General features: G+C 41.7%; 5 protein-coding genes and 1 long non-coding RNA gene across 9 annotated transcripts in view; 5 read left to right on the plus strand and 1 right to left on the minus strand.

The window, feature by feature from the left end:
• LOC119630370 (uncharacterized) overlaps positions 1 to 7264 on the plus strand; it is a 10753-nt gene extending 3489 nt beyond the window's left edge. Inside the window, exons 2-5 of the mRNA XM_038019592.2 lie at positions 2616 to 2835; positions 4157 to 4290; positions 5381 to 5539; positions 7049 to 7264. Of these exons, the coding sequence (XP_037875520.1) occupies positions 2616 to 2835; positions 4157 to 4290; positions 5381 to 5539; positions 7049 to 7209 (674 nt within the window). The 3' untranslated portion in view covers positions 7210 to 7264. The remainder of the gene's footprint in view (positions 1 to 2615; positions 2836 to 4156; positions 4291 to 5380; positions 5540 to 7048) is intronic.
• A 6198-nt stretch (positions 7265 to 13462) lies between these two features.
• LOC101736744 (circadian clock-controlled protein daywake) lies at positions 13463 to 19421 on the plus strand. The gene is made up of 5 exons (XM_021353644.3): positions 13463 to 14177; positions 15768 to 15987; positions 16469 to 16602; positions 17018 to 17173; positions 18673 to 19421. The coding sequence occupies exons 1-5, from the start codon at positions 14117 to 14119 to the stop codon at positions 18825 to 18827; spliced, it is 726 nt and encodes a 241-aa protein (XP_021209319.2). The 5' UTR covers positions 13463 to 14116; the 3' UTR covers positions 18828 to 19421.
• A 132-nt stretch (positions 19422 to 19553) lies between these two features.
• On the plus strand, positions 19554 to 25949 carry LOC101743480 (circadian clock-controlled protein daywake). 2 transcript variants are annotated; one of them, XM_062675170.1, is made up of 6 exons: positions 19554 to 19959; positions 20147 to 20622; positions 22936 to 23155; positions 23593 to 23726; positions 24740 to 24895; positions 25754 to 25949. In XM_062675170.1, the coding sequence occupies exons 2-6, from the start codon at positions 20565 to 20567 to the stop codon at positions 25903 to 25905; spliced, it is 720 nt and encodes a 239-aa protein (XP_062531154.1). In that variant the 5' UTR covers positions 19554 to 19959; positions 20147 to 20564; the 3' UTR covers positions 25906 to 25949. The 2 variants fall into 2 exon arrangements, with proteins under 2 accessions (XP_062531154.1, XP_012553314.1); XM_012697860.4 differs by having other exon boundaries at positions 19554 to 20622.
• A 9590-nt stretch (positions 25950 to 35539) lies between these two features.
• Positions 35540 to 42487, plus strand: LOC101737005 (uncharacterized). 2 transcript variants are annotated; one of them, XM_004921713.5, is made up of 5 exons: positions 35540 to 35879; positions 36459 to 36657; positions 38720 to 38847; positions 41178 to 41333; positions 42265 to 42487. In XM_004921713.5, the coding sequence occupies exons 1-5, from the start codon at positions 35822 to 35824 to the stop codon at positions 42408 to 42410; spliced, it is 687 nt and encodes a 228-aa protein (XP_004921770.1). In that variant the 5' UTR covers positions 35540 to 35821; the 3' UTR covers positions 42411 to 42487. The 2 variants fall into 2 exon arrangements, with proteins under 2 accessions (XP_004921770.1, XP_062531156.1); XM_062675172.1 differs by lacking the exon at positions 36459 to 36657 and adding an exon at positions 38156 to 38333 and having other exon boundaries at positions 35784 to 35879.
• A 3047-nt stretch (positions 42488 to 45534) lies between these two features.
• On the minus strand, positions 45535 to 53868 carry LOC101737136 (histone-lysine N-methyltransferase SETMAR). Of its 2 annotated transcripts, none has more exons than XR_009976240.1 (3): positions 53168 to 53868; positions 52969 to 53089; positions 45535 to 47262 (listed from the first exon to the last, which is right to left on the minus strand). It is a non-coding gene; the product is annotated as a histone-lysine N-methyltransferase SETMAR (long non-coding RNA). The 2 variants fall into 2 exon arrangements; XR_209548.5 differs by lacking the exon at positions 45535 to 47262 and adding an exon at positions 51802 to 52395 and having other exon boundaries at positions 53168 to 53846.
• An 11381-nt stretch (positions 53869 to 65249) lies between these two features.
• The window catches only part of LOC119628345 (uncharacterized), a 6755-nt gene continuing 386 nt past the window's right edge, over positions 65250 to 71618 (plus strand). Inside the window, exons 1-4 of the mRNA XM_004921673.4 lie at positions 65250 to 65362; positions 66270 to 66468; positions 69549 to 69682; positions 71125 to 71280. Coding sequence (XP_004921730.1) covers positions 65305 to 65362; positions 66270 to 66468; positions 69549 to 69682; positions 71125 to 71280 — 547 coding nt within the window. The 5' untranslated portion in view covers positions 65250 to 65304. The remainder of the gene's footprint in view (positions 65363 to 66269; positions 66469 to 69548; positions 69683 to 71124; positions 71281 to 71618) is intronic.

Consider the following 71618-nt stretch of genomic DNA (forward strand, 5'->3'; position numbering starts at 1 on the left):
ATCGTATTCGAATGCGTGCCCTACAACGCGACGTAAAGTCTCGCATCGCCGAAGTCCGAGATGCCAGATGGTCTGATTTCTTAGAAGGACTCGCGCCCTCCCAAAGGTCTTACTACCGCTTAGCTCGTACTCTCAAATCGGATACGGTAGTAACTATGCCCCCCCTCGTAGGCCCCTCAGGCCGACTCACGGCGTTCGATGATGACGAAAAAGCAGAGCTGCTGGCCGATACATTGCAAGCCCAGTGTACGCCCAGCACTCAATCCGTGGACCCTGTTCATGTAGAATTAGTAGACAGTGAGGTAGAACGCAGAGCCTCCTTGCCACCCTCTGATGCGTTACCACCCGTCACCCCGATGGAAGTTAAAGACTTGATCAAAGACCTACGTCCTCGCAAGGCTCCCGGTTCCGACGGTATATCCAACCGCGTTATTAAACTTCTACCCGTCCAACTCATCGTGATGCTGGCATCTATTTTCAATGCCGCTATGGCGAACTGTATCTTTCCCGCGGTGTGGAAAGAAGCGGACGTTATCGGCATACATAAACCCGGTAAACCAAAAAATCATCCGACGAGCTACCGCCCGATCAGCCTCCTCATGTCTCTAGGCAAACTGTATGAGCGTCTGCTCTACAAACGCCTCAGAGACTTCGTCTCATCCAAGGGCATTCTCATCGATGAACAATTCGGATTCCGTACAAATCACTCATGCGTTCAACAGGTGCACCGCCTCACGGAGCACATTCTTGTGGGGCTTAATCGACCAAAACCGTTATACACGGGAGCTCTCTTCTTCGACGTCGCAAAAGCGTTCGACAAAGTCTGGCACAACGGTTTGATTTTCAAACTATTCAACATGGGTGTGCCGGATAGTCTCGTGCTCATCATACGGGACTTCTTGTCGAACCGCTCTTTTCGATATCGAGTCGAGGGAACCCGCTCCTCCCCACGACCTCTCACAGCTGGAGTCCCGCAAGGCTCTGTCCTCTCACCCCTCCTATTTAGCTTATTCGTTAACGATATTCCCCGGTCGCCGCCGACCCATTTAGCTTTATTCGCCGACGACACGACTGTTTACTATTCCAGTAGAAACAAGTCCCTAATCGCGAAGAAGCTTCAGAGCGCAGCCCTAGCCCTAGGACAGTGGTTCCGAAAATGGCGCATAGACATCAACCCAGCGAAAAGTACTGCGGTGCTCTTTCAGAGGGGAAGCTCCACACGGATTTCCTCCCGTATTAGGAGGAGGAATCTCACACCCCCGATTACTCTCTTTAGTCAATCCATACCCTGGGCCAGGAAGGTCAAGTACCTGGGCGTTACCCTGGATGCATCGATGACATTCCGCCCGCATATAAAATCAGTCCGTGACCGTGCCGCGTTTATTCTCGGTAGACTCTACCCCATGATTTGTAAGCGGAGTAAAATGTCCCTTCGGAACAAGGTGACACTTTACAAAACTTGCATAAGGCCCGTCATGACTTACGCGAGTGTGGTGTTCGCTCACGCGGCCCGCACACACATAGACACCCTTCAATCTCTACAATCCCGCTTTTGCAGGTTAGCCGTCGGAGCTCCGTGGTTCGTGAGGAACGTTGACCTACACGACGACCTGGGCCTCGAATCTATACAGAAATACATGAAGTCAGCGTCGGAACGGTACTTCGATAAGGCTATGCGTCATGATAATCGCCTTATCGTAGCCGCCGCTGACTACTCCCCGAATCCTGATCATGCAGGAGCCAGTCACCGTCGACGCCCTAGACACGTCCTTACGGATCCATCAGATCCAATAACCTTCGCACTAGACGCCTTCAGCTCTAGGAGCAGGCTTAGGGACCTCGGTAACCGTACTCGTCGAACTCGACAAAGAGTTCGCCGTGCAACCTAACCCATGAATCAGCTCGCTGAGTTTCTCGCCGGATCTTCTCAGCGGGTCGCGATTCCGATCCGGTAGTAAATTCATTCGCGAAGCAGCTACTCTTGAGTTGTTAGGTCTCCTTCGGAGGCGCTCGGGTAGCTGTTAGCAAATCCCACCCCTCCTGGCTGAGCCTTTGCTCGCCCACCTGTCCTGGTGAAACTGGAAAGGCCTCCGGGCCACCAGTAATCCTTCAATCATAAAAAAAAATAAAAAAAAAAAAAAAACGACAGACACTTGTGAATATACGGAGTTAAATTGTAATCAACTTGTTTTATTAATAAAGGGCAGCTTACACCCTTTACTCTTTCATTGAATATTGCAGAAGATTGCACAAAATGGGAATGAGTTGCTCGCTCCGGGCATTTCAATATTGTAATAATTGTTATGTTATTATACTCATGTAAAAATGAATATTTAATAAAAATCTAATATTAAAAAAATAATCTAACATTAAAAAAAAAAAAAAAGACATGCCCGCTGAGTTTCTTGCCAATTCTTCTCAGGACGGAGGCTAGTTCTTGTGAATTGGTGGTAGTTCTTTTGACGTTCAACAAGTATGTACTTTCATTTATGTTGAATAATTTTTTTTTTTATTTGATTAGATTTGCATAAGCAACCGTACACTAGTTATAAACAATTAGACATACATACATTCGGATAAAAACGATTACACCATGTATTTTAATTTGTTTTCAGCGTTCGAACGCGTTCCTTGCGACTTAAGCGATGTGGTGTGCACGACGCAAGCTTCCGTCAACATATACCACAATATAGTTAATGGTAAACCAGAATTCGGAATAGATCGTAATGATCCTCTGCATCGGGACTCAATACAATCGATCTCCCAACGCCTGAACTATACGTTAACAAATGCATATTTGTACGGATTGAAGCATTGTGCTATTCATCAACTGAAGTGAGTATAGACCAGTTTTCTTAGTATAGATATTATACGTGAAGCAAAAACTTTGTACCCTTTTTTACAAAAATTGCGTACCACTATGTATTTGACACACGAATGCATATTATATTTACTCTTTTCTTTATTGTTAAAGTCTGTGGTCAAATTGAGAGTAGATCAATATTGTTTGTCTTTAATGTTATTTGTCTATACTAGTAGTGTGTAGCCTTGGCGAATTCCGTGATTATAGAAGTAAAGTCTTTGACAATAGAACCGTAATAATATTCAAACTTATAATTTCAATTAATTATTATGGTCGTATTTTGACTACTGGGCTACCACTAGTTATATATAATAGTATAGATGGGCAAAGGAGTCGATGATACTCTGACGTCATCAACTTTGAGACAACATGAGAGCGAAACTATTTTATTACCGTAGACGAGCTAGTTACCTAAAGACGTTATGTGTTGTTAATAGAAATGTTACAAAGTGAAAGCCTCTTCTCTTGGTACTTTAGGTCAGGCTCAAGCCTCAAGCTTCAATTGTATTGTTCAATGGCTCTTTTACCATTCAAATCAAAATAGATTAGATATATCACTTGTATCAACCATAAGCAGATAGTAGTAGTAAGTGTCAAGTAATTGTATTTAAAGTGTCCTCTAAATTAATTTCATTGGGAAATTGATTGATGATACAATAAGAACGTTCATTAAAGTTCCTGCTACGTTCCTTAGATCGACCTTGTTTGGGGTCTCATACTGGTAATGCTTATAATTTCTTTTATAGGCTGTATGCTGTAGGAGCGGTTCAAATATAGCGTTCAAATTGACTTTTCTAATCTAAGACCATGCTTTCAGAAACTATACTATACTATAGGCAAATATTTTTTTTCGAGACTTGAAGAATACTTACCTTCAAAATATTTGGAGTGAGTAGTGAGAAAGGAGTGAGAAAAATTATTTGACGTACACTAATAACGTTAACCAAACATTATCTATCTATACTAATATATAAATCTACAGTGGTTTTTACGGATGTCCCGTTATAGCTACTGAACCATGCATCCGATTGACTTGAAACTTGGTTTTCATGTAGAAAATACATGTACTTAATGGATAGGCTAATATTTAAATGAGTGTTGGACTCCTTAATAATAATGACAATAAATAATAATGTTAATTTTAAATGCCCAGCGAAGCGGGGGAGTACGGCTAGTTAATAATAAAATAAAATAAACAAATGTGATTATGCCGTGAAATTAGCTTAAATTTTGTCTATTAATTTCGAAAACGAAAGAAAATTTATAAAGACCTTTGTGTGGGTTTTTTTTCAGATTTAACATGAACGAATTAACATGGGAATTTTACTTGACATGCCCTCGTCTCATTCTGGAAGCTGACTATGATATTAAAGGTGAAATAATGTCACTCAATATAGATGGAAATGGACCTTGCAGAATTGTTTATGGTAATTCTATTTTGAACTCTTTAATTTATCACACATTCTTTCTTGTTTAATGGAACGATAATGATGTAACATGGTGAAAAAAAATTATCACGTTCCGGCTATTTTGATATCGAAATAAATCACTTTACACATGGGATATCTATATCTATCTATAGCTTTTTTTCGGTCCGGGGCCGAACCTCCTGCGAGGCTCCCGCGCCTAGAGGGCGCACGCGGTATGCGGGACTTGACAATCTGCAGATGTTGGGAGCAGACCGCAAGCCCAAGGATCTTTTAGGGCCCTACCGCATTAAACGACTCCCCTGCACTCTTACACCCGACGTCCGATCTCCGTCCGGGTTCAGAACCCGGTTAGAGTAGGGGGGGGGGGGGGGGGGCTTCCGCGGTCAATACTACAAACAGATTCAAGGGGCCACCCCGAGTACATCCGACCGACGGGTCCTCGAGGCGATAGTCGACGACTAACAACGCCAGTCTCCGCGGTAAGGCCGCCGTACTAGGCTGCCCGGTGATACCGTTGGTATTCCGGGACACCCTGCTGGGTCAAAACCAGTCTGCCAGGTCGGAACGCGTTACAACGCCGACCGAGACAGATATCCGATCCTCACCAAACTCTCGTGATTATAAATCGCTGTCCACTTGAGATGTAAATGTGGCTCGATATATGTGTTTTCAGGGCGATGCAGCGGTGTTCAAATCCCGCAGGCGGGTACCAATTCTTCTAATGAAATGTACTCAACAAATGTTCACGATTCACTTCCACGGGGAAGGAATAACATCGTGTAATAAAAATCAAACCCGCAAATTTATAAATTGCATAATTACTGTTGGTAGGACCTCTTGTGAGTCCACACGGGTAGGTACCACTACTTTGCCTATTTCTGCCGTGACGCAGTATGCGTTTCGGTTTCAAGGGTGGGGCAGCCGTTGTACTATACTGAGACCTCAGAACTCATATCTCAAGGTGGGCATTGATGTTGGAGATGTCTATGGGTCCGGTCAACACCAGGTGGGCTGTGAGCTCGTCCACCCATCTATGCAATAAAAAAACTGCCCATAGACGGCTCTAAAGATTCTAATTGCATTACAGATAACTACATAATCGGGTTAACTGGAGGATTGCAGCTCTACAATGGCCCAAACGAGAACTCTTACATACACGTAACAGAGTTTAAAATGAGTTATTTGGATGTAAGAGGACTCGCCACATATCAATTCAACAATTTGTACAATTCAGATCCTGAACGAGGTTAGTATATTTTATACGTCACTAGTATTATTAACAGATAAGCAGATAAGCAGCCGTATTGACTATACTGAAACCTTAGAAATTATATCTCAAGGTGTGTGGCGCATTTACGTTGTTGATGTCTATGGGCTCCAGTAACCACTTAACATCAGGTGGGCTGTGAGCTCGTCCACACACCTAAGCAATAAAAAAAAAAAAAAGGCAGGGCGATTATTACATGTGTATTCGTTATTGAAAATTTCATAAGCACCATGTCATATCGTGTTAGCATTCTGAGAAAGCCTGCTAAAAACATGTTCGAACATTACAAGTATCACCTACAATAAAAACAGACTAAACAAATGGAATGGTGTGAAAAAGAAATGATGATAAATCATGAAAATTATGGAGGAAAATCCTCATCATTATATAAACTGACAGCGTGTAGTGTTGAACCAAACGATTCGTTGTGAATAAAAATAATAAAATGGTTACTATCGATCTTTGGATCTAGAAAAATTATGGCATAGCATGGCCAGATCTAAAAAGAGTAATATAGTGACAATAGTGGCATAGACACATCACTATGTGATGTGACGTCGTGACGTATTTCAAAAGGAAGCATTCCGAACACTGATTCAATTTATTTTGTACAAGGAAATTATATCAAAGTACTCGCATTAGGGACTATGTAGAATAAGTGATATTTAATTGACATTAAAGTTTGAGGTCAAGCCGTCATGCAACCTTTTGGATAGAGCAGCTTTGTGGTTTCCAATACGCTCGACCACTAGCAAAGCTCTTTTCCGTATATTCTTATTTATGGCAAATGCTGGTCTTTAATTACTAGAGTATACTGTGGGTAAGCTCTAGAGTATCACAACCCTATTTATATGACGACACAGTCTCTTTCCGCTTTGAAAATTAGGAGCATCTAAGGATACTTCGAAGTCGATCCTCTTTTTTTTCTCCTTCCTAAGCTGATAGCCTTGAGAGGCTATGTCAGCGTAAGAGCTCACGGGGCTCAAACCGGGAGTGTTGCTAACACTGGCCCTAGCAAGAGCAATGCTTCGCTGAATCTACCACCGAATCGGAAACGCTACCCACTGAGAAGATCCGGAGAGAAACTCAGTGGGCTGTCTATAGGTTGGTTTACTCATCGAACCCTGGGTTCGGCGAATACGGTGACTGGTGGACGATCCTCAATCTTTACTTCAAGTGCTGTATACTGTATATAGCGATGAACAACTTAGATGTGCCTCAGGAATTGCTGATGACCAAGAATAACAGTTAGCACTCACCACCAGATCGGCTGCATGCTCGTTTGCCTACTAAGGCCGATAAAAATGTAGAAATAAAAGTGGGTATTTTTTTCTTTTTTTCTTTTAGCAATAAGAAGTGGGTATTTGGAAATCGTGTTAAATTAATGCTCAAAAATAATCACATAAGATTGTTCTTTGACAGTATTAAATTTAAAATTACTTATTCGTCTACCATCTTCTCCTCAAATAATAAATAACCTTGTTCCAGCATTTATCATGAGTAATCTTCTCAACGCGAACTGGCAGAGAGTGACCGCAGCAACACAAGAGCCTGCAATGTATGCGGTATTCGAAAAGTTCATCGAAAGCGTCAATAAATACTTAAAGCACGTGCCCATAAAACAGCTGTTTGCTAGAACAGTCCTTTGATATTCATCATTGTTTCCTGTCCTGTGTACAAACATCATAACTATACAAAGAAAAACATAGTTTTGTCAATTAAGATTAATAGTATCGGAAAATAAATCTATAAAAAAATCAACATTTTTATTTTAAAAACCCTTTTTCATATTTTTTCGATCGCAATAAGATTTTGGGTGTTAAATCTCACCAACAAATAACAAGCTTTTAAAGAAATAGTACATATATACGTAAAAACGTACCTAATCTAATTTAGCATGTGCTTCCGAACGACCATCATTTTGAAAGAATAACATCGTGTAATAATAATGAAACTAGTAATATTTTGGTAAATTTGCTGAATAGCTAGTTCGTACTAGGGGATATTGTGAACTCATTCAGGATAGTTTACGCTGCTATTATGTCTATTTTTGCCGCGGAACAATCATAAGCTTCTTCATCAGTCATCAGCAGTCATAAGCGTATTTTATGTTAGTCTTGATTTTGACGTTAAAAGTCGATATTCACATGTGAAACCTAAGGTGTCCTACAATGACTTTACACGAAGGGTACCGGGCGTTCACCTATCCAGTACGAAAAATAAACGTATTCGTATTTTTTATATGTAAATTTTGTTTTTCTCAACATCACACGTACATATACTGATAATTAAAATTTTAAGCTTGTTATTTCATTCGAAAAATGAAACAAAAAACTAGGAACGGAAATGAAATAGTTGGCTCGCTCATAATTCTATCTAATATGAATTATTGTAATTATTATTTTCATTAAAAATTGATGTAGGTATCTAAAAATGTATAAAAATATTACCTTATCGCCGCGATGTGCCTCTCAGCGCTCCCTTTTTTTTGAGATAGTAGTATCAAGGTTAGCCCGAAGGTTTCTCCAACTCCACTGGGACCGGTGTGTGAGCACGGGTTCAACCAGAAGGCACCATTATCTACAGCATCCGGGCTCAACTTCCGACCGAATCCAAACTCTTTCTCTAAAGCACCTATTAATCACGCCTTGCCTTTACCAGATATGCTTTTCTATTTTCTGCCTCAATTTGCCCGATTTTCAACTTTCTCAAGCTCAAAGCTGCTTATCTCATATACGACGATATCATACAAAGACTTTAATACGAGTGAGTTGTATATACTAAATATATATTTGCTTATACAAATAACACGAATGCATCTGTTTTTATTTCGTATGCGTCTTCGATATTTTTGCCTGGCAATCTGAGTTCCTCAGTAGCGTATCGTGGTTATATTGTGTTTAAATGATTTAATATTACTCTAAATTCAGGGCAGATGAGCTCGCAGTATACATAGCTTAGTGAAGAAAATGAAAGTCAAGATCTTCACAGTAGCTTGCGATTCCGTGCCAGTCGTAGATTCAGCGAATCACTGCTTTTATTATGGTAAGATATTGCGTGATGTGCTCATGCTCCAGTCAAGATGAATTTTTTTTTATTGCTTAGCGGAACTCCAGCGGCATGGGTCGGGTAGGGCCGCCATACCGTGGAAACCGACGTCGTTGGTCGTCGACTATCGCCTCGACAACCCGTCGGTCGGGCGTCCTCGGGGTGGTGCCGCGTGTCTGGTTGTAGTGTTGACCACGGGAACCCCCCTACTCTGACCGGACTCTGACCCCGGGCGGAGATCAGACGTCGAGTGTAAGAATGCAGGGGATTCGTTTAGTGCGGTAGGGCTCTGAAATTCCCTGGGCCGCGGTCTGCTCCTAACACCTGCAGATCGTCAAGTTCCTCATACCCCGCGCGCCCCCTAAGCGCAGGGACGTCGAAGGAGGTTCGGTTCCAGTCCGAAAAAAAAATACATTTTGTGTCAAGGCAACATCGTACCTAGACGGCACTGAAAATTTCGGGAATTAACGAAGTGACACAACATTACTATTTAAAAATGTATTTATTGCTTTTCGAAGTATTCTCTGCGAAATTTGACACATTTTTCCATACGATGGAACCAATCATTGAAGCAACCATTCCATTCGGAAGTTGGGGTCTCCAAAATGGCCGTTTTGTAGACGTCCACAGCTTTCACGGGGATCATCACTGAGCTTGACACGTCCACGTTGAAACTCAGCAAACCAGCGATAAATTGTGGTTTTGGATGGGGCTTCATCACCAAATGCAGAAATCATCCGGTCAACACACTGTTTTTGTGTTAAACCACTTCGAAAGTCATAATAAATCATTGCTCTTGAATTTTCTCGAGTCAATTCCATTTTCTCAACGACTAAACAAGTTTGACAAAACCTCGTGACAAGACCGAGAATCTTTTTTTTAATAAATAAATGGTATTCGATTTTTAAAACCAAGGAGTTTTCAATTAAAAAGATTTTTATATGACAGGAACAGTGGAAATATTCCATTCCCGATACTTTTAGTGCAGCCCTCGTATAGACATATAAGCGAGCATTCAGCTAGACCGCGATTACCGGATATCTTTCACAAAGATCCTATCCTATCCTCCTACCGCTGTAGTATTAACTTGAAAGCATGCATGTATTTATTACAGACAGTGGCGTGGTCATACAGGGCGGGACAATACACATGCTAAAGTAATCGTAGAAATTCAATTTTCGATGTCTACACTACCTACCACTTAACACTGGATCAGTCGTAACTTCTTCTGCCAATCTCAGGGAAAAACATAAAGCCATACATTATCTTAAACCTTATTCAGATTTTCTAGGCATCTTTTTAAACATTTTAAATCATTCTTAAATTAAATAAACTTCGTTATAAGACGAAGACTTTATATTAGCACCTATTTTGCTTAAGACAGTCTATTAATTAGTGGCTAAACCCATAAAACGTTATTAACGTATTATATAATTTCCGAATATTTATATTAGTTAGGAGCGTTGACGTCAATTGTTTTGTTTAAAACTACCTATTCTTTTATACTATAGAAATTACCAGAATATTATCTATAAGATTTCTTTGATTTCACCAACAAATAAAACATAACAATACAACATGATAATATTAATTTTCCTTTATGGAAAAAGCGCTTTTCAGAGCTCAGGGCTGACTTGATGGTAAGCGATAAGAGGAGAGAAAGCATAGACTTCACAATACGCTCCCAAAAGGCTGTCCCAGAACGCGTCTTTTTTTTTTATCGCTTAGATTCGTGGATGAACTCACAGCCCACCTGGTGTTAAGTGGTAATTGGAGCCCATAAACATCTACAACGTAAATGCGTCACCCACCTTGAGATATAAGTTCTAAGGTCTCAAGTATAGTTACAACGGCTGCCCCACCCTTCAAACCGAAACGCATTACTGCTTCACGACAGAAATAGGCAGGGTGATGGTAACAACCCACGCGGTCTCACAATAGGTCCTAACTCCGCAGTGAAAATAACGAGGTTGATGTTACCTACAGCAGCATTTACGTTGTAGATGTCTATGGGCTCCGGTACCCACTTAACACCAGGTGGGCTGTGAGCTCGTCCACACAGACCACCCGATCATAATGGGGCTGGTGCGCTTAGACCACCACCACTTTGCCAGGACTGCCATACGACTGAGAAAAATCGCATAGACACAACAGCGTGAATGTCATAAGCCACCTTGAAGGCTGAATGATACTATTGATACTGCTATCAAACCGGAATGAATTATTTCTCGGCGACGGAAATCGGCAGAAGGGTAAGTATTCATGCATGTGGACTTGCAGCATATACAATGATCACTAAGTTAGAAAATCAACGTAAGAAAACTAGCAAAATTGAAGTAGTTAACAGAATATTGAAATGTCAACGAATAACATCTTAGTAATCCGTGATCACGAAAGCTGCAAAATATTTGAGACGTAGAAATTACTATAATGACATGACAATTCTTATTTTTATTTATTTATTTATTTATATAATATGAAATAAATAAAATATGAAATATGAAATAAATAAATATTTACTAACAATCACGCCACGTTAACTGGTCCCGTGATAAGTTCGTAAAGAACTTGTGTTACAGGTACCAGATAACGGAAATAAATGTAAGATTTTTATTATACACATACATATATTTAATATACATCCATAACCCTGGAAAAGACATTTATATTTATCATACAAATATCTTTCCTTGGCGGGATTCGAACCCGCGACCCCCTTGTGTAGTGACCATGTCACTTACCACTACACCAGACGGTCGTTTATATAATTATTATTATATTATATTATAATATATTTTGTACACACAGCTGTTAGAAAAAACACGACAATAAGGATACAGAGTACAAGGGCACTACTTATTTCATGTGGAAATCTCTTTCAGTAGGCCCCGCAAAAGGAAAGAAGAATTAGGAACACAAACCTAGTGCATACAGTAAACATTACATATAATAATATATACATATTACGAGATACAAATACACACACACACATATATACATACACACATATACTTACTTTATATTATAATACATTATACAAATATATATTATACTTTTATTTAAGATGGTAAGGACAAATAGTGTTATTTTTCTTATTTATTTATTGTTAACATAGAAGTAGAAACACAATTATAATTTGCATAATATGTGCTTGAACTAGGTGATAAAACCTGTATCTCAAGCAGCGGTGAAGCAATTACAATGACAGAAAGAGATAAAAGATTTAATTATGTTCATGATTCGCGAATATCTGAGAAAATACAAGTATCTAAGCCTTAGATTCTAATAGGTTCTTCATTATTATTTTTTTATTTATTATTGCTTACATGAGTGGATGAGCTCACAGCCCACCTGGTGTTAAGTGGTTACTGGAGCCCATAGACATCTACAACGTAAATGCGCCACCCACCTTGAGATATAAGTTCTAAGGTCTCAATTATAGTTACAACGGCTGCCCCACCCTTCAAACCGAAACGCATTACTGCTTCACGGCACAAATAGGCAGGGTGGTGGTACCTACCCGTGCGGACTCACAAGAGGTCCTACCACCAGTAATTACGCAAATTATAATTTTGCGGGTTTCATTTTTATTACACGATGTTATTCCTTCACCGTAGAAATCAATCGTGAACATTTGTTGAGTACGTATTTCATTAGAAAAATTGGTACCCGCCTGAGATTCGAACACCGGTGCATCGCTCAACACGAATGCACCGGACGTCTTATCCGTTAGGCCACGACGACTTCAAAATATAAAACTATAGTTTTACTCGTCCTTGAATAATCATGCCCACACGTTCTACCATAAAGCAGATAAAGAATGGAGCATTCCGAATTTACCGCAAGCCGTCTGTGAAGGTACGGTTCAGTGCTGCTCTCATACTTATCCGTGCCTCTCGTTTCAAAGTTAACTATTCAAAATAAACCTTACTTCCTTTTCCTCTAATAACAATGTATTATCTAATTAATGAGATAATAAATACACTATCGACACTTCCTAGCTGTTATAATGCGAAACTAGTTTTATTTCTGCTGACATCGGCTCGACGGTCACATTTCAAACCGGCATAAATATTAACATAATTTACAATGATAATCTAATTAATATGAAAATAAGTAGTCAACTCATGCCTGAAGCTAGGCGGCTGTATTTAAGTAAAGTAAAGCAAGTAGTAACGTCGTGTTTGATGTCTGTGGGCTCCTCCGATAACCATTTAACACCTGATAGGCTATAGAGCTCATGAGCTCATTTACCTATCTAAGTAATAGAAAGAAAATCTAATTAAATAACTACGACAAACAGTTTTGATAACACTCTCCTGTTTTTTTTTTTCGGGCCAAGAACCGAACTTACCATGAGGTCCCCGCGCCTAGAGGGCGCACGGGATATGTGGGACTAGTCCACGAATGCGAACCGTGGGCCCAAGAATGTTTTAGGGCCCTACCGCCATAAAGGACTCTCTTTTTTTTTTGGGCCGGGGGCCGAAACTCCTGCGAGGTACCCGCGCCTAGGGAGCGCGCGGGGTATGTGGGACTTGACGATCTGCAGGTGTTGATGGCGGGCCCAAGGAATTTTAGGGGCCACCCACTAAAGGACTCCCCTGCACTCTTACACCCGATATCCGATCTCCGCTCGGGGTCAGAACCCGGTCAGAGCAAAAGGTTCTCGCGGTCAACACTACAACCAGACTCGCGACACCACCCCTAGGACGCCCGACCGACGGGTCGTCGAGGCGATAGTCGACGACCAGCGACGCTGGTCTCCGCGGTACGGTCCTACTAGGCTGCCCGGGCGATGCCGCTGGTGTCCCGGGATACCCCGCTGGGTAAGAACCAGCTTGCCGGGTCGGAACGCGATACATCGTCGACCGGGAAATGTTAACCCAACCCTATCTAAAGAATTATGTAGACACCGAATCAAGGGAAAATCGAGCTTACAAGATCAGGGCTATATGATAAGCGTATTAACATTTCTCAACAAGCTCTTTGGATATTTGCTGAGGTTGTATTCAGTCTGACGTTAATATCATGAGAAACCACAACTCTTCTGTTAATCGACACAACAATTCTCAATAAAATAATCTATTTTGTGGCAAACCTTGATTCTTGAACTATTTCATATATTATTCCTTCAAAGTGGAAATCGTGCACAACAACATTTAATATGTTTGATAGATATGTCCTTGGAAACATCTTTTTATTCAGAGTCGCATCGTTTGATCCTACACCGGTCGTCTGATGAACAGGATGTTTAAGAAAGATCAGTCGGAAAATCTCATATACAGGACTTTCATCAGCATTAAATATCCTACTGTTGAAACAACGAAATCTAAACTTAGCTAAATTGTTGAATATGCCCCGGCGAAAAATATGTAGATTCTGACCTTACAGGTTTTTTTTGTAAGAAATTCGTTGTAAATTACAAGTTAATCAACACATACACATATAAAGAAGAAACCAGTTGAAGAGTACACATATTCCGCTCTGCGATCAGCACGAGGCAACACAATGCTAAAGTTAACATTATTCACCATATTTAGTGCTATTTTTTGTGCCGAAACTTGTTACGGTGAGTTTTTAGATCGACTTTATGACTTTGAGAGTAGTAAATAAAAACAAATAAAGTAGCATTGAATCGGATGGTGGCGCGACTATCTTAATTAGTTAAATTAATTGGATAATGTTTTTTACTCGTACCTTTTGTAGCTCACAAAAAAAACGCTCTTTTTTTAATTTTATTTTTGGAAATTAGTATCATTCGTATTAAAATTAATGTCGTCAATGTAAGCATTCAATAATTTTGAACAAAATATAAAAATATTTTGGTATTTTTCAATTTATACTATGTATCATAGTTGAAGTAATTTCAATAACAATCAACTTTTATGTATTTGATCTTACTTTTTATTATTTTCTACTACCTGGTCTATTCTTTATTGGCCACTTATACCTTTAACTTATAGAAAAATCTTTACTGCAATTTTTATTAGCCCCAAAACCATACAATAAAAAACTTATTCTCTAGAATCCTATTATTACCCTCTGCATGCTCTACGTTAACTATTTTTGGAATAGTAATTATGTAGTTTGGATTCTGCAAAAAATCTATAACAGTTAGTAGTGTTTATCAAAACTTTCTCAAAGTCGTCGGATATCGCATTTACATAAAATATCAAAGAAACCCGTAGGTTGATGAACAATGATAAATACATTAACCACATATTCGATATACATAATGCAGGAAAATCTAAAGAATCTCTCATAAGGAAACAGAAATAATAAATATTATAAACAATCCAGATAAATCTATACATATAAATAAAATTGCAGTGTCTTTTTGTAATATTAAAATAACCGCTTTTTACTACATGCATATGAATATATATATATACGGTACATACACCAAAATAACATCTTTTACAATTTTAGTCTGTCCGTCTGTCTGTCTATTTCTTCCGGCTAATCTCTGGAATGGCTGTACCGATTTTGACGGGACTTTCACTGATATGTAGCTGATGATATAATGAGTAACATAGGCTTTAGACTAGCATCGCCTCACGGTGTCACCTGCGGTACGACAATAGCCGCAGATAGCATCGCGGGACTCAGCTAGGATACAATGTACATAATAAGATAAGCGGCTGCATACAAAACCAGTTCTATTTTAATTTGTTGCTGTAAGACGACCTTCCCAGAAATGCCGCGAATGAAAATGAAATTAACTGTTGGATTCAATAATCAAATCAATTATATCTAGTATATCTAATGCTCAGAAGGACGTATCTCACTTTGAGATGAAGTTAAAAATTCAATCCCATTAAGCATTTTAACATGGTGATCCACAACAGAACCTAAGCTTCGTGGTAGAATTAGGCAGTTCAATAATGTTATGATACAGAAAATGAATTACTTGGATTGTGATACGTGTGGCGGGAGCCATCATAGATTACAAGATTTTTGGCAGAAGCCTTAATCTCGCTAACAACATTTCCAAAATAAACTTGCAAATATACAAATTCCGGACAACAATATTTGGACCGTCAGTCTACTGAACAATCTTAACCTCTGAGAGGAAGATCTTTCCATCCTCACTCTCAAATACAATTGAAGACACCTTAAAATTTGATATAATTTAAATTTTATGTTGACCTGATTCCAGGCCTCGACATAAAAAAATGTAAAGAGGAGGATATCAAATGCGTCACAGCGAATTCGCAAGCCCTTTATGATTTGACAATTAAAGGTGATCCCAATTTGGAAATAGAACCTGCAGATCCCATTTATCATAATTCGATTGATGGGAATCTTTCTATAATCAAATACACCCTAACAAACACTTCAATTACGGGATATAAGAAATGTAAACTTAACTATGCTCAGTAAGTATATTTTGTTAGCCAATTTTTTTTTTGGATGACTCGCGTATGTTGACGACTTTTTTTTCTTTTTTTTCCTACTTAAGCTGATAGTCTTGAGAGGCTATATCAGCGTCGCCTTAACTAGTAGGTGAGCTCACGGGGCTCAAACCGGAGTGTTACTAACACTTACCCTAGCAAGAGCTGTGCTTCGCAGAATCTACCACCGGATCGGAAACGCGACCCACTGAGAAGATCCGGCGAGAAACTCAGTGGGCTGTGTCTATGGGTTAATTCGCTCGTCGAGCCCTTCGTCGCAAGCGACGGGTTCGACGAGGACGGTGACCGGTGCTTGTGGTGCCTAAAAGCACCGTTAATTGATAGTGGAAATGGCTTTTCACGATTTGATATAATGTATATAGGCTGCGGGACTTTGAATTAATCTAACATAATTATTTCAGCACATTGTAATGTTAATTTATTACAAAAAATATTATTCTTACAGGTTGTCTTTGGCAAAATCTTTTCTGGAATTCAACTTACTTTGTCCGGAAATCCAAGTACACGGCTTATACGAAATTGATGGTAGACTTATTGTTTTACCAGTGCAAGGCAAAGGAGACTTTAAGCTCGATGCCCGTATGTATTAATCAACGAGTTTGTTTTCTGCAAAATGTTAAGTTGTTTTGGAAGTACAATGTTACGTTACAAATCCTTTTTTTGGCAAATGAAGTAATAAGCCCTTGGTGATGATAGGCTGTTACTGCGGTCTATGGGCCCAATACGAACACCTATCTTGAGATATGTGATCCAAGCTACTTACGTACATTTTGGTTATTAGATCAAACTTTCACTTTTTTAATAAAATTGCAAAAAAAATAATTAATACTACCTACTTCATCAACAGACATCTACTGCTAAACATAGGCCTCTCGAGATTTACGTCACTGAGCCCAAACTTCAGCTATTCTCATCTATTTTGCCACTAATTATTTTATTGTGGAATAATATTAAAATCATTGTACCCTTATAAAGAAACTTTCATTTATTTCAGGCCAGTATAACATCACGATACATGCTGAAATCAAAACAGTCAATGGTAATGACGGAAAATCTTATTTAGCGGTGAAGAATTTTAATATTAACGCTGACATCATTGACGGAATCGATTTTGATTTGACTAACCTTTTCAACGGACAAAAAGAATTAGGTAACGACCGTTAGTCTATTGAAATTTTATTTTTTTATTGCTTAGATGGATGGACAAGCTCACAGCCCACCTGGTGTTAAGTGGTTACTGGAGCCCATAGACATCTACAACGTAAATGCGCCACCCACCTCGAGATATAAGTTCTAAGATCTCAGTATAGTTACAACGGCTACCCCACCCTTCGAACCGAAACGCATTACTGCTTCACGACGGAAATAGGCGGGATGGTGGTACCTACCCGTGCGAACTCCCAAGAGGTCCTACCACCAGTGAAAAGTAGTTAACTAATAATGATTAAATAAAGAAATGATGTCATGTCGTTAAAAAACAATAAAAATCGTCCTTTGTTCCACTGCTGCGTAAAAAAAACGGACCAAAAATTTTTACATTTCGCACGTCTCCAAGCCGTAATCAATATCTGTTAGTTGTGACTGCGACCTATGTCACTGTTAGGATATTGCCTATCATCCTTCATGTCCTCGGTGAAATATATATATATATATATGCTGAGGTATATATTCAGTCAGGCAAATCCAATCAAACTGTGTTCTCGTAATTTCACCCTAGACTCTCCACAAAAGCTGGTGAGTGTCTTTTTATGATACGTATTTAGATTCATCGTCGCGCCCAGGCGGCCAGTATACTTGTGTACTAGATGCGCATATACCCATGGTGACACTACAAAACTTGCATAAGGCACGTCATGACTTACGCGAGTGTGGTGTTCGCTCACGCGGCCCGCACACACAAAGACACCTTCCAATCACTACAATCCCGCTTTTGCAGGTTAGCCGTCGGGGTTCCGTGGTTCGTGAGGAACGTTGACCTACACGACGACCTGGGCCTCGAAACAATTTGGAAATACATGAAGTCAGCGTCGGAACGGTATTTCGATAAGGCTATGGGTCATGATAATCGCCTTATCGTTGCCGCCGCTGACTACTCCCCTGAAGAATCCTGATCATGCGGGAGCCAGTCACCGTCGACGCCCTAGACACGTCCTTACGGATCCATCAGATCCAATAACTTTTCGCATTAGACGCCTTTAGCTCTAATACTAGGAGCAGGCTTAGGTAGGGACCCCGGTAACCGTACTCGTCGAACTCGACAAAGAGGTCGACGTGCAACGTAGCCCATGAATCAGCCCGCTGAGTTTCTCGCCGGATGCTCTCAGCGGGCGCGATTCCGATCCGGTATTAGATTCATTCGCGAAGCAATTGCTCTTGAATTGTTAGGTCTCCTTTGGAGGCGCTCGGGCAGTTGTTAGCAAATCCCACCCCTCCTGGCTGAGCCTTTGCTCGCCCACCTGTCCTGGTGAAACTGGAAAGGCCTTCGGGCCACCAGTAATCTTTCAATCATAAAAAAGCGCGTATACTGGTGTTAAAACTTGAAGGCACCTGTCTTTCTAACTATATAATAATAATAATCGACTTTCGACTTTTAGATAAATTCTAATTTGATAACATCTATATAAAACAGATTTGATTTTACAATTTCAGCGGAACCAGTCTTGCAGTTCGCACGTGAAAATTGGAAGGAAGTAGCGAAAGAACTCCAGGGCCCGATCCTAAATATAGCTATCAAGCGCCTTATCAAAAACTTAAACAAGCTTTTGAAAACTGTGCCAGTCGACCAGATGCTTATATCTAATTAAAATGCAAAATAACATACAAATGTGCAGAGTTCTAAATGTGAACAAAACTAGTTTTACGACTTTATCTCTAGTGTATATTTAAAATTTTTTTAGAATATATAAGACGTGTAATGATTATCCTTGGCCACATACAGACATCTACTGCTAGACACAAGCCCTACGGTTCGCTGTAGTGAACTGCGCTGCCTACTTCCACTAGATTCCCGCGACCTTCATCAGGTCGTTAATCAACTTTATGGGAGGTCTATCCAAGCTGCGTATTCTAGTTGGCTGTCGTTTGAAAACTACTCAGCCCCAGTGATCATCTGTTCTACGAACGATATGCTCTCATTACCACGAAATCTTCAAAGTATCCAAGATTAGTTTTAAAACACATTTATTACCAATACCATTGACTTTCACTTATTAGATTGTAGTTCCAAGAGAAAGCAATACGTGTTTTTATAGGACTTAAAATGCTATAACTATCCACAATGACATTTACTAGTAGTGGTTGTTTTAGAAAAAAACCTGATAAAAATATTATTAATATTGTAAGTTTAAATCGTTGTTTTTTAATGAGTGGAAGTTCTAAAATTTAATAAATAAGAAAATTAAGCAACTTTTTTATTAACGCTATCTTATATATTGCCCTCTTATTTAGTAATTATTGCGTTGCGCTGCATGACAATTCCCACCTATAGCGATTACCTATGATTTCCCACATTTTTTTCGCGCGCCTTAGACGCGGGAACCTCGTAGGAGGTTCGGCCCCCAGCCCGAGAAAAAACTCGGGATTCTTCACTTGACTGTTGGGGACAGCTGACACATTAAGCCATCTTCTTTGCAATACGGGGGGGGGGGGCTAATTAGGTGACGCGACGTCTCTATATGAGGGCGGTGCTGTCGACCGCTGTGTACCTACCTACCATATAGAGCCAGCCTCTGACCGTGACAATGGCAAAGTCAAGACTCTTCGAGGCTACTGCATGATTAAATAACGTCCAAACTTCAAAGACATTAACATAAATACCTACGTATATAACTACGGATTCTAAGAACCATGAAAGATTTTTTTATTGCCTAGATTATTGGACGAAGTCACAGCTCACCTGGTTTTAAGTGGTCACTGGAGCCCATAGACATCTACAACGTAAATGCCGCCACCCACCTTAAGATATAATTTCTAAGGTCTCAGTATAGTTACAACGGCCACCCTTCAAACCGAAACGCATTAGTGCTTCACGGCAGAAATAGGCAGGGTGGTGGTTACCTTCCCATGCGGACTCTCACGAGGTACTACCACCAGTAATTACGCAAATTATAATTTTATGGGTTAGATTTTTATTACACAATGTTATTCCTTCACCGTGGAAGTCAATCGTGAACATTTGTCAAGTACGTATTTCATTAGATAAATTTCGAGCATCGGTGCATTACTAGATACGAATGCACCGGACGTCTTACTTTCCTTTAGGCCACTTCGCTTTTTTAAACTCAACCAACAGTATTATGCGTCGGTGACAACATAGTGATCCTATAAGGTTTACGCTGTTCTTTCTTTTGAGGTCCGGAACCTTAAAAAAAATTAATTGTTTTATAAACTTAAATTAATGATTTAAGATAATAAAAACAGTAAGATGTTTTGAGCATCGCTTTATGGTAACTTCTTTTTTATTCATTTCAGCGTCAGCTATAAATGTGGTTGTGTTCACGAAACCATAGCCAGTGAGGAAGCACAGTGTTAGTTAAAACAACATGTATCGCATATTTTTAATATTGTTTATTTGTTTTTTAGGGACGGAAACGTTTTCAGGTGAGTTTTTTTAAAAGTTAAACATCGTTTGATAATTTGTAATAGTATATTTTCTTATTTCGCTCCCTATTTTTAATACTCTTTTATTAGCTTCATACGTATGTTATTATCTATCGTAGTCTGTAACGGGATCTTTGAACATGATTTTGACCCCCTTCAAAACGTCGGGCTATTTCGAAATTTGGCATACATATTAAGGACCGATGACAATCAATATTTTAAACAGTTAGATCCTCACTAGAAAAAACGGAATTAGTGATTTTTTGTTTTCCTGAAAGCCGGACTGTTTTTGCGTCAAGACGCAGAACGGAAGTTATCAGGGGCCCGAACACTTTCTTGGATAAGTTACCGACTTTGATTAAGATGAAATTTTCGGAGAGGAAGCCTGAGAATCGACTATCTCATTCAAGGGGAACAGACGCCCAAATTCGTCATTTCTCGGATAGGCTACCGACTTAGAATAAACATCAATGACTTCTCGATTTTATTTAAATGTTGTGGTACAGTTAAATATCAATATGTCAATAATTATTAATTTGTACAGCGATTGAATTAGGCTTTGTTAATATTGTGAAAGAGCTGTTAATATTCGGGACTGGTCCCAACATTGTTTTAAGTAACAATTTTAACTATTGCCTGCCGTCATGATCAGCGTAAAATTATTAATTTATTATGAAATTATTTATTAAAATTAATAAAGAAGCTTAAGAAAATTGTAGAAACCGTCAAGGTTTTTTTAAACTATTTATAATTCAAATCTATTAAAATTTGTTGTCTATTTTTAGTTGAATTTTCTATAAAAGCGTGTTTTTAGTTTTTTTTTAATATTATTTATTCTGATTACCATCTGATTGAGCGGTGCTACCGCAGCTTGAGTTCGCGCTGATGACTACCGCCATTCTGTCTGTTTCTGCCGCGAAGACAACTCATGTTTCAAGGTTGGTAACGGCATTTACGTTGTAGATGTCAATGGACTCCGGTAACCACTTAACACCAGGTGGGCTGTGAGCTCGTCCAACCATCTAAGCAAAAAAAAAAAAAAAAAAAAAAAAAAAAAAAAAAAAAAAAAAAAAAAAAAAAAAAAAAAAAAAAAAAAAAAAAAAAAAAAAAAAAAAAAATTCTAATTTTCACTCTTGCAGTTCGATCGAGATACGTTTCGATGTAGTATTGTGCTATTTATTACTGCTTCACGGCAGAAATAGGCAGGGCGGTGGTACCTACCCGCGCACCGTGGAAGTCAATCGTGAACATTTGTTGAGTACGTATTTCAATAGAAAAATTGGTACCCGCCTGTGAGATTCGAACACCGGTGCATCGCTTCAACACGAGTGCACCGGACGTCTTATCTTTTAGGCCACGACGACTTCAAACGACGATTTCAATCTACGATTTCACAGTAGCGACACCGTCTGTATGTTTCTGTTTTTTTTCCTCTACCTGTTCGCTGATAGCCTAAGGGGCTATTCCAGCTACGGGTAAGTGAGCTAACGAGCTCAACTTGACCGAATATGCTAATACTAGCCCTGCCAAGAGCAGTGCTTCGCAGAGTCTAGCACCGGATCGGAATCGCGACCCACTGAGAAGATTCGGCGAGAAACTCAGTGGGCTGTGTCTATGGGTTAGTTCACTCTTCGTCGTAATCGACGAGTTGGACGAGGACGATGACCAGTGCTTGAGATACCTAAAAGCACCGAGAGTGAATCTGGGGGAATAAATTAAGCTTGACCTTCAAATTAATGACAGCTTCAGAAAATTCAACAAATAATGAACTTTATTATTAAAACTAGACTAAACATTTTAGCGTTGTATATTAAAACCGGTCTTAAATTATTATTATTTTTGTAATTAAGATACTCTGTTCATCAAATTAATTTGACGTTTCAATACTAATTTTAATTATGTTTTGGAGACATCTACTTATTACATATATATGTACATATTACAGACATTCCTTCAGTCAAAGTATTTGTGCGAAAAAGTACCAATCTCCACAGCAACTTCGATTAGTAACAACAGTAATTCTTACAAGAAATTGAATGCCATTTTGCACATCTCGTCTCGTCACATGAGATCGATGTCTCAACTGCATTGTATATGACCATACCAATTATAAAACCGGAACTCATACCGGTTTGCAACAGAAATTGACAGTGTAGTGGTTGGTGTCAATACGATTCACTAATTTAACCAAATTTATCCTTTTTACGAACTTGATTTGTATTATATAATACACGATGTCATTTGCATAGCTGTTTAAAGTGCGTATCTTTTTTTCAAAGCTGTACCTGCGTTTAAAATCTTTTGTCATTCCAGTTCCGTCTCTATCTCCGTGTAAGAAGGAAGATAATGTGTGCCTTTTGAAATTGTCTAAGGCCATTTATGCTCTGGCTGTGGTCGGAAACCCTGAACTGCAGATCGAGTCTTCGGACCCTCTTCAGCGTGACGAAATCATCGGTAACCTTGGTGTCATCAACTACAAGCTTTTTAACAACACATGCCTCGGCTACAAGCGTTGCGAAGTACTAAATTCAAAGTAAGCTTATCCTCTGTTCTACTGGAAGATGATCGTGTTAATAGGGAATAAACACATCGGAAGGCAAAGGTTAGGGTCTGTTTCTAGCATTGCTGACGTCCATGGGCGACGGTAACCACTCGCCATCAGGTGGGCCGTACGCTCGTCTGCCTACAAGGGCAATAACAAAGTCTTAAAACTAACTAAGAGCTCCGGTAACCAAAAACACCTAGTGGGTCATCTTAAGCTCCTTCAGAGCTTCTAAGCTTCAGAAGCTCATATAAAACACAAAGTGAATGGCGCTTTAGGTTATAATATTATAGTCCTAATTGTAAATGTATGAATTCAGTCAGACTAAATAGTCAGGTTGGTGGTACCATACTACGTCACTAGCTTTGCAGGTTTATTTTAACAATTAATCATTGAACCACTAACATTCATTTTCAATCCTTGTTCAGATACAATTTTGAAAAATCTCATGTTGAGTTTGAACTCAGATGTCCAGAATTTTACATGGATGGATTATACGAAATTGATGGAACACTTCTTGGTGTGCCAATTCAAGGAAAAGGACCCTATTGGATTCGTTGCAGTGAGTCTTTAGATGTATTGTTAAAATCAGACCTATGTCCGAGAATTCGTTGCAAAATGAATAGTTCCGTATTCTTATAATTCACAAATAGAATGCTTAGACATGCAAGTTCAGATGAAAATTTAATAGGTAATAACTGTAAATTAAACTGTGGAAATGTGGAGAATGCAAAGAGCCTATGATGCATAGAGCCCGATATCTTTTTGCAATGATAAACCACCGTATTTACTAAAAACTGTGAAAAGTGGTGCGGGATGAGGAAGGGTTTTTTTCTTACCCTCAGATATGTCTCTACAATGCGTAGTGTACTCGAAAGTACAAGGGCCTGCCTACCCATGAGTGTATATGTCTTGAATCAGACTATTTATCATAATGAATTATATAATATTTAAAAATTAAAATGACAATTTCAGCACAACGTGGATGTTTCATTAATTCGATAATTTTGTAGATAATTTTACACTAAACGGCTTATGATATAATTAATAGCATTAGGTACTTAATATCGAAAATATACCTAAATATCGAAATGAAATTTCAAATCGAAATGCCTTCTTGACACTATTAAAAGCCAGAATAGTAGAACCTAACCATCATTGTCATCAACTTCACGCCCGTCTCTCCACTGTCCACTCTAGTTCTCACCGATAAAAATATTCTTCATTCTTGCGTATACAACTCCTACCTGCTGATCGCTCAAAATCGACGAAATGTGTTCTACGCCAATTATAATTTGTGTATCAGACATGGCCTTTAGTAGTTTTTTCTAATTCATTATTATGATTATGTAAATTTTTCTTGATTTTTTCTGTACGAGTTTAAAATACGTCGTTTCGCGAGATTCAGTTAATCGTGATCGTGAGAAGTAAAATATATATACTCGTGAAAATGGGACCTTAGGCTTTCTAACGCTTTCTTCTTATGTTACACAGTCTGAGTTAATTCCACACACTGTAGAACATGATATTCGCTTATTAAACAAATATAAACGTTAGTTTTATTATAATTTTCAGAGGACTACTTAGTTAATGTAGACGCCGAAACTACTAGAGTTGTCGGGGAAGATAACAAAATGCATCTTGCAATTAAAAACTTTAAAGTGAAGGCTGATTTGAGAGGGGGCATGGATCTTCAACTCGATAACCTATTTAATGGAAACAAACAATTGGGTAAGATTTTTTTTACATCTCGACTATTTTCTTATTATTGTTTTTGTAAGTAGATAGAACCGTTTGTCTATACGGCTCACCGGATGGCAAGTAGCTACCATCATTCATGGACTTCAGAAACGTCAGGAGCACAGCCAAATCGTTATATAGTGCTGAGGACTAACCACAAACCTCGTTTGAAGAACTTTTAGCGGCTTTTCCATCATCGCCTTAACTGGACTTAACTTTTACTGGTGGTGGGACCTCTTGTGAGTTTGCACGGGTAGGTACCACCCCACTTATTACTGCCGCTGAGCAGTCATCCGTTTCGGTTTGAAGAGTGGGGCAGCCGCTGTAACTATATTAAGACCTTAGAACTTATGTCAAGGTGGGTGGCGCATTTACGTTGTAGATGTCTATGGGCTCCAGTAACCACTTAACACCAGGTGGGCTGTGAGCTCGTCCACCCATGTAAGAAATAAAAAAAAAATGCCCCGTCAGTCGAGCGTTCCTGGGGAAAGCTTTGGTTGTAGTGCTCATTGGGCGATGCCGGATCGGATACCGGACCATATTGTAGACGAGCCATTTAATGGGTGGAGCACTATCATCTTCGGCCGTAGAGTTCCACATGGTCCGCACGCCCTCTAGGAACATCTTATAAGGGGCTGCCCGAACCGAAAAACAAAAAAGGTGGAATAGCCATAACTCTGTTGTAGCTGTAATGAGACACCCATATAATACGAACGGAAACTGTCTCATGGTTTGATAGTGCATACTAATTTTATGCTTTAGTATCTCCAGAGACTTCAAGAATCTTTCAATGCCAAAGATAGTTATAAAATACAGTTAAGCATGAAATGTTTTCTATCTCTCTTTCAGTCGATCCTGTAAATAATTTAATAAAACTAAATTGGAGTCCTGTTGCTAAGATATTACAAGAACCGACATTCAACGGCAACTTGAAGACACTGTTCAAGAATTTCAACAAGTACTTGAAACTCATACCCATTGAAAACATAATCCTTGATTAAAATATAGTTCTTGAATTCTGATATATATAATTTTTTTTGATTAAGATTTGTTTTACTTTTTTTCTTCGGTTATCGTGAGTTGCAGACGTAATTAAAACTAGTTTTATCGTTTAATTTAGTCTTAAGCATTCACTCACTATCAGTCATCCGTGACCACGAAAACTGTAAGTATTCTTTCTGACTTCGAATACTTTATATATATATTATAATTATATATTACAATGAAAATGAGGTTGTTAAGAGAGTGTTAACTATGAATGTGGAAGGATTTAGAGGAAGAGGTAGACCTAAGAAGAAATGGATGGATTGTGTGAAAGACGATATGGGTAGGAGGGGAGTGAGCGAAGAAATGGTATATGATAGAAGAGTATGGAAGGAGAAAACATGTTGCGCCGACCCCAGGTGACTGGGAGAAGGGCAGTGATAATGATGAATTATATATTACAATAAAAAAAACTCGAAACCAAACTGCTTAATTAGTAGTAGTAGTGGAAGTGTTATTTTATGTAGTGTAAAAAAAACGGTAATTCGCTGGATGCAAGCAACGTTGGACCCATCTTTGTGGCGAGGCTTGGGGGAGGCCTATGTCCAGCAGTGGACGTCTGTGGGCTGATAAAAAAAAAACCGAAAAGTTTGAGATTTTAATTGTGTCGTTTTCATGTTTTGTGATATAAACCATAAGGGCCACTTTACTAGAAAAATTAACACTTTTACTGAAGGAATCTTTACCTTAAAAAAAAGGTGATGTGCAGATTAGAGCTTTTTTTTTTTTTTTTTGTCAGTAGGAAATCGCCGGACTTCCGCCCTCCCCTGGGGATGAAGGGCGGGGCATGTCGGAGTCGAACTGACTAAAACCTCCTGTCGCTCAACAACCCGCGTCCGAACCTCGCATGAGACAGAACCCATGAAAAGGCAAAGGGGGGAAAGTGAAGCGTTTAGTGCTGAGCACATCTCTCCCATCACCCTCCCCCTCGGGACGCCGGACCGGTGGTCGTCGGCGCCACGACCACCAGCCCTCTCGGTCGGCAGGCTATCCGGAGCCCGCCTAGATGGCGCCGGTTAGAATGGGTTATCCTACGGAATACCCCGCTGGATCAAAACCAGCGTGGGTCGAGGATAGCCGGCCTTCCATCACCCGGATGCTCTTGCGTAAAACGCGTGCAGAGCAGCTTGCACGTCGTCTTCTTAGGCCCCCTTTGCCGGTCCCCAGACCGACGTGTAAAGGGGACCCGAAACACTTAGAGGGCCAGGGCTTGGGCGATATCCGCCTCCCTGGCCCCCGCTCGACGGCGGCGGGCTTGCGCGTCTCTCACGCGCCCCGCCGCCTCCTTCTGCGAGATGGTGCACTCGCAGAAGTCGAGCATCGCCTTCCACGACTCGTCGTCGCCGAGCATCGATGCCACAACACTCGGCAACGACAAGTCGTTTCCTATTCTTGCGACGAGGACACGGCGCCACCCCTCCCATGCGGGGCAGGCAACGAGCGTGTGCTCTGCCGTGTCCAAGTCGCAACCACAATGGTGGCACTCTGCCGTCGGCTCGGCTCTGATCCGGTGCAGGAACTCACCGAAGCAACCATGCCCAGTGAGCACCTGCGTGAGCCGGAAAGTGAGGCGTCCTCTGTCACGATTCGCCCAGTCCACAAGGACTGGGCGAATCGCCTCGACGGTCCTACGACCAGCCGAAGGATCGGCCAGCCGCCTGGACCATGATTCCAGCACGGACCGCCGAGATTGGGCCCTCCGCGCTCTGACCACACTGGGGCTGGGGCGCGCCACGCCCCGGGCACGAAAGTCAGCCCGCCACTGATAGTCAGCGGCGAGCGCCTCCGCTTCCAGAACCCAAGGCGGCGTCCCAGCCAGTACACACGCCGCCTCGAAGGAGATGGTGCGATAGCCGCGGATGACCCTGACCGCGATGGTGCGTTGCGGCCGTTGCAGCAACTTTGCTACCCCCACGGCCAGGGACTGGCCCCACACGGGCGCCCCGTATAGGGCCATTGACCGCACCACCCCTGTATAGAGACGGCGCGTCACCTGGTCAGGCCCCCCGACGTTGGGCAGAAGCCGGCTTAACGCGCCGGCCACCCCCAACAAACGAGGGACCAGATTCTGAAAGTGAGCACGGAAGGTCCAACGACTGTCTAGAATGAGGCCGAGGTACTTCAACTGCACCTCGACCCCAATACGGACGCCTCCAACCACGATTTGAGCATCGATAGGTGGCACTCTCCGGGGCCTGTGGAACCACATGGCCTCGGATTTACTGAGTGCCACGTCGAGGCCCAATCTCCTGATTTTGCCGACGACATGCGCCACCCCAACGGTAGCAAGACGGGCAGACTCAGCAAAACTCCCCCCCCGGGCCACGACCAACGTGTCGTCTGCGTAGCAGATTACACTCAGGCCCGGGAGGAGGGCACCTCTTAGCACCCAGTCATACCCGATATTCCACAGAAGAGGGCCGAGCACCGACCCCTGTGGAACACCGCGCACGACCGGGAATCGGTGCACGATCCCATCATGTCCGGTACACGTGACCGATCTGTCCTCTAAGTAGGAACCCACCAGCCGGCGAAGGTAGGGGGGCACTCCGTGTCTTTCCAGCGCCCCCCCTATCACGGACCAGGGCAGGGTGTTGAACGCATTGGCGATATCGAGTGATACCGCCAGGGCCACCCCGCCCCTGGAGACGGCCTCCTCCGAGAGGGCCCGCACGCGAAGGATCGCGTCTACGGTTGAGCGGCCCTCTCGGAAGCCATACTGTTCCGCCGACAGATCGGGTCCCACCCCGGCCAGATGCTGGATGATGCGGGCTGCCAGAATACGTTCCAGCAGCTTGCCCACCTCATCCAGCAACACGATGGGACGGTACCCGGCGGCGGTATCCGCCGGGCGCCCCTCCTTTCTCAACAGCACGAGTCTGCCCGTCCTCCACGATGAAGGAAACCGTCCCGACTCGAGGCAGGAGTTGTAAAGCCTCAAGAGTCGGTCCCCCAGGGCACCAAGAGCCAAGCCCCAAACCCGACCATGGACGCCGTCCGGGCCGGGTGCAGTGTCCTTCGCGCACATTTTGCGTACGGCCACACGGAGCTCCGCCCCCGTTATATGGGGCACCTCAGCAGGGACTTCACCGTCGTATTCCGGCGGCGCGTCCATAGCGGGAGCGATAAATCCATCCCGCTCCTGCGGGAACAGCGCCGAGACGATGTCCCGCAGCTGCTGAGGCTGGAGACGCTCCGTGATCGGGGGGGCCCATGGGCGCATTTTATTGCGCACCATATGATAGGGCCGCCCCCACGGATCCTCATCCAGCGTCTCCAAGAGACCCTCCATGTGTTGGTTCTTGGCTCTTCTGATGGCCAGCTGCAATGCCCTCTGCGCGACGCGAAATGCGCCGTGCAGCCGGACCTCTTCCGCCGCGAATGCAACCGGATCATTGCGTCGCGGCAGGCGGCGGCGGCGATGCCTGGCGCACTCGCGCCTCGCCCGAACGCACTCCACGCGGAGTTGCGCAATTTCGGGCGACCACCAGTACGCTTGGCGATTAGGAAGTCGAGGGCCAATCCGGGGCATCGACGCATCACAAATGCGACACATCGTGTCCCGGAACCACCCTGCCTCGCCCTCGACCTCGACCGGGTGTGGACGCATGGGCGCCCACGCCGCCACCATAGAGGCTTCCATCAGGAGCTCCTTATTCAGGCGCTTCAGTGCCCACTTGGGGAATGACCGGGACGCACCATGGGGGTGGACGTCCGCGACTGCGGAGCGGGCGGAGAGATCAAACCGAATATATCGGTGATCTGACAGTGTCTCCGCCCCCTCCAGGACCCTCCAGTCGCGGATACGGCGCGCGATGGCCGGGCTCGTAAACGTAACGTCCACAATAGACTCGCCCTGCCACCGCACGCACGTCGCAACCGAACCTCTATTCAACAAACAGAGGCCGGCCACGTTCGCCCACCTCTCCAGCAGCCTACCACGAGCGTCCGAGCGGGGGGAACCCCATGCGACAGACTTCGCATTGAGGTCCCCCGCGAGAATCACTGGACGGGGAGCGAGGCGGCGAGCAATCGCCCCGATCCCGCCCAGGAAATGCCCGAACTCGACAGTAGGCCTGTTTGGAGAGAAGTACGCCCCGATCACGACGGTCCCTTCCAACTGCACCGCGACGAAACCTTGGCCCCTGGTCACCATCGCCAGGGGGGGGATCGCCGCGTCTCTTCTTATGACTATGGCCGCCAGGCCGCCATCGTCCCCAAACCAGCAATCATTTGCCGGGGGAACGAAGTACGGCTCGGCGACCACAGCCACATCTATGGACCACTCCGCCATGCTCTGAGACAGCATGTCCTGAGCTCTGGCGGAGTGATTCAGATTTCCTTGGAGGAAGCGATAGGTGCGGTCCATTACTGTTGGACTACATCCATCGCCCCCTCCCCTTCACCACTGCCCCCACCCTCCGGCACCGGCGCCGCAGCGGGGATTACAGCGTTGGCCAGTGCTCCTCTGGCCAACCTTCTGTTTTGCCGACGCTTTGACTTGCGGCGCCGGTTGCGTTCGGTATTATTACCGGACGAAAAGCACGCCTTGCCTCCCGTTCGGTGGCTTGCCCTGCGCCCGGCCGCAGCACACAGAGCGCAATGCGGGGCAGCCGTGCAGGACGCCGCTTTATGTCCCGGCTGGCCGCAGCGGAAACACAGACCACTGCGGTCAACCGAGCTGGTGCACCTGGCGAGGCCGTGTCCGGTGCTAAAGCACCGGAGGCATCGCCAGGCGCGTGGTTCAAGCAAGTGCACGTGGGCCGCTATCCAGCCCACGCGCAGCATGCCCGGATTTCCCGAAGGTCTCCCGGGAGGAGGAGCAGCCAGGGAGGCGGCCGCTTCCACCGGGCAACGCACCCACACCGAGCTGGCCCCGGTATAACCGCGGCGCGGCTCGCCTACTGTGACATTTTCCAGTGCGCATTTGCCCTGGGCAGCGACGGCCGCCGTCACCTCATCCCTGGTGGTGCAGTCGTCCAGGCCGGTTACTCTTAATTCGGCCATTTTTACCGGCCTGTGCACCCGTACCTCCTCCTCAGGCAGGACCATACGGAGCTTCGCCGCCAGACGCTCCGCGATGCCGGAACTATCGGCACCGGGACATTCTAGCAGCTTGGCCCCGTTGGCCGTCTGCCTGCAGCGGAGGCCCTCCTCCTCCGCCCCGATCTCGCCCAGGTCAACTGCCGCACGCGCCCGGGCAATGACATCTCTGTATGTCATGCCCTTGGCTTCAGCGGCTGGCAGTAGGGTAAGAACCACTGCCGCCGACCGAGGCGCGCGCGGCAACTTCTTTTTCTTCTTGTTTTTCTTGGCGGCTACAGGCGCTCGACCCTGTTGGAGTGCACCCTGAGCCACCATGGCCACCGGCGCTCTACTCGTTTGAGGAGCTGCCGGTGGGGCCTTTTTGGTACCCCGCCGGGCCACCACGTTCCACCCCTCATCCATATCTGACGGGGGCGGAGGCAGCGGGCGGGACTGGGGTGCTTGTAGTGAGGGCTTCGCGTTAGCGCGACCCCCTCGCTTGGTTCTATCCCGTCCCGGGCCCGACCTGGTGACTGGAGCCCGTACGGGAGCAGGACGAGCGGCCAAAGCACCCGACACCGCCGGCCGCCTAGCGTCAGCCGAGGTAGGGACTTTCGCCTCGAGAGCCGCCAACCTGCCGCCCAGCCTTTCTATTACAGCCTGGATGGTGCGGCTGATGACCTCTTCCAGGCTGAAGTTTGTTGGTTGTAGCGGAGCCAACATCCGTGGCCCCGCGAGTGCTTGCTGTCGCTCGGCAGCGGTCGTCTCCCTAGAGCGCGGCGACGGGAGACGCGGCCTCTGCTGTGCCACACGCGGTGGCGGCAGCACAGGCCATCGGTCGCCAGTCAGCGCCGGGGGACGGGGACCTCGAGGGGCTCCAGCGACCCAAGGCGTCGCTGCGCCATCATTGGGCTGCTGCTGTGCTTGAAGCTGTGCTCGAAGCCTCGAATTCTCCGCCCTCAGCTGCACTACCTGGTCATTGGCAGAAGCAACCGAAGGCAGAACCTTCGAGACTTGCGAGACCACTTCTCGCAGTTTACGGCCAGCGGCTTTGGTCTTGGTGCCGTTGGCCGCATAGGTTTTGATGGTCTTCATGGCCCTGTCTATGACCAAGGCAGGGTCCTGAAGGCCACCCTCTTCCTCCTCCGTCGTCTGCCCGTCCAGTGAGGCGACAGACATCGACACTGATGATGGTGACGGCGCGCCCCTTCTACGGGCGGGTCTTCCTTTAGGGGGCGGCATCTCCTCCGCAGCAGATGCCGCATCGGAGACTACCAGCACTTTCTCCGGCGGGGCATCCGCACCAGAGGACGATGCTGGCTCCCCTACCCCCTCACGAGAGGAAACTCGCCAGGATTTCCTCTTCCGCCTGATCTTCTTGGCGGCTGTCCCTTTCGGATCAACTGTTTCGCCGTCGCTGACGAGCGCAGAACGCGTCGAGCCGGCGCTGGCACACCTCGGTTCGACGGGTTTTCCGCTGCCCGTCGCACAGCCCCCTTCATCATGGCATTCTTTGCCCCCCCCAGAATACGCGGGGCAGCGTGCTCCCACCGAGGTGGAAGCACGGAGGGATTCTCCACCTAAGGTGGTACCCTCCTGGGGTAATTTTTGTTTTAAGTTTGCCATCATTATATTTGTTCCTTTTTATTTAACCAGGGGTCGGTCCCCTGGGACGGTCCTCACGACTGGACTCCCTCCAGCCACTCATCTCATCACCGGACACGTCACAAGCTTAAGATTAGGGCATTTTTTATAGAGGTTCGCATCCTCGTGGCCCCTGCTAGGCAGCGGCCCCCGCCTCCTACTCGGTAGGGATTACGGTATGCTTCTACGAAGCCACGCCGGTAAACCGGTACCCCCCTCTGGAGGGCCTTCCCCTGTAGCCACCAAGAGGCAGCCGGGGACATGACGACCAGCGACCGGAAGGGAGTGCCCTCCGGTTCACTTCTCATCCACGTGGGTCTACCATTACTGACAGACCCACACGTCTGACCACGTTGTGGCCACGCCGGCGTACCGGTACCCCCCTCTGGAGGGCCTTCCCCTTTAACAGCCAGAGAACCGCCGGGGACATGGCCTAGCATACAAGAGGGCTCCAGAAGGGAGCCCTCTTCCCTCTTCACGCACCCTTTGCTTAGCAAAGGTGGGAAAAGGGAACACGGTGTGCAGTCTTCTTAGTTCACGCCACCCCTGTGCAGACAACGCTGCTCCACGGTATCGGGGTGCACGCTTAAGCCCCACCGCCACGACAAGGCGAGACCACGTTGTGTGGGGCAGATTAGAGCTAGCGACCCTTACAACTAAATTTTTGAGAAAGCATTTTAATCTGTTTTTTTGTTATGAAATAATGGGCAATGTTATAGGCATCTATTGAGGTTCGCGGGGATCCGCTGAATGCAGGCAGCGCAGGACCGGTCTTTGTGGCGAGGCTTGGGGGAAGCCTATGTCCAGCAGTGGACGTCCATGAGCTGATAAGTTGAAAAAGAATAGGCTATATTAACCAAACTAAAACCTTATAAATTTGTGTTTATTATTGAAATCCGCTTTACAAGGATCCGAGCTCATAGTCCAATTTGTACATACCAGGATACTCTTAGCAGCTGATTTAGATTGTGAATAGCGTGACCTTTTTTTTCCCTAAGACACAAGAGGCTTGGTCTATTCATATTATAATAAGGAAAGCGACCTCCCAATTTCCAAATATCATATTCAGGTGGCATTTTTAAAGGGAATACTTAGACAAACATACAGATAAACGATCCGTGATAATGGGATTATCGACAATCCTATATATTTTCCTAGATTAAGTCAAACAGAAATAACTGGCATTCAAAAGTCCCGGGCCAGAAATGGCAGCAGTACTCCACGTAAGGCTGCACTTGAGCTTTTAATGCACAAATTACCCAGGTGTCAAGTACCGCTTCGTTCTATCGAGGACTCCCAGCGTTTTTGACGCTTAGTACACTTTACCCCCCAAATAATTCTGATATTAGCCATCGTTCGAATATTATTAGGCAAAGTATTTGACGAGCGAGCTTACCCATACACATCCACGCGATTCCGATCTGGTGGTAGATTCTTCGAAGCACTACTCTTGCTAGGACCAAGCACATTCTCTCAGGTTGAACCCCGTGAGCTCATCTAACAATCACTGCATAGCTGAAAGAATACGCACATCTCAGCCTTACCCAGGAAAATATGTTTCAATACGTAACCAGGTTGTTCGAGATATTGATTATCATGCGGAGCGGATTTCTGCGTCTCCGTTAAGAAAACGAGAGTAGGTTGCACCGTCTCAAGATGATACTGCACGGCATAAAGTTCACTGTGTACGCCTCTAACATTATTAAAATTCGTATTAACAAATGGGTAGGTACTCGCCAAATAAAACTTTATCCTTTTTTTACTTTTTGAAAGAGCTGTTTTTGTTTGTTGGAGTGTTAAGTATAGAAAACGAAGAATGCTATAGGTGAGGACAAAGCAATATGCGGTTAAATTAGGAAACAAAGTGAACACTCAACCACGGGCTGCATGAAGAGCTGACTCATAGCATGGAGGGCCCAATCCGGTTTCCGGCTCTGGCACGACAACCCGTACCACACGATCTTACACCGGATGGCGAAACAGCTTCCGGGGGTGGAGTAGTAGTGACAGTAGTAGTGGGTTCAAATCTGCTGACCGGCGGGTGGCGATAGCGACTAGTACAGATCCGACAGCAATCGTATGAGGCTAACTATATTTTAAGTAGTCCAAAGGGAATTTCTCCAATTGTGAAAAAGTTCAATGATCTTGCTTGACTCATACTGATGACTCACATTGACAACCTATCACAGTCTACCATTGTCCCAAGAGACGAGACAGAAGAGCCCTTGTAATGCCAATTGTAACGCTGTAACATTCTTCTCGGCTCATTTGATCACTTTCTGATCCATGCTACCTTGCCACTTGCTTTACTTTGTCATTACCCACTTGCAATAACAACACTGGCTTTACTGGTGGTAGGACCTCTTGTGAGTCCGTACGGGTAGGACCCACCACCCTGCCTATTTCTGCCGCGAAGCAGTAATGCGTTTCGGTTTGAAGGATGGGGCAGCCGTTGTAACTATAATTGAGACCTTAGAACTTATATCTCAAGGTGGGTGGCGCATTTACGTTGTAAATGTATATGGGCTCCAGTAACCACTTAACCAGGTGGGCTGTGAGCTCGTCCAACATCTAAGCAATAAAAATAAAAACTACATATTTAAGTGATATAAGTATACAACGGTCCCAATTTCCGTTTAAATATTTTATGATTATATATTGAATTTTAAAATATTATGTACAAGGAAATGTGTCGTGACTAAGCAGAATGTGAATAACTACGCATTTTTTTAAATATTTTAAATTAATGAAGGCCATTTAATTGAAAATATAAAACTAGAGAATAGGCCATACTTTCATCGCTGCCTCTAGATTCCAAAGATCTAACAAAATACTAAAACTGATAAGTTTTTACATAGTATACAACAAAAGATTTTCAGTTACCACGTTATAAAAAGACAAAATCGAAACACTGATATTTTTCTAGAATAAAGTTCTCATCGTTTAATTTTACAAAAAACTTATAATCTCCATGTCCTTTGTATATAATTAATTTAAATTAGTTTTAATTCATGCAAATACAGTGAAAATATAAAAGATTCCTATTATTCAACTTCAACAATGCAAACTCTTATATTTAATAAAAACAAAATGCGCGCACAAAAAGGCTTGTACGAATCACGATAAGTTGTATATATATATAAAGTTGTATTATTACTGATTAATTCATTTACAAACTAACTTGGCTCCGAATATCTTTAGAAAATGCTTACTACACTGTTACTATTATCATGTGCATTTTTCAGTGCTTCGGGTGAAAAAGGTAAGTTAAAATATTTTATTTTCATACTTCTTCTTCTTGCCCTTATCCTACTGTAGGAGATCAGTGCGTCATGTCCTTTTTTGCATTTTAGCCTATCATACGTCATTTCTGCATTCACACTTTTCTCTCACATATCCTTTTTGTATTGCTTATTGTATTGCTGTTGCTCTCCTGCCCTTCAAACGTGACCCAATAACTGCTTCACGGCAGAAAAGTGGAAGGGTGGTGGTGGATGGGGAAGGATGGTGGTAGTGGTGGACAGTGGTGTCGAAACTGTACAGTTGTGGAAATTGTATTAATTTTGCCGAATTTATTTTATTGCTCGCTGGTGAATGTACACCTTTTTTTTGTTGAGAAAATTTTATTTGTCTTATTAAAAAGATCACCGGTGGGATCACCGACCAACTTATTAGCCTGTGGAGTGGTATGTGGGCAGCAAAATATTCTGATCGTCTTGTTTATTAGGCTATAGATGCGTGAACTGTTTTTTTTTTCCACATCAATCCACGAACTGTCCTGGCCAGAAGTAAAACAAAATTAACACGTAGACCAATAAGGAATAATCGAATTTGTTTTCAGAAAAATGCAAAGTTACAGACAAGCAATGTATTCTTTTGCTCAGCAATTCTGTCTTTGAAAAAGTATTCGAAGCTGATAATAATCAAAACGTCGATCCCATGTACATAGAGTTCATGGAAGGAAATTTTCTTGACCTGAAGATCAAGTTCAGAAATATTTCCATGACTGGCTATAATACCTGTAAAGTCTTCGATTTATAGTAAGAACATATTTTTAGTTTTCAGTAAATAATATAGATATTTGTATTGTATAGTTTGGCTGTCACAATTCATATTTACATACTTGCAGTAAATACATTTGAAGACATTGTAGCCTAATGTATTAGTCACCCCATGTCCTATCCCTCATTTCGATCTGGACAGATACGTATTTTTCCAAGAAACAAGTATTTAATAAGTTTTTATTTTATTTTATTATTATGTAATGTACCAAAATCTAGGTGCGGCACAATACTAGTATTACAATCTAACTCAAAAAGGCTAATAAATAATTTTAATTTAACATAAAGTACTATTTTATCCCGCACGGCGGGAAGTCGTTCGATGCGGAAGGCGGAGGACCGCATTATGTGGAAGGCATTGGGGAAGGCCTATGTCCAGCAGTGGGCAGATAAAGGCTGATGATGATGATGATGATGATGATGACTATTTTAACTAATGTCTCTAAGAATAAAGTCCACTGATCTTACTTAGTGTCTATTAAGGCTAAACACTTTGTTCATGTGTTAATTAATTACGTCACTATCACTATAACAATATTTCGAATTAACTCCACACTAACTTCGAAAGGCTTAGTCCTCTTGAGCCTTCTCACTAAATCTGTGTTGTCGAGGAGTTGGATTCCACATTCACATGATGGTGAAGCCTGTGTTCATGAGCTTTGGCATATTTTGCAATTACTTTGCGGACAGGCTTAATAGTAAGGTGCTGGTAAAGATTGTCATTTCTTATATACCAGGGTGCGTTCACAATATCCACGAGAACTTTATTTTGGAAGCGCTGTTATTATTCTGATGTTAGCTTCCTTGATACAAACCCAAAGCTGTTATGATATGCTGGCGCTAAGACTGGTTTGTACAACATTAATTTATTATATACCGTCAACGAGGAGCGTCTTCCAAGTAACCAGTACAACTTTTTGTGTCTTATTCCTAGTTCTTCACGTTTTTTCTTCACGTGAGCTTTCCACCACAACTTTGCGTCAAGGATCAAGGGTATTTGGTTACCTGTATATATATATAGCGGATGGTAAACAGGTCTCTTGTTTGTGAATTCAGTATGTACTGATTTGGATTCGTTAAATTGATTCTCCATCTTCTAGTCCACTGGTGAACGCAATCAATTGCTATTTGTGCGTTTTTTACTGCTTCTTCGTGACTATTACCAGTCACCATTATGGTTGTATTGTAAGCAAAGGTATCAGTAGTACTATTATTTATGTGGGGTATATCGCAAGTGGGTACAGGACCGGCCCTAAAACACTTCCTTGTGGTACTCCAGCTTTTATTGTTTTTAGCTCTGAGCAGGCATTGTTTTTTCTAATTTGAAATACCCTCTTAGATATATATGATTGCAGAATATCCAGAAAATGTCTAGGTAATAGTGGTTTAAGTTTAAATATCAGGCCTAGTTGCCATACTTTGTCAAAAGCTTGAGCTACGTCTAGAAAGATGGTAGAACAGACTTTCCTTTCTTCAGGCCCGGAACGCGATACACCGCCGACCGGGTTGCTCTTCCACAGTATGTTTGGCGACGAAAGTGACTTCTGCGAGATAGTGGACGTGCAAAAGTCAAGCATCGCCTGCCAGGACTCGTCGCTGCCGAGCATCGTAACTGTGACTCTCGGAAGTGACAAGTCCGGTCCTATTTTTTTCAGGCAGCTTCGGGAATTTTGAATTTAAGTTCAACATTTTAAACCTTATAATTATAGATTACTTTATTCTACATCAATAGGTTTCGCAGCGCACGCGATCTAAAGAATATTTTAGGTAATTTTGTTTACACCTTGCGTTACATTATTGGAGTTTTAGTAAGGATACCTATTTTTTTTTAAAAAAAAATATAGCCTATGTCACTCAGGGATAGTGTAGCTTCCAAACAGTGAAAGAATTGTACAAATCGGTTCAGTAGTTTCGGAACCTATTCAGTACAAAAAAATAAACAAATCTTACCTTTTTAAAATTTTATATAGATTAACCACTACTTATTGAACTTAGACTGAAATACCTAAATTATTATTCCAACTTTACTTTTAATTCACAGTTGGGATATAGAACAATTTTTATTCAACTTCGAATTGTACTGTTCGAGAATTTCGATTAATGGTCAATATGAGATATCTGGACCGGCTGTGACAACTGAAGAAAAAGGAAAATATACTATTAATACAAGTAAGTCGTTCGTTATATACGTACAGTAATTTAAGATAAGTAAACAGTAACTTAGTAATTAAGCAAACGGTCATTTAAGAATTAAATACAAGGCGATGACGACAATTTTTTGATCTAGGAAGAGATCTTTCTGATTATCCGCTCTAAAAATATCCGTTAACGCATTGTGAGCGATCATTTCACACATCAGAGGTGACCGACTAAAACTTGTCGCTCAACAACACGTGGCCAAACCCCGGATGGGAAAAAATCTCAACCGAGGCATGCTGGGGACAAGGCTGTGGCGACTCATTTACCCGCCACTACTTGGCCAAACGCCTTACAATTCGACAAAATCGCTGTCGCTTATGAATTTAGGCAATCATACATTATTATTGTTCAACACTTCGGTATCTTAAAAAACTCAGGGCAGTACATATCGATATTCGCCGTGTTACCCATCGTTCGTGTCAGTGCCTTTACTACTCCTATATGTTCTTTCTTTTTCGTACCACTTGTGTTATAGTTTGTTTGTGTATATTTCTATCTTCAATAAACTATTCAAAGCAGTACATATTCATATGCACTGTGTAAACCATCCTTCGTGTCAGCGCCTACCCAAAACAGTTAGAAGCAGCACTACTACAACTGCATCTACAAGGCAATAGATCACACGTGTAGACTGTAGAGCATGTCTCCTCAAGACCCTTTCCCCGTTAGATGCCACAGTAACAGTCACTAAAACCACAACGGTCGGGATTATCGGGTGGTTGAATATTCGATGTCCGTCCCGATGGCATCGCTAAATGGTACCGCTAGGAAGCCATTTTAAATCAGAACCGGTGTTTGGCGGGAAATGCAGTCATCCGTCACTTAACCAGGTGACTTTCGCAAAACATTTCATCCTCTTGGTGATATCCAAACTGAATTACAAAAGGCACCTAAAACACTATAGAGTACCAGGATTTTGGGCAAAATCTCTTCTCCAACCCTGGCTGGACGCTGGCGGTTTGATGCTGAGAGATATCAAACATCGCCCACCAATTCTCAGCTTAATCACAATGCTCCGTAGCGACCAGTCAGAACCTATGTAAAGACCAAGGACACAGAGCCACGCCTCCCGTACGAAGTAGATTGCGAATGTATACTCTACCGTATCCAAGAGGCATAAACAGAGATAGTATTCAATTTTTTCGGCTGGAGCCGAAACTCCTACGAGATCCCTGCGTGAGATATAATCCAAATTATATTGGAGGGAATACTGCGGTCAACAGTCGCCACCCAGGCAGTGCCGCTAGTTGCGCGTTACCCAGTCACCGTAGACTAGTTGAATCGCTTAGATACATGGCAGGTCAGCCGAAGGATCGAACAGTTGGCTGGACTCATGCCTCCAGTAATAAAAATCTATAACAGAGAACCAGTACTTCTCTCAGTCTTGTCATCATTGATGTTTTCCACGTCCACGTCATATATTTGTATGGAATGTACGGATACGAAGATGACATTTTAATCCTATAATCACCGCGGTATATAAATAATGTAGATCTTTACGATGACTTTTTTTTTTCTACCTATGCTGAGAGCCTTGAGAGGCTATTTCAGCTTAACCTTAACTAGTAAGTGAGCTCACGGGGCTCAAATCTGACGACGTTGCTAACACGAACCCTAGCAAGGGTCGTGCTTCGCAGAATCTACCACCAGATCGGAAACGTGACCCACTGAGAAGATCCGGCGAGCAACTCAGTGACTCTCCTCTGTGTCTAAGGGTTAATTTACTTCGACGAGAACGATGTCGGGTGCTTGAGGTTCCTAAAAGCACCGGTAGTGGATCGGGAAGATCCAAAATGACGTGGACGACGATCTAAATTTAGTACCGATACGTAAGTATCTTAACGAAGCATCAGAACGTTACTTCGACAAAGAGGCGCGACACGGAAACCCTCTGATCGTAGCCGCCGCTAATTACTTATCCTACTGCGACGCGGCAACGTAAAGCCGCCGTTACTCGAAACATGTCGTATCCCCCGGAGAACACTCTCGGTGCTTTTAGAAACCTCAAGCTCCGGTCACCGTCTCAGGTTGAACCCGTGAGCTCACCACCCGTCCGGACGTAGATGGAGTAGCCTCATAAGCTACCGGTGAATAGGTAGGGAAAAGAGAAAAAAGCCTCATAATAGGAAATAATATTTTGGGATAGCAATTTTGCTCTATAAATATGAAACCAGCAAACAACAAAGCCTTTAAATTTTTTTTTTTTTATATGTTTTCTGAGCTTATCTGTGTTCCGGTCGAAGCTTAAAATAAAATCAAACTAACGATTTTTAATGAAAATTTGGGTAATTATATTTCAGAAAGCTACAAGTTAATGACGAACACGACATTTGAGCTTGTACAAACTGTTGGCAATAAAACTGTTTTTCATGTTAAGAACTTCAACGCCAAGGTGTCGCCGTTGGAAAAAGTGGCTTTACATTTCACGAATCTTTATAACGGGCAGGAAATACCAAGTAAGTACAATTATTGTGATTGCAATACGTCAATTTCACTAACACATTAAGAAACAATAGTAATCAAATTTACCTGCAAAATTACTTGGGATATTTGTAGGCTTATTGTGAACCCAGACGGGTAAATATTAATACAACCAATCGCCATTCTCTACTGCTACGGGGCGATGAAATAACCAATATAAAATATTATTGAAATTTGGGTTTGAAGGGCGGGGCAGTCGCTATACACTGAGACTTAGAATTCATGCTTAGAATTCAATCTCAAAGAGAGCGGTATTAGCGGTAGAGCGGTCTATGAGTTCTAATAACTCTTTTTTCTTTTTCTTTATTACTTAGATGGGTGGACGAGCTCACGGCCCTCCTGATGTTAAATGGTTACTGGAGCCCATAGACATCTACAACATAAATGCCGCCACCCACCTTGACACATGAGTTCTAAGGTCTCAGTACAGTTACAACGACTTCCCCAGCCTCCAAACCGTACGTACCTATCCGTGCGGACTCACAAGGGTTCCCACCACCAGTAATTATGCAAATTATAATTTTGCGGGTTTGATTTTTATTACACAATGTTATTCCTTCACCATGGAAGTCAATCTTGAACATTTGTTAAGTACGTATTTCATTAGAAAAATTGGTACCCGCCAGCATGATCCGAACACTAATGCATCGCAAGATACGAATACACCAAACGTCTTATCTTTTAGGCCACGACGACTCTACAATACTTAGATAATTATGAGCTCGTCTATCGAAGTGACCAGAGTTCTTACGTTCGAGGTCACTCAGAATACCATGGAAGGTTACTTTTCTAAAAAATATGAACCAAGGCTTTTACTGGGACCAACTCTCGACTTCTACGGCGTGATAGTTTTGTACTACGAATGACACTTACTTAGTTGAATAACTTAGCTAATATTTTTTACAGGTGCCAAATTTTTAACACAAGAGCACTGGAGAAATATTATCTACACTCTTCAAGATAACTTCGCTACAATCTGCTTCAGGAATTTATTTCTAGCTTTAAATAAACTATTTACAACATTGCCATTAGAAGAATATTTGGAATTGTAGTTTCCATTATAAGTAATATAAACTTAGAAGTAATATAAATAATAAAGATTACATACGGTGTTCCGCAAGGAAGCGTACTTGGACCTCTTTTATTTATAATTTACATTAATGATTTTCCAAATTCAATTGACCACGCTATGACCCTTTTTGCAGACGCCAGCACCATAACTATTAGGTGTAGAAATGACATTTTATATGAACACGATAGGAATAGTACTCTTCATTCAATAATATCTTGGCTTGATAAAAATAATTTAATAATTAATTTAGACAAAACAAATTTTTTGTAATTTAACCAAAGAATATGTAGGCTTGAGGGTAGACATTATCTTGTTGAACACCAAGTAAAACGATGTCACTATTTGATTCCTGATTTAATCAACAATATGTTATCTTAACAATTCACTTTAACACTTGTCCAACTTTAACCAGTACGTACAACAGTCACTGAATCACACAACGTAACGAGGATATAGTAAGTGCACCAGGCAAGCGCAGTCCAACGAATGTTCATTTCAAGGCACGTTCCGCCTTTTTATACTAGCCGGCGCAGCTGGCTTACGAGTCACTTCTGTTGCAGCTGTTGTTTACGAGTGGAACGACACGGCCGGCGCGCCTGGCTTGTGTGAGTCACTCCTATTGCACGTGCTATATAACATAAATATCGTTAACGCCGTCAAATATATAAATTTGACCGTTTATAATAATAACAAACACATATACGAAACAGATAATGTAGATTTCCTCAGTGTAAATATTAACAACAAATTAGATTGGAAATCTCATACAGACGGACTGTGTAAACGTGTCGGCTCTTCGGCCTATGCACTCTTCAAATTATCCTCCATTCTAAGCACAGACGCCTTACTAACTGCATATCGTGGTGTAGTTGAATCCTGTCTTAGATATGGAATAATTTTCTGGGGAAACTCAACGCAAAAAGATCAAGTTTTTAAGGCACAAAAAAGGTGTTCAAGGTCTGTGTTTGGTTTGGCAATAGCCGACAGCTGCAAGCCATATTTTGCAAAGCATAAACTTTTTTCCCTTCCTTGTACGTATATATATTTATATATATATATATATATGAAGTTGCATCTTTTGTTAAAACTTGTCCAATAGATTCACCAAAATGTCTAATGTGGCAAACAGAACTCGTCGCGACGATAAACTATGCTTTCCAAAATCCAAAACTACATTAAAGACTAATAGCATACTAGGTATGAGCGTTAGGATATTTAATAAACTACCAAAGAAATTTAGAGACCTAGAAGATTTTCATTTTAAGAAAAAGCTAAAAGGTAATCTTATTCGTGAAAATTATTATCACATAAATGATTTTCTTAGGGACGATATTGAAAATAAATGGATTTTTTAATTATTAGTTGAATTATGGATGAATGAATGGTTAATTATATAATATTAATAGCTGACCCGGCAAACGTTGTGTTGCCTCAAATAAGATTTCTAGGGAAATTCTAGTGTAGAAAAAAGACCTCATTCAACCATATAATACCTCATTATAACAAAAAAAAAAATATCCAAAAAATAAAAATAAAAAATTAATGTTTGGGGTGGACAACCCAATCAATAGGGGTATGAAAAATAGATAGTAGCCGATTCTCAGACCTACTGAACATACTATTGATACACAAATAAAACCAAAAAAACATGGCTGAAAAATGTATAGTGAGTAAGACAGGAGACCGGCTTCGTCCTCATCCCTACTACGTGATATTTGCTGGATGAGTGGTGACACCTTGCGGGGATAACTGATCGATTGATAGTTGATCAGTAGTCGACCGGCGAGGGCGGTAGTTCAAATTGAATTTAAAAAAAATCATAATTAATGGAACTTGAAATTATAAACTCTGAATAAGTATTTATCGTACTACAATTATAATATTTGATTGCCATCTTGCAACCTTATTGCGGATCTGTGCATAGAATAAAAAAAATATTAATCGGGATGGAAAAATAGGGGTTGATCGTATAAGAGTGAAAATTGAGAGTAATATATATTTTTTTTGTTTTAAGTCATGACAAAACAAAATAAAAAAATTACCAAAAAAATTAAAGTTTATAATTAACAAATAAAAAATAGGGGTTGATCGTAGAGGAGTGAAAATTTCAGAGTAATATGATTTTTTTTTATTCTACGTCATGACAAAATAAAAACAAAATTCTCGCAAAAAATTTTTAAGTTTTTAATTAGGAAATAAAAAATAAGGGTTGATCTTAGAGGGGTGAAAATTTAGAGTTGTATGTATTTTTGTATGCTGTATCATAAAAAAATAAAAACAAAAAAAATGTCTAAAAAATAACAAATAAAATTTAGGGGTAGACCACCCTTAACATTTAGGGGGATGAAAAATAGATGTTGGTCGATTCTCAACCCTGACCGATATGCACGCTAAGATTCACGAAAATCGGTCGAGCTGTTTCGGAGGAGTATGGGAACGAACATTGTGACACGAGAAATTTTTTTTGACAGTTCCGAAGATAACACTTTTTTTAATGCAATAAAGAAACAACTAGCAAATAAAATTTAAAAAAGTAAAAAATTAAAATTGATGGGAAGGGTCATATATCTCTATTAGCGATCCAACGCATGAGGTGTGTTCCTATTACCGTTTTTTAACAACTATTACCACGGAATAGATAATCTATTCCGTGACTATTACCGACCGCTAAAGCAACAGAATTAGGTTTGTTATATAAAAATTTTAATTTCAGTTTAATTTTTGCATGAAGCAACATAACTTTAATTATTAAGTCACAATTCTCTTAATTATCTCTTAAAAAGAATCTAAACGTAATCAATACTGATGGCACAGTTGGGATAAGGATTTTAGGCATGCGCTTATGGGGGTAAAAACCACAGGAGGTGCGATTTCATGGTCAGCGGAAACATTAATCAATACAGTTAAACATTTTCATCATTGAAGACTCGAGTCTCCAACATGATTCGAGTCTCAATACCTCTATGATGCTTCATTATACGATGACTCGTTTTGTCTTGGGACAAAAAAAGAGTCCAGCCTTGTCGCAATTAAAACTTCTAGCAGAATTGTTGAGTACTTGATTTTATTCAAAATATTGATACACATCATTACCTAGGCGGTACTGAAAATTTCGGGAATTAACGAAGTGACACAACATTACTATTTAAACATGTATTTATTGCTTTTCGAAGTATTCTCCGCGAAATTTGACACATTTTTCCATACGATGGAACCAATCATTGAAGCAACCATTCCATTCGGAAGTTGGGGTCTCCAAAATGGCCGTTTTGTAGGCGTCCACAGCTTCTTCAGGTGATGAAAATCTCTGTCCACGCAATTTATTCTTTATTTTAGGGAAAGTATAGAAACCATTAGGGCTTAGGTCGGGGCTATACGGCGGATGGTCTAATAATTCTATGTTTTCTTGCTCTAAAAACTCTTTTGTTCTGTGCGCGGTGTGAGAACTCGCATTGTCGTGATGGAGGATGATGCGGCGGTTGCAGTTCTCTTTACGGAGTTCAGAAACGACCTGTGGCAAACAAATGCTAGCATACCATTCTGCATTAACCGTTCTTTGTCCCTCAAGAGGAATAATCGTAACATGGCCGGTTTTGGAGACAAACGTGGCCACCATTTTTTTTGCAACACTCCGTGAACGAACAATTTTTGTTGGCTTTAACTCATTTTCGAACACCCAAACTCGTGACTGGTTTTTTGTTTCGGGTTCGTACGCATATATCCAGGATTCGTCACCTGATACAATGTTGTATACAGCATTTGAGGATCCTGCGTGGAATATTTCGAGAGTTCTGACGCACCAAGTAACGCGAGCCGCTTTTTGCTCTTCACAGAGCGAATGCGGTATCCATCGGATAAACAACTTTTTTACACCTAATTGTTCATGCAAGATTATTTGTATTTGACTCATGCCAATGTCTAAAGTTGCTTGAATTTCGCGGTATGTCACATGTCGATCTTCCTCAATCAGCTTACGCACAGCATCAACGTTTTCTTGGGTGACTGCAGTTTTTGGACGACCTTGACGGGGATCATCACTGAGCTTGACACGTCCACGTTGAAACTCAGCAAACCAGCGATAAATTGTGGTTTTGGATGGGGCTTCATCACCAAATGCAGAAATCATCCGGTCAACACACTGTTTTTGTGTTAAACCACTTCGAAAGTCATAATAAATCATCGCTCTTGAATTTTCTCGAGTCAATTCCATTTTCTCAACGACTAAACAAGTTTGACAAAACCTCGTGACAAGACCGAGAATCTTTTTTTAAATAAATAAATTGTATTCGATTTTTAAAACCAAGGAGTTTTTAATTAAAAAGATTTTAATATGACAGGAACAGTGGAAATATTCCATTCCCGATACTTTTAGTGCAGCCCTCGTAAACCATGACGTTTCTTCTTTCACTTCATTTATATACGTTGGCAAATTTAGGACAACTCTTCTTTGAAATTGTGGGATGGTTTTGATGAAATTTTGAAGCCAGTGTCTTCCTGGTACTTTGTCTTTAAATGGGTGTGGGAGATTTAATGTTTCCAATAATTTTGACACCATCTCCAATAGCTGGCTTTTTTACAGGAAAATCTAGTCTTCCCAAATAGTGAATCCAGTCTATTAACTTTTGTTCTTCATCCTTAATGAAAACGGTTTGAACTCCATAATATTCTTCAGTATACTTGTGATCTCTCTTGTTCCGAAGAGTTTTTCTAGGAATCCGTAATCTTTTCCAGGTTTCATATACATTTATTTGCTTCATTATTAATGGCCATCAATGCAGAGTCAAGTTGACTAGCTATAGGTATATTGTTTACGTCTTTGTGGTTCCATGTTTCTGAAACAAATTTATCTATCGAGTCGAATATATGTAATAAGTAAATAATATTTTTCAATACACTCAAGTGGAAGTGAATAGGTGATTTTTAATATAGTTTAGTTTTGTTATTCAATAATGAATTGCTGTTTTATTTTATTTTTTATATATGTTTTAAATTTATATTAAGCAATAATATTAATTACATTATATTTACTTAGTACTAAAAATTAATAAAATATACTAACACACTGGTGGTAGGACGTTTTGAGTCCGCACGGGTAGGTACTACCACCCTGCCTATTTCTGCCGTGAAGCAGTAATGGATTTCGGTTTGAAGAGCGGGGCAGCCGTTGTAATGTTACAAGTGAGACCTTAGAACTCACGTCTCAAGTTGGGTGGCGGCATTTACGTTGTAGATGTCTATGGGCTCCGGTAACCACTCAACACCAGGTGGGCCGGAAGCTCATCCACTATAAACTTACATATGCATCCAGACAGACGAAAGGACTCTAACTATAAAGAAAAAAACTATATGTGTTCCTTTTTGACTACAGAACATTTAAAACTGCAAAAGTACAGGTAAATCGGTAATAATATTAAAAGAAATCGTAAAACATAACACCGACCAATAAAAATGTGTATGTAATGTGTAAACATATTGCGTTTTAGTATATTTGTGGGATAATTTAGCTGAATTAGTTATGAATATTTAACGATCATTATCGTTATATTTTATAATAAATAAATAAAATAAAATTTAAAATATCATTATATTTTAACTAAAAAAATACAATATTTGAAAATTAAGCCTCGTACATTTACAAAAATAAAAAACTGCTGATTTTAACAACTATATTACGTACTTCTAATTATATGGCGTTAATAGCTCATATGCAACTTGACATACTAACCAACCAAATTAGTATAACCTATTACTTATTAATTCATACCTCATAATGAAAAACATAGTAACAAAAATATTCATCTAAAACCAAATAGCGTCATGGGTCGGTAAAAGAAATAAAATGTGAGAATCGTTCCTATTACCGCCACTTTTAAACATTTAATTTTAGACAAATTTAAGCTGTATCTCATGGAAATTACTTGTTATTTGTGTTTATTAAAGTATTAAGAAGACTTAAAAAAATATTTAAACTGCATTAGAATGCTTTACGATTATATTTTTTACTAAAAACGAAATGAGTATACTTACGTAAAAGGGACCGAATTAGTATGAAATTTGCGCTGTCTCCGTACTCCAACGACGAACTAGGCTCTAGGAACTAGGAACTAGGCACAAAAGGAAGTGATGTATATTTGCAATACAAATACATCTATATTTTCTTTAAAGCAACCGCTGATCAAAGCTTAATACAATAGCTCAAAATTATAATTTTATGAAACGGGCGGTAATGGGTGCCAAATTTAAAGGGTCGTTATTAGGTGCTTTTAGTTAAGCTATTCAAAGATTGATCGACAATTTGATGCGTGTTTGTGTTCTTGTTATGTTCATTAATTTATGTCTATAATATTTTATACTCTCGCATATGAGGAAATGAGACGCATATGAGAAAATAGTACCGATTGAGCACAATATGGAGTAATTTGGAAGGCAAAGCCAAGTTGGCATCCAAAATGCTGGGAGTCCTCAGCAGAGCGAAGCGGTTCTTTTCAAGCCTGGACAAAGACTTTTGCTTTATAAAGCGCAAGTCCGGCCTCGCGTGGAGTACTGCTCCCATCTCTGGGCCGGCGCTCCCAAATACCAGCTTCTTCCATTTGAGTCCATACAGAAGAGGGCCGTTCGGATTGTCGATAATCCTATTCTCACGGATCGTTTGGTACCTCTGGGTCTGCGGAGGGACTTCGGTTCCCTTTGTATTTTGTACCGTATGTTCCATGGGGGGAGTGCTCTGAGTAATTGTTTGAGATGATCCCTTCATCTCCTTTTTATCATCGCACCTCCCGCCATCGGAGCAGAGTTCATCCATATCATCTGGAACCACTGCAATCATCGACAGTGCGTTTCCAGAGGTATTTTTTGCCACGTACCATCCGGCTATGGGATGAGCTCCCCTCCACGGTGTTTCCTGAGCGCTATGACATGTCCTTCTTTAAAAGAGGCTTGTGGAGAGTATTAAGCGGTAGGCAGCGGCTCTGCCCCTGGCATTGCTGAAGTCCATGGGCGACGGTAACCATTCACCATCAGGTGGACCGTATGCTCGTCTGCCTACAACGGTAATAAAAAAAAAATTAAACTCTTTTCAACTCAGCTATTACGATCGATTTTAATTTAATTGTTTTTATTACCTTCACCCCCTCATGAATATAATAATACCAGAGACATAGTCAAGTCTAGCTAAACGTTTGTAATGCACTAATTTGTTGAAACATCTCAGACCTCTCTGTCATACGTCTATGAATAATCAGATAGCTTCTCTGAAATATCATCGATAACCGTAACAATTATCGACTCAATCGGTAAACGTCTTCAAATATATCAATCTTAAAAAAACATGATATAGTTTAGTATTTAATGTTTGTCAAAAACTGCACATAGATCACGAAAAATGTCAAAATTCCTAATAGTAAATACAATACATTTGTTGTATCTGACTAAAATTCAGCAAATATCTACCAAATTTATTTTATAATGGAGTTAGGCCAAACGCCTTGACCGTTGTTTTCTTCAAGCATACCTATTTCCTCAAAGTTTGAAGTCGATTAGTGCAGGAGTACACATTTGCCTAACTTTTTAGCAAATGTGCACATTTACCGGTAAAAGTGTACATTTCCCAAAAGTGTACATTTACCGTAACATCTATAAATGTTAAGGTTGGCTCACTATAATGTTTTTTATGCTAACCACATTTCTTCTTAAAGAAAACATTATTTCTGAAGGTGTTTTTATAAAGATGATATTAATTCCTATCCAAATAAATACGTTATTCATAACAAGTATTTAATTTTAATGAAATTTGCTCCTTTACGTCATTTGATTTTAATCTATACTTATTACCTATACTAATGTTATAAAGCTGAAGAGTTTGTTTGTTTGTTTGAACGCGCTAATCTCAGGAAGTACTGGTCCGATTTGAAAAATTATTTTAGTGTTAGATAGCCCATTTATTGAGGAAGCCTATATGTTTAATAACATCACGCTAAGAAAAGAGCACCAATAAAGAATGTACCAAAATCGTTTTTTTTTCCCTTTTGAGAGCTTCCGCTGTGTGCGCTGCGGAAACGGTTAAAGTTCGCTAAAATAATGTATGACAGAATTGTTGTCCTTTAAAAGATTTATAAAAAAGTCCGCGAGGACCTTTTTGAGTCCGTACGGGTAGGTACCACTACCCTGCCTATTTTCGCCGTAATGCAGTAATGCGTTTCGGTTTGAAGGGTGGGGCCAATACCGTCTTTACCATAAGGGCACACGGGGCCCGTGCCCAGAGCCCCCATTCTCAGGGGGCCCCTAAGGACCGACAATTTCTCTCACACATTTATTCGGTTTCCGTTATCATGATCGTAACCAAAAAACCAGCAGCATTCTAATATAATTAACAACATATTATATCATACCGTATTTGATTACCTATAAATGGTCATACTCAGTAAAAAAATGTTATTATAATTCGCTTTTTTTACTTTCCACAAGGGCCTTATATTCTTGTGTGCCCAAGGGCCCCAGCCTAATTTAAGACGTCCCTGGGTGGGGCAGCCGTTGTAACTATACTTGAGACCTTAGAATTTATATCTCAAGGTGGGTAGAGCATTTCCGTTTACGTTGTAAATGTATATAGGCTCCAGTAACCACTTAAGCAGGTGGGCTTTGAGCTCGTCCACCATCTAAGCAATAAAAAAACTACATATTTAAGTGATATAATTATGCAACGGGCCCAATTTCCGTTGGAATATTTTATGATTATACCTAGTCAGGTCATAAATTCTGTCACATGTTTAATGTAAAATAATTGAAACAAGTTTATTCATTATGTAACAATTCATATACCAAAATGAACTTAACAAAACATAGATTCTTATGACACTAAAGTTTATTCAAAATGACCTCCGTGATTTTGAATACAGGCCTTCAATCTGCGCGGCCAGTCGTCTATCGCAGCACGAACGAGGTCCATGTCAATATCGGCGGCTGCCTTAATCAAGGATGTCTTGAGTGACTCCAAATTGGGATGAGGCTTTGAGCACGCCTTTTCCTCCAAGTGTTGCCATATCTTGTAATCTAACGGATTCAAATCTGGACTGGAGGAGGGCCAGTCTTCGTGCCGGATAAAGTCGATTTCACGCGCCGCCAGCCAGTCTGTGTGCTCTCCGCTCTATGAGCTGGCACCGAATCTTGTTGGAATACCCAGTGCCTGTTATTGAACATGGTATGAGAAACAGGTTCCACAAGGTTCGTCAGGACTGTATTTTGATACACAACTGCATTCGTTTTTACACCTTTCTCACAAAAATGTACCTCTGTTAAGCCCTAATAAGAAACTCCCAACCATACCATGAGCGAGGATGGAAAATGACCTCGTTGGACACGCGGAATACGGTTGCTCGCTTCTTCACTACTGTGTGCGTACACTTTATCATTTTGTTTGTTGTAGCTGTCTTCTACGACAAAAATTTTTTCATCCGAAAAAAGAATTTCCCGATATTTTTTTCGATGAGAGATGCGGAAATCTCCTTGAACAGCTGACGGGTTTCCGCACCCCAAGGCCCCAAGATCTCCACGGCGAAAGGCGCAAATATATACGTCTCTCCCAAGGCCGCATATTTACGCCTTTTATTGGTTGGTGGGGGTGTATTACCAGACTGAATATAGCCGGTCCGAGAGGGTCACCCTGCTGACAGCCGACAGCTGATTGTATTACTTGACCATTATAGGCTAGGCTGATTGATCCACTGTAGCATTGCCACAGGTAAGCAAAGGTAAGTGGTATCTGATATTTTGCCTAGGTCAGCAAAACGCCCCTGTCCAGAGAGTTGAATGCATTCTTTACATCTACCTTCAGCAACACTTCACTTAAGCCTTGCTTGAGAAAAGTGCGCGCAGCGTGAACAGCATCCGCACACCCTCCCTTGGTTCCAAAACCTAACTGCTGCAAATGTTGTGGTGACATTCCGTCTAATCCACTGGCAGAGCCCCTCCTGAAAGACATAATCGCGGCTCGTATATCCTCTAGTGTAACCTTCAGGGTACGCTCAGAAAGCTCGGGGGCATCTGGCAAGTGAGTTGTTGCTAAAGCATGCGGATGCTTAGACAACAAGGCAGCGTAGGTCTCTGGTGAGTTGGGAGCAACAACGTCACTAGTAAATAAAAGGTCGGCAGCACCTTTAATGTCTTCCTCATCAAATTTTGATTCAATTATTTTTGTAATTTTGTACGATATTTGTTTTTCCTGAATATTGTCTAAAGTAGGCCTAAAGTTGAAGGAACAGTTGTTATTTATTTTTTGTGCAAGGGACCTGCCATGTTTGTCTTGGCTAACATGTAGCGTAAAAACGCGAAAGTCAGAAAATTCTCCCAACTATGTTTATCGTTCTTGTCGATAACATCTCGGACGCAGGAAGACAAAGAGGTCGCCACACACTGTCTAGCCTCGCGAGGAATTATTTTTACCAAAGAGAGGCTTATCTTCGAGTTATTTACTTTTGCCATAAAGAACCCTCGGTGGGGGCTTCATTGGCAGTTATGTTATGAAAATTCTCATTGCTACTTACATGCGGTTGCCGGCCCTTATGGCACCTACTTTTGTGTATGTGCAAACCTCTTTGTCCCTTCAAAAACGCATTGCACGGGTTCCTGTGACGCGGTTGCACCGGACTGACTTGCGGATGTAGCCTGCTCAGGGATCGGGAGAGTTAACGTTAACATATGATAATATAAGTGTTAAATTTAAATGGTAAATTTTAAACGTACACTGTAATTTATCTTAGCCCTAGATTCACAAACATTCGTCTCATAGACCAGGCTTGGCGCAAAAATCTTTGCTTATCTCTCGTGTATCTTCCGGGAACATCCGATATTGAGTGTTTGGGGTATTGTTTACTTGTTACGATACTATTTTGATATCTCCAAGGAAGATTATGTAACAGCGAAAATCACATTAAAATTGAGGAAGAGGTCCCAGCAGATTCCGATGATGATAAACCATTGATTAGAAAAGCAGGCATTTTATGTTTCAGCAAAAATTTTCGAACTGTGGTAACGTAAGCGCAGGGAATTAACTACCAACTCTGAGGTGAGGCTTATTCCTAGACACAAATGTATTTTTATCCACGGATATAGAGGAGTATTTCACTATACAAATAATTATAATATATAATTTTACACTGTGATCATTTAATTTCACGTTTATTTAAAATATTGTGAAGAAAATCTGAAAATTTTTCTTGACGTCCATTTTGACATTTTTTAAGAAAAATGTTGTGACTAAACAGAATCTATATAAGTATATTAATACATGAACCAAAAACTTTGTACCACTTTTTACCAAAATTGCGCGGGCGGCGGAGTATGAAATTTCCCACACTTATAGCGAATATAGAGAGGAAGTGCAGAATGCTAATTTTTTATTTTTATTTTGCATTAATAATAAATTAAATCAATAAAAAAAACATTACACACACTACCATATTATATTTAACACAACACATACATAAATGACTCTTTGTCACTGAAGTAGGAAACCTATGGAAATGAAACGTCAACAAAAAATTCGTGCCACTCTGACGTCATCTGACCACAAAATATAGCGGTTTTAGTGCTGTACAAAAGATTTCAATGTTATCAGGTTTTATCGATAAACGTTCTTGGCTCATTTTATTTTAAATGTTGTTGAGTATTATTTATTTGTAGAATTTATACTTTAATGGGAAGTAAGTAGGTATATTGTTATGTGCAAATATGACATGATTTAGATGTGTGAAATCTAAGACAAGTTCGTCCTTCGAATTTGCCAAGTAAACGATATGATGATTTTTAAAAGTTGCTACACTGATTTTATAAAGTTGTCGTTTGTCGCAAAACATAAAGCCGAATTTACATTACGAAATTAGTGGCGTGAAATTAATTTCGTGACATTAGTTTTACCGACAGTTTCACGTGTAATTTAATACTTTCGTAATGCATGCATTAATTTCATGCATGCAAATGAGTTTCGTGCCCTGCGCGATTTTTTGGTGAAATTAGTGTCATGCAACTAATTTCATAGTGTAGACGCGACGTGAAACTAATGTCGCGAAAGGGCCTGCGCTGTGCGGACGTGTGTATTGTTAGTTCGGACGTTCAAGCGTTGAAAATGGCAAACCAACGATGGAGTACAGAAAAAAATATAGATCTTATTAATGAATATCAATGACAAGGGTCCCGAAACACCTACAGTAAAAAATCAAAATTATCTTCACTCATTCGAAAATAGTTTTTATAACTCTCAGGGTCTTCATCTGCTAATTCAGAGACTAACTTCATTGCACCTAAATGCCTTCTTGTTGACCATCCTCGAATCTACCAACTTTTTTTTTCTTGATAGTCTTTTTTTAAGTTTATATGTATATAAGCATTTCTTTAGCTACATTGAATCTAGCAAATTATAGCTTTGATGTTGAAGGCGCCAGGGTTACTGCGATACTGTGGATTTCGCGACATTAATTTTTTAACGAAATTACTTTCGCATATATCGAAACTACTTTCGTGAAACTGAGTTCAACATGCATGACACTAATTTCGTAATGTAAACTCCGCATAAAGATATGGCATAGTACAGTACCATCTGCCCGTTTCTAGCATGCTTAATGTTATCGTATTTTGAGAATGTGTTTTTCTTAGACTATTTTACAATCTATTTTAATTGTTTTTAAAGTCCGTTACACACTACCGCAGCGCACCTCAAGGAAGGTGCGCTGCACCATTTGAATCACTTTCACTTGAGAGTGATTCAAATTTTAAACTTATCAAGGGACCGCGTGAAAAAAAAAACACCTACAGAACATTTGTTCGAAACCAATCCGTTAGTTTTTGAATTCTTACCACGGCAACACGGGTCGCGATTTGACGGTGCCGTCGCGATTTGACATCTGTCACTTTGTCTTGCTTCTCGAACGGGACGGTACCTGTATATTGACGGTCTACGCTAAAGTTGTGTATCATCGCTAATCCTTATCCATTCCTGCCCCATACCCTTCTCCCTAAGTGATACGGCGTGAGAAGACGAAGGCATCGGTTCCGGTGAGTGATTGCATGATATTTTGTTAAAATAGTACATACGGCGCCGCGAATCGCGGCACATGTTCGACGCGCACCTCGTGCTGGTTTCCATAGCCCTAGGCTGCCACGAGGTCGCTGGGTTCGAATCGAACAATTTCTGGTAGCAGAGCGTGGTTAGATTTCTGAAATCTATAGTAATTACCACGAATGTAAAATTTTTTACGTCTAACCTCACTTAATTTTGTTACTAGTCAGCAGAAGTAGTGTAGGCATAGGGTTCGGTTCTGTTTAAACTATCATTCTGCTGACCTAGGTCAGGTCGTTTAGTGTGTTTCTATCCACCTGGTTAAGAAAATTAGTGAGTAGTAATAGTTAGTAATAGTAACACTGATTTATTAGCTTCCACTGCGCATAGCTGACTAATTGTACGTGAGTTGGACAGCTGTGCTGGCTGAGTTTATGACCTAGCACACAGCTGCTACAGTGGTCAGCTATTTTCATACTATTACTACAGATTTATGTTAATTCTGCTCATCATAGCAGTAGATTACCACATCTATTTAAGCATAATTGTGTGTAACAATCTGAATGTTATTACAGTTTGGGTTTATAGTTTATTGTTAATTTGTGTATGATTGTAGCTCGCTTCCTACTTATATTTTAGTATAATTGAGCTGCAACACATTTGTAATTGAATATAACTGGAGTACTTGTTGAACTTGTAGTAGTAGATTGCTGGTTGGGCCCTGTTTGGAGACTAGCTTAGTTATAGTCCAGAGGCCAACGGTGTATGAGTGTCATTTCAAAACTTATACCAGCAATTTACTATTATATATATTTTTTGTTATTTGTTTTAATTTGTTCTAAATTTAAATTACTTGTTTGAATTTGTGGTAGTGGATTGCTGACTGTGGGCCCTGCTTGGTGACTGGCTTTGGTATAGTCCTGAGGCCATCAGTGTTTGAAAATTAATTCACAAATTTTTATCAGCAATTTGCTATCATATAATTAATTTTTAATTTTAATTTTGTTATTTGACTTACCCGTTGAACGGTGTGAATACTTTGTGATAGTAAATTGTTGATTGGGTCCTGCTTGGTGACTAGCTTCTAGTTATAAGTCTAGAGGCCAGGTGTGCTTGAGTTTAGTTGCAACTCAAAACCTGGTATCAGCAATTTTCTATCTTATAACTTTTAATTTTAAGTTTGTTCTTATTTGTTGGGGTGTCCTTGGTACAGTGGTGAGGTCTAGGTTACCTAAATACTTAGGAGTAGGAATATTTTGGTGGGCTCACTCGTACACTCCTTTAAATAATTCCTTTGATTTTTTTTTTGAATTTTTATTTTGAATTTTTTTTTGATTTTTTTTTTTTGAATTTTTTTTTGAGTTTTTTTTTGTTCTGGTTGTAAACTGCAAGTAACATGTCGGTGTCCTACATTCGCGGGAAGGTGACTAGTGAGCTCCGATGGTTCGCATCAGCTCATGCTTTGGTTGACAGAACGGATAGGGATGCGGCATTGCTCGATAGGGCGTCTCAGGTGCACGAACGGTTGGAGGTAGTGTACGATCGGTTGTCTGACCTCGTTGCTTTGGGGTCCGAAGTGGAGAAGGAGGTGATCCATGCCATCGGTCTTGACGTGGACCAGTGTCAGGAGTACGCTGATGCCATTCTGCAACGGGTGGCCGATGTTAAGAAGCAGTCGTCATCCGGTGGTAATGGAGGTTCGGGAACTTCGTCAGGCGTCATATCACGCCTCCCCTCCATCGACCTGCCGATCTTCCACGGTGATCTGAACGAGTGGGTCGGCTTTATCAATTTGTTTGACAGCCTGGTCCATGGTCGGTCGGACTTGACTGCCTCTTATAAGATGGCTCAGCTTCGGGGTGCTCTGCGAGGTGAACCTGGTGAATTGGTGGCACACTTGCCTATCACCAACGACAATTATGCGGTCGCACGCCAGATCCTGTTCGACCGATATCAAAATCAACGACGGTTGGTAGACGCTCAGCTGGCCAGGCTGTTTGCGATACCCAAACTTTCTCGGGCTTCCGATATCAGAGCCGAGGTACTGAATCCAGTTACGGTGGCCACTAAGGCCTTGGGTAATTTGGGTCTACCAGTAGACCAATGGTCATATCTGCTCTTTTATATTGTTGCAGGTAGGCTGCCGGTTGAGGTGCTCACTCGATTCGAGCAGCAGGACAACGCAGGTAGGGACGAACTGCCTACCCTGGCCAGTCTGCTGGCGTTTTTAGAAGCCGAAAGTCGCCGACACGAGATTATGCCACCACCCTCCTCCTCTGGGTCGCGTGTGCCGGCTTCCGGCCACGCCGTTTCGGTTGCTCAGAGGGGAGGGGGAGGGGATAAGAGGGGGCCGTCTCAACGACTGACTGCGCTCATGGCAGCGGTGGGAGGCCCACGGTGTGCCTTCTGTCATGAGAGCGGGCACGACGTAGCCGCCTGTCCGAGGTTCCGGTCGACGCGCATCAGGGGTAGACGCAACATCGTTGCCCAGCGGCGATGGTGCTTTTTTTGTTTTGGGCCGCACACGGCGAGCGTCTGTCCACAGCCACAATTGTGCCCTAATTGCGACGGTCGGCACCATGCCCTCCTGTGTCTGGAGTCTGCCGCCACTCCGAGGTCATCCGGACGCAGTCATCCAGCCTCGCCGACCGGTGAGCGCACCGGTCGTAGCCCTCGCCAATTCGGCGGCGTGGACCCTCGGAAAGAGGCTTCGCAGGGAGGCGCCGGGTTAGGTACTGCGGGCGGGTGCCAGCGGATGCCCACCAGCTACGCCGGGGTAGCCACGTTGTCCCCCCGTGCGGGGCCGTGTTCGCCTGCTGGATCGAGTAGCCCTGCTCACTCGTCTCCCCCTCCCTCAGAAGTACGGTTTTCTCCTCCGCTGAGGGAGCGGCCGACGCTGGAGCGACTCCCTCCAGTGTTTGGCCCGTTTGGCCATCGTACGCGGAGGTATATGAGGCGGGACGGGAAACGAGGGCCTTATGTGGGAGCGTGGGATCCGCTGGCACTCTACGACCTTCCGTCGCGCGCCGACCGGGATAGCGGGGACCCGGGCCCCCGCTAGGAAATTGCCGCTCACTGCAGTGTTGCCCCAGCCCCAGAAGCTGTTTTACTTCCTACCGCTTCTGTTCGGGTGTTGGATTCGGATGGCAACACTGTGTTTGCTCGAGCTCTGTTGGATTCCGGCGCACAGGGCACTATTATGTCGAGCAACCTTGCAGTACGGTTGGGCAATCCTATTTACAAGTCTTCTTATTCTATTCGTGGAGTGGGCAATGTTAGAATTTCGGACGTGATCGGTCACACTTCATTTATTTTCTCATCGAATCCCAACCCTCGCTTACAGTTTAGAGTCTCAGCTTTGGTGATGCCTGAGGTGATAGGTCGTCGCCCTCTGGTGAAGGTAAACAGTTACATACGGTCATTGACTTCAGACTTACGGCTAGCGGACCCCAAGTTTGACACCCCGGGGCCAGTAGACGTACTACTTGGGGCGGATGTACTAGGGAAGCTGCTCCTGACTGGGAAGCGCGTTCTTCATGCGGAGGGTTTGGTTGCAATGGACACAAAATTAGGGCATGTATTGTTGGGTCCTGCGTTCCGGCCGGTCGCTGCGAGGAAATCGGACAATTTTCTGGTCGGGTCTACGCTTTCGGAAGTAGTCCAACGGTTTTGGGAACTAGAAGAACCTCCTACAGCTTATCGAGTTAACCCGGATGAGGAGGAATGTGAGCTGTTTTACCAGAATAATACGGGTCGTCTCTATTCGGGCCGGTTCTTGTTAAGACTTCCTTTTCGGGCGAATCGCCCACTGCTAGGCAGTTCGAGGAAGGCAGCAGAGACCAGACTTTTGTCAATGGAGAGACGCATGAGGCGCGACGCGGTGTTCCGGCAGAAATATGTAGAGTTTATGCGGGAGTATGAATCTTTAGGTCACATGTCGGTTTCCAAGGTAGATTGGAGTGCTACGGAGCACTGTTTCCTGCCTCATCATGCGGTTTTGAAAACTCCTAACGGTAAAATTAGGGTCGTGTTTGACGGTTCGGTCACGACCTCCTCCGGCGTCTCCTTAAATCAGTGTCTCCATTCGGGTCCAAAGCTGAACCGGGACATTTCAGACATACTGACGAGCTTCCGCAGGCACCAGATCGTTTTCGTGGCAGACATCCGTATGATGTTCAGGCAAACGGTGATTCATCCGGAGGATAGGCGGTATCAACTCATTCTCTGGCGTGAAAGCTCAGATGAGCCCATAAAAATTTATGAACTGAACACGAACACTTACGGGTTGCGGTCGAGTCCATATTTAGCGGTTCGTTCTTTGCGGGAGTTGGCAGTGAGGGAACGGTTGCACTACCCTCGTGCTGCGGACATTTTGGAACGGGACCTATATGTCGATGACGTATGTACGGGCGCCGACAGTGTCGAAGAGGCCTTATCACGCAAGGATGAACTGATCCGCCTTTTGAGCAGGGGCGGGTACGAGTTGAGAAAATGGCTGTCTAACTGTCCTGAGTTGTTGACTGGTTTGCCAACGGAGTATCAACAGGATCCCCATCTTTTCGAGAATGTCGATAACCCTAACATGCTGTCGGTCCTAGGGATTCAATATCGTCCGATTCAAGACGAATTTACCTATCGGGTGGAGTTGGAAAATCCAAAGGTATGGTCTAAGCGAACGGTGCTTTCCACAATTGCTCGAACCTTCGATCCAAACGGTTGGATCGCTCCTGTCACTTTTCTCTTAAAGTGCTTCATGCAGCGACTGTGGTCTGCTAACCTGTCATGGGACGAGGGGATTGCTGGTGACCTATTGAAGGATTGGTTGAACTTTTTCTCGTCTCTTCCTGATATTAACCACGTGTCAATACCTCGGAAGCTGGTTCCTGCGGGCAAATACAAGGCGTCTCTCCACGGGTTTTCGGATGCCTCGGAACGCGGATTCGCAGCTGCGGTATACTTGCGAACGGTTTCTTCAACTGGAAGGGTTGATATACGGTTGGTGTTAGCTAAGAGTAAGGTCGCTCCGCTTCGGACACGCATGACGATTCCGAAGCTCGAGTTGTCTGGTGCCGCTCTGTTGACTAGGTTGTTAAACCATACAGCTACTAGTTTACGGTCGGTTATTGATTTAGAAAACACTGTCTATGCTTGGACAGACAGCCAGATAGTGTTGTGCTGGTTGAAGGCTTCGGTTCATACACTTGAAGTTTTCGTGGCCAACCGTGTCTCCCAGATTCAAGGTTCTGAGGTCCCTCTAACATGGAGACACGTGCCTGGTGAGCTCAATCCGGCGGACTGCGCTTCTCGGGGATGCTTAGCATCGGAAATAGTTGATCATCAGTTATGGTGGGGTCCCCAGTGGCTCACCAAGAAAGCTTCTCAGTGGCCTCCCTCTCGCATAGAAGTTCCTCCAGGTCTCGTGGCTGCACCGGCGCAGTTCGAGGATCGAGGAGTGATTCAGGGGTTGGATTTGGATCTGCTCATCAACCGTTATAGCTCCTTGGACAAGCTGGTTAAGGTTACCGCCTGGATTTTGAGGTTTATTCGGAATTGTCGTTTGCCGGTGTCTCAACGCAATATGACACCTGTTGTGTGTCCCATCGAGCGGAAGAAGGCGCTGCTGAAATTAATTGAAGTTGTGCAAGCCACCAGTTTTCATTCAGAATTGAAGGCGCTAAGGACTGAGCGCCCTAAGCTTCGTGGAGCTATCGCTCGTCTTAGCCCCTTTGTAGACGGCCAGGGGCTGATTCGAGTGGGAGGTAGATTAAGTAACTCCAATTTACCTTATTCGGCGCGCCATCCTCTTTTACTTCCCAAGAAGAGCCAGTTAGTTGACCTGTTGGTGATGGATCGCCACATCGCAAATTCGCATTCCGGTTGCAATGCGCTGCTGGCATCCCTCCAGAGGGAATTTTGGATTCTGTCAGGGCGTCGTACGGTTCGGAGCGTCCTTTTCCGGTGTTTACCCTGTTATCGGCTTAAGGCGTCTACGATGCAGCCTCAGATGGGAGATCTGCCTCCAGACAGAGTGAAGAAGATGAGGCCATTTTCTGGAGTTGGTACGGACTTCGCTGGGCCCTTCATGATCAAGGCTTCACGTTTGCGGAATGTTAGGTTAATTAAGGCTTATCTGTGCGTCTTTGTCTGTCTTTCAACCAAAGCTGTACATCTTGAAGTTGTTGCCGACCTTACAACTGAAGCCTTTATTGCGAGCTTGGATAGATTTGTGTCCCGTCGAGGTTTACCCGAATTGATACGCTCCGATAACGGAACGAATTTTGTAGGTGCGGACCGTTACTTGCGGGATGTAGTAAATTTCTTGAACAATAACCAGGTGGATATTGAAACGGCCCTCTCTCGTCGCGGTATTCGGTGGACCTTCAGTCCTCCAGGATGCCCCCACTGGGGTGGAATTTTCGAGGCAGTAGTAAAATCGGCTAAGACTCACTTGATGCGCGTGATAGGGCAAACCTCGCTCACCTTTGAGGAGTTAACTACGGTATTTTGTAAAATTGAAGCGGTACTTAATTCACGGCCGTTGTGCCCGCTCAGTTCAGACCCGAATGACTTGGAGTCGTTAACTCCAGGCCATTTCTTGATAGGACAGCCACTCAATGCGTTGCCGGAGTATCCCCTCTCGGATATCAAGCCTGGACGGTTGAGGCGATACCAGATGTTGCAGCAGATGTCCCAAGATTTTTGGAAACGTTGGTCCCTTGAGTATTTACATCTGCTCCAGCAGCGCTTTAAGTGGACGGATAGAACCAGTCCCCCTCACGTCGGTGACCTTGTGTTGGTTAAGGATGCTAACCTGCCGCCACTGCGTTGGCGTAGGGGGCGCATTGTTAATCTGTTTCCCGGTAAGGATGGGACCCCTCGGTCTGCAGAGGTTCTGGTCGGGGACTCGGTTCTCAAACGAGCGGTCACAACGTTGTCCCGGCTGCCAGTTGATTAGGGACAGGTAGGGGACCTGTCCGGGCGGGTGACTGTTCGAAACCAATCCGTTAGTTTTTGAATTCTTACCACGGCAACACGGGTCGCGATTTGACGGTGCCGTCGCGATTTGACATCTGTCACTTTGTCTTGCTTCTCGAACGGGACGGTACCTGTATATTGACGGTCTACGCTAAAGTTGTGTATCATCGCTAATCCTTATCCATTCCTGCCCCATACCCTTCTCCCTAAGTGATACGGCGTGAGAAGACGAAGGCATCGGTTCCGGTGAGTGATTGCATGATATTTTGTTAAAATAGTACATACGGCGCCGCGAATCGCGGCACATGTTCGACGCGCACCTCGTGCTGGTTTCCGTAGCCCTAGGCTGCCACGAGGTCGCTGGGTTCGAATCGAACAACATTTATTCATTAATTACAAACGTCATTCTTTGTGTCTCCCTCTCTGAAATCACTTAATTATTAAATATTTAACGAATTTACAACAGTGTTTTACTCAATGCGGAATAAAACTATTTTATTTAAATAGTTCCGAAGAGATTTCGTCGGTAGCCTTTTTCCCGAAATATCTAAACAGAATGTCTAAATATGTTTTGATGACATATTTTAAAGAGGTATTTATGATTAGTGTCATGATCAATAGATTCCTACCGAAAAATGGGGTCCGATTTTTCGGATGAGGGCTCCATAATGAATTTAAATATATATAGATAATAGTTTTGGGGCATCGACTTTCTTGAGATCTTATAAAATACGTTTTAATTATTATTTTTGTATGTTTTAAGCATGATAAAATATGAAATTTTATATAAGCAATCATATTAAATCGATATCAAAGTCAATAAATAATGTACAACCCAAAACAGACGGCCGAACTGACGTGACAATGACATTTGGTGCGCTCAACATGGCGGATTTTCGGCCTCATTAGACGGAGACGGAGACATTTACGTATATTCATGTTTCATTTTATGTACGCACTGAAATACTGTTATATTGTTTTCCTGCGGGTTAAAGTGCTGAGTAAGAACGAGATAGATGTATGTTTATGTGTGTGCCTTCAAAATGGGTGCTATTTATATAAGCAATTGTACGTATAGAACAATATGTCGTGTCCCTACTATATAGGACTATGCTCTTTGTTTATTGTCAATTGTCAGACTTTTGTTATTGTTTAAAATCTGTCAAATTATTGTCTTTAATATTATTTATCTATAGTGTAGTTTTAGCAGAATCTGTGATTATATTATAGAAGTATAATAGTGTTTGACAATAGAACCATAATAATCTTTAAACTTATAATTTCAATTAATTATAGTCGAATTTCGACTACTCTAGGACCACTAGTTTAAATAACTACGCAATTCTTTTTATTATCTAATATATAAAATTCTCGTGTTACGGGGTGCGTGATTGAACTCCTCCGAAACGGCTTGACCGATTTTCGTGAATCTTAGCGCACACATCGGCCAGGGTTGAGAATCAAACAACATCTATTTTTCATCCTCCTTAATGTTAAAGGTGGTCCGGTCTACCCCTAAATTTTAATTTTAATTTTTTTGTTTTTATTTTTTTATGATACAGCATACAAAAATACATACAATAAGGTTGCAAGATGGCAATCAAATATTATAATTGTAGTACGATAAATTCTTATTCAGAGTTTATAATTTCAAGTTCCTTTAATTATGTTTTTTTTTAAATTCAATTTGATCTCCCGCCCTCGCCGGTCGACTACTGATCAACTATCAATCGATCAGTTATCCCCGCCAGGTGTCACCACTCATCCAGCAAACATCACGTAGTAGGGATGAGGATGAAGCCGGTCTCCTGTCTTACTCAGTATACATTTTACAGCCATGTTTTTTTGGTTTTATTTGTGTATCAATCGTAGCTTGCCAGCCATGTTTTTTTGGTTTTTTTAGTATGTTCAGTAGGTCTGAGAATCGACTATCTATTTTTCATACCCCTAAGTGATAAGGGTTGTCCACCCCAAACATTTTTTTTTTTTTTTTTGCGATAATTTTTTTTTTTGTTATATTATGGTATTATGTGGTTGAATGAGGTTTTTTTTTCTACACTAGAATTTCCCTAGAAATCTTATTTAGGGCAACACAACGTTTGCGGGTCAGCTAGTCTCTATATATAAAAATGAATTGCTGTTCGTTAGTCTCGCTAAAACTCGAGAACGGCTGGACTGATTTGGCTAATATTGGTCTTGAATTATTGTGGATGTCAGATCCATCAGACCAGAGAAGGTATAAAAGGTAGATAAATTTGAAAATGCTCGGAATTAAATAAAAATAACAATTTTGTTTTTCCTTTGATGTGTCCCCCGTCGCACGGATTCCTTTTGTTTGTTTTAAGTTTATTTTATACAAAAGTTTAGGTCTTTTATTTATAGATTGAGGCACTACGAAGTCTGCCGGGTCAGCTAGTTTTAAATAAATAAAGGCCAATTAATTGAAAATATAAAAATAGAGATTATTCCAAAGATCTAACAAAATACTAATACTGATATGTTTTTACATAACATACAAAAAATAATTTTCAGTTTCCACGTTATAAAAAGGAAAAATCGAAACACAGATTTTTTTCTAGAACAAAATTCTCATCGCTTAATTTTACAAAAAACCTTATAATCTCCGTTTCCTTTGTATATAATTAATTTAAATGTGTTTTAATTCATGCAAATACAGTGAAAATAAAAAAGATTCCTATTATTTAACTTCAACAATGCAAAAAAAAAAAAAATGATCGCACAAAAAGGCTTGTGCGAATCACGATAGTTGAATAAGTTGTATATATATAAAGTTGTATTACTACTGATTAATTCATTTACAAATTAACTTGCCTCCGAATATCTTTAGAAAATGCTTACTACACTGTTACTATTATCATGTGCGTTTTTCAGTGCTTCGGGTGAAAAAGGTAAGTTAAAATATTTTATTCTTGGACTTCGTACTTCTTCTTCTTGCCCTTATCCTGCTATATGAGATCAGTGCGTCATGTCCTTTTTGCATTCTGGCCTATCATACCTCATTTCCGCATTCACACCCTTCTCTCACCTAACCTCTTTAAAAAAGTCCATCCAATTTAAAAAAGTCTTTTAAGGACCGTTCATCCAACCGTTAATTTTTTTTACCTTGGCCCTACTGTTAAGAAAAATCTTTGCTGGGTAAGCGAATACACTGTCCATACCTACCAACATCCTATCCATTCATAAATGGTTACAGGAGCCTATAGAACCGTCGTGAATGCCGTCACTCCCCTTCAGATATGACTTCAAAATCTCAATTGTATTGCTGTTGCTCTCCTGCCCTTCAAACGTGACCATATAACTGCTTCACGGCAGAAAAGTGGAAGGATGGTGGTGGTGGTGGACGGTAATGTAGAAACTGCATACCTAAGTACACCGAATCTTTCAAATCGGAAATCATAATTGTGCTGACGATGTTACTAACCCGTACAAGATCACGTAGCAGCATCCCTTATCGCTAACAGTACAGTTGTGGAAATTGTATTAATTTTGAAGAATTTATTTTACTGCTCGTTGGTGAATGTGCACCATTTTTTAATTGAGAAAATTGTCTCTATCTTAATAAAAAGATTACCGGTGGGATCACCGACCAACTTGGGGTGGTATATGGGCCTATGGGCCTGTAGGGTGGTATATGGGCAGCAAAATATTCTGATCGTCTTGTTTAATGGGCTATAGATGCGTGAACTGTTTTTTTTCACATCAATCCACAACCTGTCCTGACCGATAAAATTCACTACACTAAGTAAGATAAAATTACCACGTAGTCCAATAAGGAATAATCGATTTCGTTTTCAGAAAAATGCAAAATTACAGACAAGCAATGCATTGTTTTGTTCAGCAATTCTGTCTTTGAAAAAATATTCGAAGCTGATAATAATCAAAACATCGATCCCATGTATATAGAGTTCGTAGAAGGAAATTTTCCTGACCGGAAGATCAAGTTAACAAATATTTCCATGACTGGCTATAATACCTGTAAAGTCTTCGATTTATAGTAAGAACATATTTTTAGTTTTCAGTACTTAATAATAGGTTCGGGAAAAAGTCTTTTCGCATTATAGTATGCATGCACTTGTAATAAAATCTCTTTGGCCATACTGTTTGTATCTGACTGGTTTTGGTATCATTAAAAGTTTAAATTTTAAAGAAGATAATTCCAAATTCAAATTGGGAAAATGTCTGATTTTTATTTATTTTTCGTAATGTCAAGATAAGTGAATCTAATGAAGAAATTCGATACATTTTAAAATTTTACTACAAAAAAGGTAAAGATGCACGTCGCTCTGGTCGCCCTATTACGGATAAAATGAATGCCATTTTTTAAAAAGTGGAGCAAGATCAGGGCATATCTGTAGTTACGACTTAGCTGAAGAACTGGGAATTGACCACAAAACAGTTTTGGCGCATTTGAAAAATCTCGATATTTGGGTACCTCACGAGCTCACTGAAAGAAACCTAATGAACCATGTACTCATTTGTAATTTTGTATTACGACGTAATGAAACTGAACTATTTTTGAAGAAGCTGATAGCTGGTGATGAAAAGTGGATCTCGTACGATACGAACGTGCGAAAAAGGCGCGATCAAAGGCCGGTTAGGCTTCACAGACTCTGGCGAAACTCGGGTTAACTCGCAACAAGGTGATGCTGTGTGTGTGGTGGGATTGGAAGGGTATTATTCATCACGAGCTGTTACTACCAGGCAGGACCATCGATTCTGAACTCTACTGTGAACAACTGATGCGATTAAAGCAAGAAGTTGAAAGAAAGTGGCCGGAATTAATCAACAGAAGGGGTGTGGTTTTTAATCACGATAACGACACTCCTCAAACATCTTTAGCCACTCAGCAAAAATTAAGAGAGCTTGGCTGGGAAGTGTTAATGCATACGCCGTATAGTCCTGACCTTGCACCTTCAGTTTTCCACCTGTTTCGGTTTCTTCAGAATTCTTTAGGCAGTGTCAGGTTAATATCACGAGAGGACAGCCAAAACCAATTGTCGCGGTATTTTGATCAGAAGCCCCAAAATTTCTATAGCAATATGGTACCTACATACTTTAGTTAAATGTAAATAAACTATATTAAAAAATGTTGTAAATTTTCTTAAAAAATGCGAAGAAACTTTTCACCGACCTATTATATAGTTAGATATTTGTATTGTATACTTTGCCTGTCACAATTGATATTCACATGCCTGTAGTAAATACATTTGTAGACATTGTGGCCTAATGTATTAGTCGCCCGATGTCCTATCCCGCATTTCGAACCGGCCAGATACGTATTTTTCCAAGAAAATACGTACTTAATAAGTTTATTATTTTATTATTATGTAATGTACCAAAAGCTACGTGCGACACATTACGTCATTATCACTGTAACACTTTTTCGAATGAACACCACTCTAACTCAAAAGGCTTAGTCCTCTTGAGCCTTCTCACTAAGTCTGTATTGTCGAGGAGTTTGATACCCTCCACATTCACATGATGGTGAAGCCTGTGTTCATGAGCTTTAGCATATTTTGCAATTACTTCGCGGACAGGCTCACTAATAAGGTCCCGGTAAAGATTGTCATTTCTTATGTACCAGGGTGCGTTCACAATATCCCTGAGAACTTTATTTTGGAAGCGCTGTACTATTCTGACGTTAGTTTCTTTATTACAACCCCAGAGATGTATACCATAAGTCCAGACTGGCATTAAAACTTGTTTGTATAGCATTAATTTATTGAGTACCGACAACGAGGAGCGTCTTCCAAGTAGCCAGTACAACTTTTTGTATCTTGTTCTTCTCGTTTTTTCTTGACGTGAGCTTTCCACTGCAAATTCGCGTCAACGATCCACGCCAAGAGATCTGTCCATAAATACTGTTACATAAAAACTTTTCTTTTTTTTCAATTTTTTAATTATTTTGAATTTGGAACACGTGTATTATTTTAAAAACTTCTTTCGATTTCGCGCCATTTCACAAATTTTTTCGTGTTCATTATCAAATTACCATATGGAATAGGGTGTTAAAGAAAATAGAATTGCAGTGATCGCCTTGCACGAAGTGGGTATAGAGCCGTCGGTCATATTTCAGACACTTCAAAAGCTTGGTATCAGCCGTATGTTCGTATATCGTACTATCAACAGATACAACAACACTTCATCTGTTGAAGACCAGAAAAGATCGGGACCGCCGCGTGCTGGTAGAACTACAAAGGCTGTTAATGCTGTTAAAGCCAGAATTCTTCGCAACCCCATTAAGAATTATCGCGAGAAATGAAGATTCCCGCTAGAACTCTGTCGCGTATTTTAAAACAAGACTTGAAACTCGGTGCTTATCGTCGATATACAGGACCGGCCCTAAAACAATCCTTGTGGTACTCCAGCTTTTATTGCTTTTAGCTCTGAACAGGCAATGTTTTGCCTAACTCTAAAAACCCTATTAGGTATATATGATTCCAGAATATCCAGAAAATATCTAGGTAATAGTTATTTAAGTTTAAATATCGGGCCTTCATGCCATACTTGGTCAAAAGCTTGAACTATGTTTATGAAGATGGTAGAACAGACTTTCCTTTCTTCAAGCGTCTTTTCGATATTATTAAAAATTCTGTGGACTTGGTCAATTGTAGAATGCTTTTCTCGAAATCCGAATTAGTGACACACACCAATTAGTATTCACGAACATTAAATAACATTTAGAAATAAGCTATCTAAGGTAAGTTAAGAAATAATCTTAGATGTAATTTTAAATCGCCAACTTTGGAACTTGCATATTTAATTTTAGTTCAGGGTGGCCCCCACACAAACTTTTGAACTTATGCACGGAATTCACAAATGTCTTGTAATTATATATTATTACTAGCCGTATTCGCCCGCTTCGCTGGGCATTTAAAATTAACATTATTATTTATTGTCATTGTTATTAGGGAGTCCAACACTAATATAAATATTAGCCTATCTTTCACTAGTTATAACGGAACATCCGTAAAAACCACGTTATATTTTTATATTAGTATAGATTAACTACTACTTATTAAACTTAGACTGAGATACCTAAATTATTATTTCAACTTTACTTTTAATTTACAGTTGGGACATAGAACAATCTTTATTGAACTTAGAATTTTACTGTTTGGGTTTTTCGATTAATGGACAATATGAGATGTCTGGACTGGCTGTAACAGTTCCTACTGAAGAAAAAGGAAAATTTACTATTGATACAAGTAAGTCATTGATATACAAATTTCAAAACAGTAATTTAAGAATTAAATACAAGGCGATGGCGACAACTTTTTAATCCAGGAAGAGATATTTCTGATGATCCGCTCTAAAAATATTCGCTAACACATTGTGAACGATCATTTCACATATCAGAGATGACCGACTAAAACTTATCGCCCAATAACACGCGTCCAAACCCCGAATGGGAAAAAAACTCAACCGAGGAAGGCTGGGAAAAAGGCAACGGGTATCACGTGGAGAGCATGTCTCCTCATGATCCTTTCCCCGCTAGACGCCAAAGTAGCGGTCACTAGCACCACAACAACCGGGACTATCGGGTGATAAACCATTCGATGTTCGTCCCGATGGCATCGCTAAACCCTAGGAAACCATGTTAAATCAGAACCGGTGTTGGGCGGGAAATGCAGTCATCCATCACTTAACCAGGTCACTTTCGCAAAACACTTCATCCTCTTGATGAGTTCCAAACTGAATTGCAAAAGACACTTAAAACACTATAGGGTACCAGGATTTTGGGAAAAATCTCTACCCCAACCCTGGCTGGACGCTGGCGGGTTGATGCTGAGAGATATCGTAAATCGCCTACCAATTCTCAGCTCAAAAAAATGCTCCGTAGCGACCAGTCGGAACCACCAAGGACACAGAGCCACGCCTCCCGTGCGAAATAGATTGCGAGTGTAAACTCTACCGTATCCAAGAGGCGCTCACAGAGATAGTACGCTATTTTTTTGGCTGGAACCGAACCTCCTACAAGGTCCCTGCTTAAGCTATAATCCAAAAAATATTGGAGAAACTACGGCGGTCAAGAGTCGCCACCCAGGCAGTGCCACTGGTTGCGAGTTACCCAGTCACCGTAGACTCGCCGAATCGCTTAGATGCACGGCAGGTCAGCTGTAGGATCGTACAGCTGGCTGGTAGCGTGTCTCCAGTAATAAAAATCTATAATAGAGAACCAGTACTTCTCTCAATCTTGTCATTATTGATGTTTTCCACAGCCACGTCATTTATTTGTATGGTATGCACAGACACGAAGATAGCATTTTAGCCCTATAATCACTGGTACGTGAGGAATATAGATCTTCACGACAACCTAAATCTAGTACCGATACGTAAGTATCTTAAGGAAGCGTCAGAACGCTACTTCGACAAAGCGGCGCGACACGAAAGCCCTCTTATCGTGGTCGCCGCTAATTACTTATTCGACTGCGACAGGGCAATGCAAAGCCGCCGTCGCCCGAAACATGTCTTGTCAGATCCCCCAGAGTCATTCTCGGTACTTTTAGGACCCTCTCTATAAATATGAAACTAGCAAACAGCAAAGGCATTAAATGTTTTCAGAGATTGTCTCTGCAACTTTCGGTCGAAGCCTAAAACGAAATCAAACTGACAATTTTTAATGAAAAATTGGGTAATTATGTTTCAGAAAGCTACAAGTTAATGCCGAACACAACATTTGAACTTGTGCAAACTGTTGGGAATAAAACTCTTTTTCATCTTAAGGACTTCAACGTCAAGGTGTCGCCATTGGAGAAAGTGGCGTTACATTTCACGAATCTTTATAACGGGCAAGAAATACCAAGTAAGTACAATTATTGTGATTGCATACGTCACTTTCACTAACACATTAAGAAACAATACCGTGTAATCAAATTTACCTGTAAAATGATTTTGGATATTTAAAGGCTTATAGTGAACCCACAGGGGTAAATCACACTTTTCTACTGCTATGGGGCAATGGGAAAACCACTATACAATATTATTGAGACTTAGGTTTGAAGGGCGGGGCAGTCGCTGTACTATAAAACTGATACTTAGAATTCATGTCATCTCAAAGAGAGCGGTATTCTACCGTTCGTTACGCCGTGTTATGATGCTCTATGAGATCCAGTGACTGTACTGTACTGTATCAAACCAGAC

This window comes from Bombyx mori, chromosome 23, assembly GCF_030269925.1.
Source record: "Bombyx mori chromosome 23, ASM3026992v2".
Lineage (NCBI taxonomy): Eukaryota > Metazoa > Arthropoda > Insecta > Lepidoptera > Bombycidae > Bombyx > Bombyx mori.

Coding starts and splice junctions, on each gene's coding strand:
- LOC101736744 (XM_021353644.3), top strand. CDS start 14,117: ATGCTAAAGTTAACATTATTCACCATATTTAGTGCTATTTTTTGTGCC. Junction 14,178..15,767: donor TTGTGCCGAAACTTGTTACG/GTGAGTTTTTAG, acceptor ACCTGATTCCAG/GCCTCGACATAAAAAAATGT. Junction 15,988..16,468: donor TGTAAACTTAACTATGCTCA/GTAAGTATATTT, acceptor TTATTCTTACAG/GTTGTCTTTGGCAAAATCTT.
- LOC101743480 (XM_012697860.4), top strand. CDS start 20,565: ATGTATCGCATATTTTTAATATTGTTTATTTGTTTTTTAGGGACGGAA. Junction 20,623..22,935: donor AGGGACGGAAACGTTTTCAG/GTGAGTTTTTTT, acceptor TTGTCATTCCAG/TTCCGTCTCTATCTCCGTGT. Junction 23,727..24,739: donor ACCCTATTGGATTCGTTGCA/GTGAGTCTTTAG, acceptor TATAATTTTCAG/AGGACTACTTAGTTAATGTA.
- LOC101737005 (XM_004921713.5), top strand. CDS start 35,822: ATGCTTACTACACTGTTACTATTATCATGTGCATTTTTCAGTGCTTCG. Junction 36,658..38,719: donor TGTAAAGTCTTCGATTTATA/GTAAGAACATAT, acceptor TTTAATTCACAG/TTGGGATATAGAACAATTTT. Junction 38,848..41,177: donor AAAATATACTATTAATACAA/GTAAGTCGTTCG, acceptor ATTATATTTCAG/AAAGCTACAAGTTAATGACG.